The 72,089-nt window shown below is 42.3% G+C and overlaps 4 protein-coding genes across 4 annotated transcripts; 3 read left to right on the top strand and 1 right to left on the bottom strand.

Moving 5' to 3' along the window:
• The first annotated feature begins 25,022 nt into the window (after window positions 1-25,022).
• On the top strand, window positions 25,023-26,071 carry LOC133886866 (ethylene-responsive transcription factor ERF039-like). Its single transcript, XM_062326764.1, has one exon. It carries the CDS (start codon window positions 25,159-25,161, stop codon window positions 25,882-25,884), a length of 726 nt encoding a protein of 241 aa, XP_062182748.1. The 5' UTR covers window positions 25,023-25,158; the 3' UTR covers window positions 25,885-26,071.
• A 9,524-nt stretch (window positions 26,072-35,595) lies between these two features.
• LOC133916294 (nuclear pore complex protein NUP35-like) lies at window positions 35,596-43,571 on the bottom strand. Its single transcript, XM_062359944.1, has 3 exons — window positions 42,917-43,571; window positions 37,321-37,432; window positions 35,596-36,262 (listed from the first exon to the last, which is right to left on the bottom strand). The coding sequence occupies exons 1-3, from the start codon at window positions 43,438-43,440 to the stop codon at window positions 35,933-35,935; spliced, it is 966 nt and encodes a 321-aa protein (XP_062215928.1). The 5' UTR covers window positions 43,441-43,571; the 3' UTR covers window positions 35,596-35,932.
• A 241-nt stretch (window positions 43,572-43,812) lies between these two features.
• On the top strand, window positions 43,813-49,472 carry LOC133886861 (uncharacterized). The gene is made up of 10 exons (XM_062326754.1): window positions 43,813-44,007; window positions 44,114-44,158; window positions 45,032-45,057; window positions 45,764-45,794; window positions 46,004-46,065; window positions 46,947-46,996; window positions 48,061-48,134; window positions 48,581-48,651; window positions 48,989-49,074; window positions 49,260-49,472. The coding sequence occupies exons 1-10, from the start codon at window positions 43,813-43,815 to the stop codon at window positions 49,409-49,411; spliced, it is 792 nt and encodes a 263-aa protein (XP_062182738.1). The 3' UTR covers window positions 49,412-49,472.
• Window positions 49,473-54,571: 5,099 nt separating this feature from the next.
• On the top strand, window positions 54,572-59,774 carry LOC133916215 (homeobox-leucine zipper protein HOX29-like). Its single transcript, XM_062359834.1, has 17 exons — window positions 54,572-55,365; window positions 55,454-55,613; window positions 55,715-55,821; window positions 55,943-56,033; window positions 56,124-56,219; window positions 56,309-56,422; window positions 56,522-56,605; window positions 56,686-56,841; window positions 56,926-57,000; window positions 57,087-57,193; window positions 57,284-57,473; window positions 57,563-57,748; window positions 57,839-57,916; window positions 58,084-58,218; window positions 58,322-58,656; window positions 58,728-58,836; window positions 59,377-59,774. The coding sequence occupies exons 1-17, from the start codon at window positions 55,166-55,168 to the stop codon at window positions 59,674-59,676; spliced, it is 2,523 nt and encodes an 840-aa protein (XP_062215818.1). The 5' UTR covers window positions 54,572-55,165; the 3' UTR covers window positions 59,677-59,774.
• The last annotated feature ends 12,315 nt before the right edge of the window (window positions 59,775-72,089 follow it).

The raw sequence follows: 72,089 nt of genomic DNA, 5'->3' as shown, positions 1-72,089 counted from the left end.
ATTATATTATTCATTTAGACAGTTCGGGGCTTAAAAGATACGTAGTACTGGAAACTGAAAAAGATATATTGTGTACATTCTAAAAGCAAATTCCAATGAGAAGGGAAAGATCGTTATGTTGTAACTTCGGGGTTGAGAAAAGGTTCCTAATCGCGTTCCACGAGTGTCCAGAGGCTATGATGTCTTCCATTCAAGCGGACCTAAGCCCGACCATAATAACCGCTTTGACTAGTGGATGCATCCTAAACTTATTGAAGTGAAAAGTGAGTAAGGTTACCACGAGATGTTGTTGAACGTATTCAATACCAGGCACCCGCATCATATGCAAAGCATGTAAGATAGAATTCTTAAAGTATAACAAATTACCGAGTTTTTATTATAGACCACATGAATTAATGTCCCAAGGCGATGATGCAAACAACATCGTATCCACGTATCCCTTGGTTGGTCCAAGCATCTCCTCCACCTTTTGGAATGCCTCCTCGTTCGCACTACTATAAAAACTATTTCTAGAGGCGGGTGGTAACCCACCTGTTATCGAAGGCCTGTGAAAATGAATGATTTTTCACAGGTGCAAAAGAGATCATCTGTGAAAACCGATTTTCATAGGTGGTTCCTTAAGTGGACCGCCTTTGATAATCAGTTCCTGAATTGATATTTTTGGTCTGAAAAAAGCTATTTTGTTTAGACCGATCAGGCACCCCTACAACCGCGAGGTCCCAAGTCACAAGTCATGTGTTTTTTTTTTTGCGTGAAATACGTGTGCGTGCGGTTCTTAGCACTCGAACTCAAAACCCCTCAGCTTGAGCGAACGCTCCTCACTATCCCACCACAGAACTACTACTGATCATAATAGCATATGCATTCCTTTTAATATCTTCTATCTAAAACTTCAAATGATTATTTGGGCATCTAAATGACGTCAAATGAAAAGTTTTCAACAACAAATTTGTAGATCTCATTGAGGGATAGAATTTTCATATAAAGTTTATCCTCATTCGACTTTGTATGAAAAAGGTATAATTTTTTAAGATAAATTACCATGCAATACCAAATGCGGTTCACATTAGAAACCGTCTGTGGAAATGAAGAGTTATTTTGGATGCGGTTCACATAAAGAATCACCCCTGAAAATAGATGACAGCTTATCTTAAAAATCTATAACTTTTTCATACGAATTTGGATAATGACAAACTTTATATGAAAATTGTAGCCCTCAAGAGATCTACAACTTTGTAATTGATTTTTTTTTTCATTTGAAGTAATTTAGATATTAGAATAATCGTTTGAAATTTTAGACATGAGATATCCATCAAAAGGAGCGTATATGCTACTGTTATCACTAGTACTTCTGTAAGCTATGTCTTGTTATTGATAGTGAATGTCTTTGATCTTTTTCTTGTTGATCTTGCTGGAGATATTGGAGTTGTTAGTATTCTTTTTCTTCTCCTTATTCTTAAGTTTACTTGCATTAATATGACTTGTGGTAACAATAGCATGTGAAACTTATGTGTGAAATTTCAACTGATTATTTGAACATCTAAATGACTTCAAATAAAAAAAAAATTCAACTATAAAGTTGTAGATTTTGCCAGGGGCTAAAATTTTCATATAAAGTTTGTCCCATCTGAATTCATATGAAAAATTTCTGAAGTTTTTAAGATAACCTCTCATCCATTTTTAGAGGTGGTTCCTTATGTGAATCGACTCTGAAAATGACTCTCCATTTCTAAAGGCGATTCATATAAGGAACCGCCTCTGAAAATGATCATTACCATAGGTGGTTTTTTATGTGAATTGTATGTGTTAATCATCCCATTTTCAGAGGTGGTTCCTTATGTGAACCACCTGTGATAATGGTATGATTATGTCGCCCGTCTCTGGAAATCGCTCAAGCGGTTTGCCATATGACCCACCAGTGAAAAGACATCCTGGGTGTATTGAAAAATAGTTTTTGTAGTAGTGTCGTCTCCACTGGAAAGTCCTCCTAAAGAATATCGGTATTGATGTTTTGGTAGTGTGCCTTCAGTATGGCTAACACCTGGATGACCACCTCCTCTACGCCTCACTAGGCCTTGCTTGAGACGTGCTCGGCCACCATCGGCTGGAGGCCTTCGAAGGCCTCAACGAGTTTGGTCACCTGGGCACCTATTCTGGCAACATCAGAGTTTTCCCACGGGCTCCACTTGAATTCTGACACCAACAAGGGCATCCTGGAATACATCTAGTGCCGCGACAAGCTGTTGTCGGACGGAAGACATCCAGTCCCCTCCTGAGCTAGGGCATCGCGGGATCCAGATAGCTCTGCAAAGTGTCACACTCAGAATGAGAAGTTAAAAGGTTGGTGTGTCCAAGATGTCAGGGACTTACACTTGGACTTGCCCTCTAGTTTGGACCGCATCTTCTCCTTCTCGGTGGCTTCCTAGGAACCCAACTCTCCCAACTGGTAGACCTTCTTGGTAAGCTCCCTCTCAAGTTTGGCCCACCCAGAGCACGCCTGCCGGGCCTCGTCATGAAGCTTGTCTAGCCGTGACATGTACATCTGCAAAGTGCTAGGTCAGTAACTATGATTCCGTCGATTAATCAGTTCTTTTGCAGGGAAGAACTTACCGTGAAGAAGGAGCCAAAGACGGTCTCCAGGTCACAAGCACATAAACCTTGTGCACCCTCAATGACCTCCCTCCAAGGTGTATCACTGGATAACCCATGAATCATTAGCATCCAACGAGAGCGACGTAACCTCAACTTACTGGCTTTTGTTAACAAGTGCGGGGGCTCGATGGTCTCATTCCCATCCCCCTAGGTGGGCTCGATCTCTTGGATCCGAAGTGGTCGTGACTTAGGGGCTGGCAGTGGTGCTCCAAGCATCCTGTGAGAAAGAATCTGAAAATTGTGTTTCCATAAACATGAAGAATGCATTAAAGATGACAAATATACCTAGGTTGCTCTATGCCCCGGAAGGACTTTAGCAAGAGTAGAATGGGTGCTAGCCTCTTGCATGGCTTCTAAGGGGAATCCCCCTCAATCTCTGCTCTTGGTGCAGGCAGAGTCATAAGCCACGACACACGTGCCAATGACCTCTTTTATGCGATCATGGTCTGACACCTATCTGCGTGACAAGTCAAACATTGCGACTATGCAGGTTTGATGAGAAATCTGTACTTATCAGAGTCAGAGCTGGAACTTTGAGCACCAGAGTCGAGGCTGGAGCTGTGGGAGTAGGAGTCGATGTCGATGCTTCAAAGGCCGTAGTCAGGCCCGGAGCTATGGGGTCAGACGTTGGAGTCGGCGGTGACACAAGATCGCCGATCGGTTAGCCGCCGCCCACTAAGAAGTCGTCCTCATCTAGTGCACTACCACCGACGAAGGACGAGGCTGGTGACATAACCTCTCCACCTTTCCTTCTTCTGGGCCTATGGCTTCTATGATCTCAACGTCATCTAACTCCTCATCTCAAATGCCTGCATTCTCAACTTCCAGGTCAGGCCACCTGTGTCCTGACCACTTCAGGCTTTGTGCCAACCATCGCTCCAGGTAAAGCTTATTTAGAAAAGAGAAAAAACAAAAAAGGGGAGTGGGTCAAAAGGCTTACTGACAAGATCTAAATTTGAGCGTCAGCCTCCATCTCTGCGATGGGGATCGGGACACCTTGGCGATTAGGCTCAGGAGCTTAGTCAAAAAGAAACTTTGTTCTCTACTCCACCACGTCTAGGAGGAAATCTATGGAAAAGAAATGACTCACGAAGGGTATGACCATAGCTCCCTTAATGCCTACTCGGGATAAATCAGTACTGGCTTACCTTCTCAGGATAGGTCTCCTGTGGCCGTGAACTCCCAAGCATCGAAAATCCATGACCTCAGGGGACCCATGTGGCACTTGATGTAGTCTTTTGTGGCATCCCACGCTGTAAAATCCCGCTCCTTCAACTCCTGGATCTCTATGATGAGGGCCTATGAGACAATGGTGGGTCTTGGCTCTTCTGTCCACAACGGCCTCACCAGCGGCACAATACCCTGATATGGGAGTTCGAGCAGGCCGGGCTAGCAGTAGAATCACTTCTTATGCCACCCTGACCCGGAACTCTTGGCAGAGAAGCCGATATACTCCATCAACTTCACTTCTCGAAGGCGAAATCTGGCACCGGCGATGACCTTGCCCACTTCTCAATGGAGGGGCTCACGCCCAGGTAGGCCTCGCATAGGTGTGCAAAGACATTGAGCATAATAATGGAGTTGGGGTTGAGATGAATGAGCTCGATGCTATACAACTAAGCACTTGCAGAAAAGAAGATGGAATGAGGGGAATGGAAACCGTAGCAGAAGAAACCAAGAAAAACAATAGTCCAGCTAGTATCTGGACTGGGGATCATCTCGCCCACCACCGACGTGTAGGCAATCAATGCGTGTGGGGGAATGACCTCGTCGCACTCCACTCGAGCCAGAATATCCTCCAAAACATCGGATTCTGGCCACAGAGGGATCGTGGCCTTGGTGGAATTATCAATGGAGCTCTCTGACCCGTCGACCTTCTTGCGACCCATGCTAGGGTTTTTTGAGGAGGATGCACACGAGAAGCACAAGAGAAGACGACTCAAAGAAAATGATGACGAAGTAAATAAATGTTATTTGGGCTCCTCCCATCTCGATTTATATGAAGACGGGGGCACTATGGAAGGGTCTCCAACCGGTGCAGTGACTGCTCCGAGTACGGCTTGGGGCCATGTTCTCTCGCTTTAATGTCTCATCGCATTTAATACTCGAAATACCTTTCGACACATGCAAAGGCAGTTGGAGCAGTAACCCAGAGAAATCAACGCATTACTCCATCGTACGCGCACAGTTGCTAAACACCATCATAACCTCTTGTTATGTAAAGATTGTTTTAACAACTACCCGAAATCTCCATTGCGATGGTTCAAAATTCAAACCTGGTCTGCGATAAGTCCTTTCTCCCCGTCCTTTCAAAATATTTGGACAATATATATCGCATGAATCGGAATTCCTATTCAGATATAATACCTTCTCGAGGACTCGTCTAAGCACTCAAAAGTATTCATACTTCCGGATAAACGACTCGAGGATTCCAAGAACCCGGTTAGACATACCATCCTATCCAAGGATCCGAGTTCTACTCTGGGATACGATCGGTCAAAACATTTATCTTTGCTGATTAAACCTTTGATCTGTTAAAGCCTCATTTCATGTACTGATAGGGGCTTAACGATCGATAGTATAAAATTGTCGTATTCGAATACCCTAGGATTTCCTACATTATTGGGGCATATCTCTATCTATGGGAAGGGAATCCCTGGATATATGAAAACTACTGATAGATACCTAATATATCTCGTGAATAAGAAAATTGATCTCTAAGAATGATAAAAAAAGACTTCAGAAGTCGCACAACAACCCTTCTATATATACGGAGCTAGGGACCCTGAGGAGGGCAACCCACCAAAGTCAATTAAATCCATTTAAATCTACAAGAGCTCTGAATCCTCGAGACTTCTGTAGTTTAGATATGTATTAACAACTCTCCTTGGCTATGCATAAAGGAACCCTTCGACTAAGTTTAAATCCATCTAGCCTAGTTAAAAATTCCCTTGTAAATAGTCTCAAAGATCAGTATAAATTCAACAGGATATAGTGCTATTATCCTAAGGGATATCTGAACATGTATAAAACTCTATGTTTACTGTGTGATTCGTCTACATGAAACACCCCTACTCTTTCTACAAGTTCGTGAGATCAACATTTCACCAATCATCGACATGGTACCTTGTCACTTCGTTTGCAGTCGGTAATATTATTTTGGTGTTGATATATAGCATGGTAGGACTCAACTCACAGCTCCATATTAGATTTGGAGTTTATATGCTAAAATAAAGTGGTGTAAGCCTCTATTTTTGTTTAAAATGGAAAGAAGATGGCTCACTGAAACACCGCGGGTATACTCTGGTTTGAGCTATAAGAATTTTTGGAGCTAGAATTTTGCCAAACAGACCTTATGTCATCTCCGATACAAATGCAATTTGCCAAGTGATACCCACAAACAGCGATTAATCTCTATTATAGAAAACACGAGTTCGTTCTCGTGTAATCTCTTTCCTTACTATTATCACATCACATTTAATAAAAATCTCTAAAATTCAAATAATTTACCTATTTTTGCTATCCACCCCCATGGTCCAATCCCCCCACCTCGTTATCGACTATAGATATAGAACATATTTTACTAATAAAATAAATAAAAAAATTAGGCTAGAGATTAACAAATAATCTCTTTTTTTATACCAACTGAAATTAAACTACAGCATGCTCCCAACGTATTTATTCGGTATCGCTCTTATGACACATTCATATCCTTATATTTTGAATTGTACTTTATTACCGCGTTCAATATTTATATTTTTATTGCAATGCACGAACACATGCAGATTGCAGTCATAATAAATACGCAGAGCTGACACATGCGGTTAATTAGCTATGATCAACGTTAAATCGAAAGACAGTCGTATAAAGCAATCATTAAAGACCATGCAGATTGCATGATTCAGGCTTTGCGCGTCCAACAAAGCTCGCGTAGTCCGCGTCGGTACGTAGTATATGTCTCGATTAACTAAGCAGAGCCGATGAGTGGTCTAAATACATTCCCTGATCTCAACTTGCAGCATTGTGGTTCCTCAGTCGTGTGTTGTTGTGACTTATGCGTTGAGCAAGCAAACAAAAGAAGAGAAGAGTAGAAGACAGGTCATATGAAACTACAGCTGACATGCCTTATTATCGATCCCTAACATGCGTACGTCCAAATCATCTTCAGATGCCGAATCAGCAATCAGCTGGGCGAACTGTAGTTCATGTACGTCCAGCAACAGCCAGATTAACTATGACTAATTGCACCCAAAGCATGGATTTTGTCCACTACTCAGCTGTTCATCATCAGTCCATGCAATATGTAATTCAATGGCAAATTAAACAGAGTAGTAAGAATCGAGGCGAGTTAAATACAATTAATATTATCATTATAACTGAGCATGTTAGTTTATCGAACTTTTCTTTTTATCAATATAATTGATGCCTCTCTTATCGATTCGTTATAAAAAGTATCATCGATATAGTATGCTTACTTGTAGCCTTGTTAGAAAACACAAACGGGAAAACGGCTTTCATGAGCGCCACTGCAATTTTGATTTTTGCAGGTTGCGATTCACTTATGCTTAACAATCATGGCATAGAACAAACAATCTCTCCTGGAGATTTATACATGGCCGAGTACACAGATTGCCATGTGTTGTGTGGTTGACGTACGGACAAGTAGGGCATGGTTACTTGGTAGCTTACCTAACAGAGCACATGGAGATGGATGCAGGCCGGCCGGATCGGATCTGGGACGAGCTGCAGGTGACATCCAATTCCAACTACCGGCCGGCCGGCCAGTGGCCCTCTCGAGGCTCGCCCAACCACGCAACCCATGAGATTAATGCCGCCGAGCTACCGTTCATCAGATCAGAGAGATTAATTAAGCTACCGGGCACATTCTTCACATATCGACTCTGCCGCCTTCGCATCCACACGTATACATTCAGGACGTGTTTGCTTATCCGTGAGGTATTTTGATTTTGTTTGTATGTATATTTTCATAAGAAGATCATTTATTTATCTGTATATATTGGTCCTCTATGTTTTTATAGATGCAATTATATAGTTAAAAGACTAGTTTAGTGGATACGTCATAATCAAGCTTCTCGATGAAGGCTGGTCTGATGGATGTATTTTATTTGTTAGTGCTGTAACAATTATATTCATTAGTCTCAGGTGCAGTGTCGGTGTATCCGCTTATATAGAAAATACAACCAAACACATAGTACTGTAGAAACCCTCATCAGTATCAGTTCAAAATCATCATCAATGACAGATTTTAAACTGATATTGATTACTCAACACTGATAATCACTGACTATCAGTACCGGTTGAAGCTACCAACCGACACTGATAGTCGGTCCTGATTCAACGTTTTTCAGGACAGGGGGGGGGCTTCAATTTTTTTTCGCGAGCAGAAGCACCTAACCAGAGACTGCTCACCTGACCACGCTCAATATTCGCAAGGTCACGTGATATTAGCTCCCATACGCAACTAGTAAGACTCAAACTCATGAACCCACAACAGGTCATGTGAATATGTGACCCCTCAAACCATCGCAACTATTGTCCGTCGGTGAAGTAAAATAAATCCTTTTAACATCTTCTGACTAAACGTTTGAATGGCTATTTAGACATCTAAATGATCTCAAATGAAAACATTATCAACTAAAAAGTTGTACATCTTGTTAAGTTCTACAATATTCATATAAAGTTTATCTCCTTCCGACCACTGCTGCAACTTTGTTATAATTATTTGGGGATTTAAATGACCTCAAATTAAAAAGTTTTCAACTACAAAGTTATATATCTCATCAAAAGCTATAATTTTCATATAAGTTTTTCTCATCCGACTTCCTGTAAAAAAATTATGAATTTTTTAAAATAAGATGTGATAGTCATCAGTGACGGTTCATAGTTAGAATCGACACTGATACTTACTATCATTGATAGTTCATGGCTAGAATCGGTACTGATACTGATTATCAGTACTGGTTCATAGCTAGAACTAACACTGATGTATTAGTGCCGTTTTCAGCTAATAACCGACATTGATAGTGACTATCATTATTGGTTTTTAGCTTCTTAGTCGTTGTTCATGCGCAGGAGTTTAAGAATATGCACTTATACATCTTCAGTAACGATCACTGTTGAACTGACAATGTAGACGTTATATATGTTATGTTCTATAGTAGTAACATTCACATGGTCATTGCATCTGACTACGCGAATAACTAAAATTCTTTTTTTTCAGAGTTTCTGCATCTGCTCAGTCTGCTTCTACTTATCCATGATATACGCTATAAATCTAAAAAACCTATACAGGCAACCAAACACACCCATAGTGTGTGATCGGTTCCCACATGGGATTTTTATCCACATGGACTGTATATGTAGGTTGAGCGGAAGTAGACTGAGTGGAGTTATATTTTGTTGAAGAGAATAATATTTGGCTGGTTGTATCTTTCTAGACAGGTTGAGCTGAGTTTCTGTTTGTTTGACTGAATCTGAGATCGTATGAGTGGATGTAAGAGTTGAGATTGTGATTAGTTAATTTTATAAAGATGATTATGCGATATTGATAAGTTGGCTCGCCTGCATAAGCGGACGCATGAGCCTACATCTGTCAAATCAAGCTACGGACGTACATTTGCATCCGCTAGGACAGACTAAAACAATACACGTGGGTAACAAAATATACTTTATCTATGAGATTATACACATCCACCGATCAAGTTAAAATTCATTTATACAAACAATCAATCACATCAATATATTCACATGGATGTATGCACCTACATGCATGTCCTCACTCAATTTCGCATGGATGTATGCACCTACATGCTCAATTTCAAAACGTACGGCATGGTTTGTCTCCGTGCAGATTTCCAAACCACCCTTCAACCTTTAATTTCTTTTATAAAATTGTGATGGTTGGAAAATACTTTCAAATATAAAATCTAATAAAGGTACCTAATTTTGGTTAACAAACTCGTATGCTTATTGCTGGTCAAAGATTATGAAGTTTAAATCTTGAAATACGTGTGCGTCTAAAAATAAAAAATAAAAAAAGATGGAGTATATATCGATTTCTGTTTTGGACACTGGTCAGCCTCTCCAGCTTTCGCTCTATGCAGCAATGTGATTCTGCTTCTGATCGATTTGGCTCACATGCACGCCTGGCACTAGCCTTCCCATGCTCGCTGTTTTCCTCGTCATTTGTTTAATATCGTCCTATCGATAACAAATCCGAAGGTAGAAGACCAGGAGACTAGACAAAAACGAATGGAGAAACTCTGAAGTCGTAGGAGAGGGATCTTGTGAGTCCGCTGCTCGATGAGAGATCTCGAGAGAATGCTACTCCAGCTAGTAGCTAGTCCTCGGCATCGCCTTCTCTTGTCACCAAGCTACCGGTGCTGCGTAATACGTACGGCCGCTTTGGGCCACGAGCAGGACTGAAGCGGCAGCGCAGCGCATGCATGGCATCGCCTTCTCTTGTCACATGCATGCCGACTGTGCTGTGGTGGAGCATGCAGCGGTCCCTTCCATGAAACTGTGTGCCGGGCCTCAAAAGGCTGCCCTCTTTCGCCATCTAGCTTCCATGAAACAGTAGCCGTCGATTCTCTCCCCCCCCCCCCTACATTTCGTTCCCGCCGATACACTGCTACAGTGGTGTCCGGAGCTAGTTTCAGATACTGAAATATGCACATGCGTACAAGTACACACCTGGTTGAATACAATGCTGTAGATCGACCGTGGTTGGCGTAGATCAATGTCAGGTAGAAAACATCGTTTTATTCTAAGCCTGCATGCACTATAATTCTTCATTTTGCTTCGACTTGTGGGTCGAGATCGAGCATGCATTTGGACTATACCTGTGACGCACCGGGCTGAGCCTGATCGAGCACCCATAATCTTCCAGGCCATACAAAATATAATCTGAATCTATTGAAAGTCACATCTGAATATCTGATTGTTAGGGATGACCCAATATTCGGGCCCAAAAAACAGTGGGCTGCCTTATATTATTGGATTGTTGTTCCAAAAGAGAAGTTGGATCGTTCGACCTCAGAATTTTTGGAGGTTGGTACATGCATGTGCTTACAATATGATGATCGATATCCAAGTGTTCTTCCCCAAAGCTCATATAGTATATGCTTACCTGAACTCACAGTCAAAGACGATATGGTTACACAATTAGTTTACTGCATGCATGACAAGTAGTAGAGACGCAGGCATTACTAGTCAAACCACACGATACATATTCATTCCACAGAACAGAGAGATACAACACGGGGACACATACGATACACCCTGCAGCTACCTATACGCCTACGCACAGAGGACTGAGTGGGACCAATACGATGGTCCTTTGATCTCTCAGGACTCCAAACAATAGCTGCAGGTGGCTACAGGTTGACATGACAAGGACACAGACTAATTTTATTAGGCACAGCACGTAGTACGTATATACGAACGTACAGTAGTCCTGTGCAAGTATAGTATCGTGCGTGTGTGCAGATACGTACTCGCGTCAGGCCATAATACGTACGTACGTCATACCGTAGGGCACACATATACAGGCAGCCATGGTGGTTTTATTTATACGCGAGAGAGGAGGCTTCACTTGCCGCAGGTGCAGTTGGTGCAGGAGCAGCTGGTGCCGCACTTGCAGCCGTCGTTCTCGGCGATGAACTCCTCACGGCGCTCGAAGCGGCTGCACGCACGTGAAAATGTTAGCATTGTGAATAAAGAGCAAATTAAGTATATTACACTGCAGATGCAAAATATAGGGCAAGAAAGGGATTAAAATTTCACCGCAATTTCGCAAATTTTATAGAAGAACGAAATATCTACTTTTAGGATTTTCTTTACTAACATATGGTACCCATAGAAGATGATGAAAAATGATTGAAATTAAAAAAAATGAATTTTGATCTTTTCGCCTGTGAAAAAATGGTAAAAGGAAATTGAAATCCTTGGCAAGAACAATCTAATGGGCCTGCTTAATTACTTGTATATAGAAAAGGGGACCCTGGATCGTTAGTTGAAGTAGAAAAAAAAGATCCCAGAGTACGTATCTAATCTACCCCGTATCCTCTCTCCCAAACAGGATGCTAGCTTGGTCATCTCCAGATCATGTTTTTAATTCATTTGATTCAGATTTTGGTTGTATATATAGTTTCTCCGATCAGATGTATGCAGGATCAGATGGTTCCATATCTTGACGCGTGTGCGTACGGTTCATTCACTCATGCATGCATGATGCATATGGTCACTTTCTTCAGTTAACTCATCATGCCAAGCCTCGGTTGATTTCTCTAAACCACGCTGATGATAAAACTAAAAGTACGACTAGCCGTCGACTGAGATCACGACTTCACGAGGTTAGAAGTGAATCAATTTTCTGGTTCCGATCGACATGTTTCTGGCACATATATAGATTTGCGAGAGTACAAATATGTATTCTTGTATTGAAGCTAAGATTTTCTTCTGGTGTATGTGGTACTTGTAATAATTATGAAAGTGGCATGCATGCGTAATCAGTACCTCTCGGTGTCAACTATGACGACGCCATAGCTGTTTCCCTTCTTCCTGCAGATCAATGAGAGGTAAAATTAGCATCAGTTAACGCATCCAAACCATGCAAGTTACTTAACAGAAAGCATGCATGCACTCCTATCTCTATCTGATACTGCAGCCCCTGCAGGCATGCATGCATGCACACATGAGCTGAAGAGATCGAACATGCATGCATGCTGCATATATACGAACAGTACGTCGTAGAGGCAAATTAAGAGGATCGGATCGATGCATGCAGCTAGCAGCGGTAGCAGGATGACTTACACGCACTGGCTCTTGTCAGCGCAGTCGCAGTTGCCGCACTTGTCCGACATGGTTGCTGGCTGGCCTTGGAGCTCGCGTCGATCAGGAAGGCTTGCTGTGCGCCTGTGCTTGTGCTTGTGCTTATCTGGTGAGGAGCCATGGCCGCTGCCCGCGGTGCTCTATATAGTGCGTGGCCAGTGGGAGGGAGGAATCCAGCTGCAGCGCGGAGGCGAGCGGAAGATGCCAAGCCCGGTGGAGGTGGACCGACCGGGTGCGCCGGCCGTGCACGGCTCCGCGGGCGAGCGGACGGCACACGCGCCAAGGGCGCTATCCGCCGCACGAAAGGAATCTCGCACGGTGCCTTTCACCGTGTCGACCAGTCTAGCCTACCGTCCTGCTTTCGCACCACCCGATTTTTTTAATGAACACATATACATATTTATACTACTATATATATATATACACATACTATATTAAAGACCGAATATATAAAACTTAAAAATTAACAAAATCACCACATATAACTTTGTTATCACAGAAAGAAAATTCAGAACCAACTCCACTAACCGGTTCCTCGCACTGCCTGATTATATCCCACCCGCTTTCCCACACGATACATCGATAGACATAGACACGGCTTCTTTTTGGCAGCATGCATGCGCGAACGTAGTGTGTACGTCTACGTTGAAGCTTCGACGGTGTACCGTATAATACATCTAGACTTGGCAATAATCTGGACGGTCCCGATGCTTTTCCGTATAGTAGATGGAAAAAATAACACTTTTTCATAGAGGTTACCGTATTACTCCGTATTTTTCCCGAGAAAAAAGAGAGAACTTTTTTTAGTAGAGTTATTCAATTCCTAGGCTCCATCTAGCTAGTTGCAGATACTGCCGTTTGCCAAAAAGTTGGGATAGATATAGGTAAGGCAGGCACATAGATATGCCACTTCATCGATCGATTTCATCGAAATCGGAAAATATACGGTTGTTGTAGTACTACTCCTGATCATTCGACTGCTGTATAGGCGTATGTAGCTGATGCATACAGGGAGCACAAGTCACTCGTAAAATAAAAACAACCACGAGTGCTTCGAAACATGATGTCTCGATAAAATAAAAAAGAGAGCCAGGATTTGCTTGTTTATAGGAAAACTTGAACAATAAAATTACGTGGATTTAGATCCAAATTCCGTCACTCCAAATTAACAAGCCCCGAACGTCTCTTGAGATTTTTCTCGCTTCCTTGCAGGTGCAGCACTACGAGAGGAGAAGACCGCATCTGACCTGGACGTTTGCTCTTGCTTGTTCTTGCAGGGAACAACGAATGGTGTTCGGCCGGAACACATCACATCCTTCTCGAGCTGCCACAATAATTACTCGACATCTATCTCTCTCCCCGGCAGGATGGATCGGAATAATATTGTGGCCGTATAAATACATCTCTGACCTTATCACCTTTGATTGCGTCTGAGGATTTTACAGTGACTAACAACAGCACATATATTTCATATATATTGAATTAAATATTAGATATTTATATATGAAAAGTAAACATTAAATATTTAGGTGTGAAAGACAACTAATAGGATATTAAATGTATTTTTGAAAGAGAAATATATCTAATTTTATATAGTGATTATTTGATAGAAGGTAAATATTGATAATACCTGTCGTGACTTATATATTTTATAGATATAGAAGAATAGTCACTGTATCTCCTCCTGTGCAGTCAGCATCACCTACCGTCTCTTGCCACTGCACCAGGAATAAATAAAGAGCACCCATCAGCGAGTCGACAGATAGCGAATTTTCGGAGCGGAGATCAAATCCAAGAACATATATGCTCCCGTTGCTCGCTTGCGCCCTCTTCTTAGATTCGCCCCGACCAATTTTCATCAAACAGTTTTCACGAACTAGCTTGAACGTGCATGAGTTTCTTTTCTTTTTCTCGCTCTGTTAGAAGATGCTGATGCTATGTATTTTACATGTTACGGTTGTAATTGAATCTTTTTGTATTGCCATCACCGAGAACGAAAAAAGAGAAAGAAAAGGGTATCCTCTTTTGGTAATTGCACGCGGAAGCACTTAGGCCGTTTCAACATCGTAAGGAGAATCTCGCACTCCTCATCAAACCGCACTCTTGGACGAAAGATAAAGCCCCACTGATGCTCACATTTTTGTATTTTCTATCCGTTCAAATCTTATCAATTTGATCGTCAGGGGGCTCCGTAACGAGCCAAATGAATATTTTGCCACCATCACGAAACTCTGGCCACCCAATAAACTTGGGCATTTATGGTGCAATGGAACCAATGTCTGCAATTAACAAGTCTAGCACTTTGGACGAGCTACAAAGTGTGGTAGCGTAAGACGAGAGTGAAGATTGACAAAGCGCATCTAAGATATTTCAATGGTGCCATGTTTTATTTTTGATAAGATATATGAAAGGAAAGAAATCGAAGAATTTTCTAATCAAAAAAAGTTGAATCCCTTCTAAGTGGCGACCGTGGCAAAGGAAGAAATAGATCAAAGAAAGTGAGACTTTGGGGAATTGAGTAGTGCTATATCGATTTAGGCTAGAAGCTTCTCGTCGGTTGTTCAAAATTTTCTAGTTATTGCTTGAGCTGTTAAGCTGCCCCACCCCTTGTCGAGCTAGTTGTATCCTAGATTTTTTAAATAATATTATTTTATTGAAAAATTATAAAAAATAATAGTTAAATTTATAAAATTGTAAGAATAGGTATCTGTCGGTATGTAGAGTACCGATAAGAGATCTGTCGGTATGCAAAACGCCGATAGTCTATGTGGTACTGGGCTCAAGGGTCTATCGGCATGCGAAATACTGACAGGTTATGGGCCCGACTAAATAGGCGTGCCACGTAGGCTTTTCGTGGAGCGTAGTGGTCTCTCGGCATCCCGTGTGCTGATAGGTGATGGGTCATGACCTGTTAGCAAACGGAAAGCTGACAGATGCCACGTTAGTCCTGTCGGCACCCTGTGTGCCAACATGCCTTTATATATTCCACGGTCGCAGATTTGTCATGTGGCGATGAGTGAAAGGCGGCGATGAGCAGGCGGTGGCGGGCGACGGAGATGAGCATGCCGGGCGGGCAGCAGGCTACGTGCGGCAGATTAAGGGCGGCGACCGTCGGCAACTGGCGAGTAGCGGTGGCTAGCAAGCAGCCATGGTTAGCAAGGCGAGCAACAACGGCGGTAAGTTTGTTTTTTTAAGAAATAGTTAGGAATAGTTAGAAATTTAGGATTAGTTAGAAAATAGATGTAGTTAGAAAAATTAGAGATTAAGAAAAAATGTAGGTTATGAAATAATTGGAAAAATAGTAGGTGATTTAGAAACAATAGTCGAAAATAGTTAGAAATTAGGAATAGTTAAGAAAATTAGAAATAATTAGAAAAATAGTAGGAAAATAGTTAGAGAATATTAAAGAAATGTCGAGTAGAGTAGATAATTTAAAAAATTAAGGATATTAAATTTAGAATAGAGTAGTACAGTTCATAAATTAGTTATAGGTAGAAAATAGTATTGTTAGTTAGGAAATGTAGAATAGTTAAAAAAGTTCAAATATTTTGGTAATTTTAGATCAACTAAATCAATAAATGTCAATAAAATCACATCAAACCAAAAATAAGAAAAAATGAACCACTTGGTGATGCCGTTAGCCTCAGGCTCATTAGGGAACATCTGCGCGTCTTACTGCCTCAGCCTCCGTGTAGTCATAGTTGATATTTTTAAAATAGTGTGGATTCTTCTATAGGATATACATTGAGTTCTGGCGGCACCTCATTGATATTTCACAAATTATCATTAAAAACCAAATAAAAAGAGACGTAACATGTCGATATGTGGAATACCTATATGACTGTTGGTATTCCAATTACTGACATTCATGTCGGTATTTCAAGTACCAACAGGTCTATCGGCTAGCAACTAGATCGATACCCATATCGGTGTCTACTTAGGAGCCTGTAAGGACGTAGAATGACGACATACCTTTTCTCCGCATTCCACGTGCTAATAGGCCCCTGGGCCCAGTGCCACATAGGCTATCGGCATTCGAAATACCAATAGGTCACTTGTCGGTACTCTACATGCTGATATGTACCTATTCTTGCAATTATGCGAATTTTGCTATTATTTCTGTAGTTTTCTAGTAAAATGATATTATTAAAAACTCTTTCTCACACTGAGTGGTGTGGATAGATTTTTTTCTTATTGCGCTGAACCTTTTTCTCTTCTTCTAATAAATTTCGGCAAATCTTATGCCGTCCTTTTGAAGAGAAAAACTCTAGCATACAATCATCGACTCAGATGGCCCCATATTTCATTGATATGAGTGACATTATAATCAAATGATTAATCTTTCGCGTGACAAATCATCAGTTTATTCGCTCCGTGATCTTCTCCCCCATTTGTTCAGCCCAGCTCACAAGTGTTGGACGCATATAGGGCCATAGGGATGCATATTGGCAGCTTGGGCCGTTCATGGCCCATTCGTTTTTGTCGTGCTCCTCCTACCGCTACAACAGTTGTCATGGTTCGGTGTTGTACTCCGCAGCGGCGGTGTCCTTCGGTTTCATCTAAGGGCATGTTTGTTTCCACTTTGGATTGTGAAAAGTAGCTTTTAAAAGTGAAAGTAGAAACAAACATGTAGTTTTCAACATCAGCTTTCAACAATCCAGCTACCAGCTTTCAACAATCTAGCAATCTACTCTCCACCAGCTTTCACCGGCTTTTCATTTGCAAAAAGACCTGCATGTCCTTCACAGTTCTGCTCCTGTACACCATCCCACACACCGGTCCCTCTCCTACCATCGCCGCACCTCCTCGAAGTGAATCTGGAAGATTCCCCTCGCCTACACCACCTCTAGGACTCCGTGATGCTCCCCGAAGCATCAATTTGGGCTACGCAAGGACGAGGAGAGCTATCATCGTAGCGTTCCTCCTGCCACCACTGCTCACCATCGTCGGGCCGTTAGGACACACCACTGCCTGATTCCTTCCTCTGGTACCATCTACGTGGCGCCAGGAGCCCGCCCATGCCACCAGTTTGAGCTGTGACTGAATGAGTATAGCAAAAATGACCCTACTACATCATAATTGTGATTTTAGTGATTAATGAAAACATATTGATTGGGTCTACCATGTTTATCAAGAATATATGTTAGTAGGTCTCATGAATGTAATACATCAAAAAGTCACCGCATCCGGGATAAAGTTTGATTAAATTAGAGAAGCCCCACGGGAATTGACCTCACCGGATAGCCCATTGCAAAGAAGTTTGTACTCATCGAAGCTTTGTGTTCAGAGACTGTTAACCTCATCGGAAAGTTCAGTGCTCTGTGTGTTGAACTCACTGGAGTATTTCTAACAAAGGGGAGAAGGCTAAGTACCTCACTAGATAGTACAATGATCTAAACTGGATAGCACCGGAGTATTTCTTGCAGAGAAAAATGCAAGTGCAAAGACTGATGATCAACCCACCAGAAGGTCCGGTGCTTGGTTTATGCTCACTGGATCATTTCTTGCAGAGGCAACTGCAAATGTTGAAAATGAAGAACAACCCACCGAAAGTTAGTTTGAATTGTTGCAAAAAATCCAAACAATTTCAAAAAATTCATCCTGATGTCTTGAAGAAATCTTAGTGATATTTTGAATCGTTGCTCATTCTTGTTTTATTATTTGATTATTTCTAACTCTGAATATTTAAATTTTGTATAGTGCCATTCGACAATGATCATGGATGTCGATGATCTTGATCAAAATACATCCATCGATCATGATTTTTTCTCTAAGGACTCACAGGGGACTACAACCCCTTTGATACAAGTGTTGTAGGCGATGATTGACCCGATTCACATGTAGGTGATGCAACAACACCTCCATCGTCATGCTCTACAAGTGCCCATGTATTAGTAAGCACTGGCTCTAAAAGATTGAGACCCGTTACTTCCAAAGTTTTGCAAGACTTTGAAAGGTTCTTTAGAGAGGAAGATGGGGTAAGTATCATGTATGCTAGGTGTTATATTTGAAAAACATGAATTATCTGTAAAGCCCTCAGGTGGAACAGGACACTTGAAGAGGCATGTAACAACTTGCAAGTGAAAGAGTGGAGTAGCCATGAAGTAGACGGTGCTGCAATACAACCCCAACAGCTCTATTCATCATTGTGATTATGACTTTGCCAATGCTCGAAAATAGCTATGCCGCTTCATTGCAAGAGTGGATCTACAACTCAACATCGGTGAGTTCGCTGCATTTGATGTTTACATTAAGCAAGCTCATAATCTTACGTTCACGTATGTTTCTAGACAGACAACTAGTAGGGATATTGTAAAATATTGCAATACGTGTTGTAGCAAGCTTAAAGAAATGTTGCAAACATGTATATTTTCAATTGCTTTGACCTCGGATATATGGGCAGATATGGCTAGAGAGGATTATCTTAGTATGGTTGCTTATTTTGTTAATAATGATTGAGAATTAGAAAAGAGAATAATAGGTTTCCGGTTGATTGACGTTGCGCATAACGGTGAAAATATTACTGAAAAAATATCTCAAGTAGTTGAAGACTTTGGTATCACAAATAAAATATTTTCTATCACTTTAGATAATGCTGGTGTGAACTCTAGAGTAATAGATATTCTTACTCTGTTGTTTAATACATATGCTTAATCTTTCTTGTTACATCAATGTTGTGCTTGTTATATTATCAATCTTATAGTAGAATCCGGTTCGAAGAGGTTGTCATAATACCTAGATGATTTTCATACTATAATATCTTTTGTAAACTCCTCCAACGAACGAATTGTAACATATAATCGGTATTGTGTTGTAATGGGTGTGCGTTCATGTAAGTTTGCTATGGACATGCCGTTAAGATGGAACTCTACTTTCTTGATGCTAAAATTTTTTATACCATATAATAGCATATTTGATGTGTTTATTTATACACACTATCATTAGCATGGGGTTAAACTTTACTCACAGAAGCATATTGGTATGTTGCCAAAAGGATACTACAGTTTTTTGAATTTTTTATAATTCAGCTGTGAGTTTATTAGGAGTTTATTATCAACATCTTGTTTAGTAGTGCATAATATTATTGAAATTGCTACTCATTTAAATATCTATGCAAATGTTAATCTTCTAAGAGATTGTGTAGTTCCTATAAAATCTAATTTTTTAAAATATTAGAAAGAAATTCCTTTGTTATACATTTTTGCCTTTATTTTAGATCCTAAGCTAAAATTGTAAGTTTTGTAGAGTTCTCATAATTCTAGGTGATACTCTTAGCCATGATTATTCTACTTATTAAACTAATATTCGATCTAAGTTATTCGATGTTTATAATAAATATGAATCAAAGTATGTTAGAGTTCGCCTGCAACGACCTCGACTAGCACTCACAATAAGTAAGAAGACGACAACGTGGAAAAAAATATCTGGTAAAGTTTCTTCATCAAGAAGTTCAGACTCTTCGTCATGATCGTCTACGACTACGAGCGCTAGAATTACAACATCCGGAGGAGAGCTAACTACCTTGATCGACAACGACATTATCAACCATGAACAAGAAAATTTCAATATACTACAATAATGGCATTAGCACAAGACGAATTATCCAGTGCTTTCGCTGTTAGCATGAGTTTTATTAACGGCTTCCGTATCTACAATTTTTTTTTGAGACTGCCTTCAGTCTTATTGGAAGGATAATCGAAGAGAGAAGAACAAATCTCACAAGTGAGATAGTGGAAACACTCACTATAGTAAAAGACTAGTAACAAACTGAAGCGCGAATACAACACATTATAGAGAACACTGAGCTTCAAGCTTCATTCAAAAATTTGTATCTAGATGTTGATGAGAACGTGTAATTTTTAATTTTCTGAGCTAAATTGTACTCTTTTTTTTTCTTTGCTAATTTTTTTAATGAGACAATCTATCAATGAAGCTCATTTTTAGAATTAATTATATATCCCTATTATTTTTATTTTTATGATTTTTCTTTATTTTTTCGAAAGCGACCTGAGATCCACCAGCCACCTTCCATCTTGGTTTATAAATAGCCACCATTCGTCCATACCAAACTCCCAATGATCCCAATATCTCATTCCCATCGACCACTCATTTCTATTTTTCTACTTGTTGGCCAAAACCACTTATCCACTTCAACAAATCAATTATATATTTTCATTTATAGATCAAGACGCCAAAAACTCCGTGCATGGTCATGAGCGTGGCAACATTTTAAAAAGATCTTTAAAAAAATTAACAGGAACATATAAGATTTGCTAAATATAATATATGCAACCATAGATTAGGTGTCAAGTCTACAAATGAAACGGAACACTTGAGAAAACGTATTAAATATTGCAAGTAAAATTCGGATGTTTCTAATAAAATCATATAATTTTTGAAGCATAACAATATGTCATACTCTTTTTTTCCTTCTAGTAAAATGATTTTTAACAATGTAACCAATCAATAAAGTTTTTTATTTATTTTTTTATAATTTCATTGATTTTTTTTAAAAAATTATAACTATTATTTTTTATTTTTTCTATTTTTAAGTGCTATAGAACTGGCCATGTCTAGCCATGCCGATGGGCCAGCCATACCTCTACCGTGCCCACCGGCCCACCCCTCCACCGTGCCCGTTAGACTCTGTCATGCCGTCAGGCCTACTCGACCCGACACAATGGTTGACGGACCATACCATATACCGAAGAGGGGCACATAAGCCAACACCGCTCGATCTATTATAGTAGCCAGACCGTGCCTACACATGACTGTATCGGGCCGGCCCGACATATCCATTTAACCATCTCTCGTTTCAGATAACGAAGCCGCGGTCAGAACGAGAGATATGTGTCCTGCTGCAACTCATCAGCCATTATCTTATTTTTTGGCTTTGAGTCCGAGTCTCTGACGACAACGTCTCCTGTCACCGCAGGCGAAGACAGCTAGAGCTGATCGACCGGCCGACGAGCAGGGCAAACATGCGCTGATGGGCAATGCACTGTGTACGCCATTCTCGTGCTCACGCATTAGCTCGTGAGTGCTAACTGCAAATTAATGGCACGGCATAGCCAGAGAAGTGGTAACTAGTAAGAGCTAGAGATCTGGCATGGCCTGCTTGTAGATGTGTGTGTGTATCTACGCATCGCCATGCTGGATTCAGATGCACTGCGGCTGAATTGGTCGAACAGTTAGTTACATGTATGCTGTTGCTATCTTTCAGGGACTGAAAATGGCGGTAAATCGTTTCGTAGCGGGAGCTGAAAGCAGGTGGTTATCCTGTTCGTTGGTGCACTTCGAGATTCGTGTGCACTCACAAATTAGAGCCATACTCTCTCACCATTAAATGTCTATGCGAATCTTCAAGCATCCACCGATGGCCACGATAAAGCCCTGAACTCAGCCCCCCTGTGAAAATCCACATTGGTGTTCCTTTAGGCGGACAAAGCTTGTTTATTGATTCACGATTGGACGGCTGATGTCTTATCTTCTTCCTCTCACTCGTGCAACGCTCCTGCTCTTGTAGCGCTCCTCCTGCCTCCAACCGTATCTAGCGGCATCCCACCGGCCGAATCCGTACCCGCCACCCTGCCACGCTAACATAGTGCCGTCGATCCGCATACTTGCTCCTCCGTCACAGCCATCCTTCGCCACCCACGGCCGGCGACGTCCCCGCCGCCTCGATCGCCGCCCCACTCCAAATGTCCTCGCCGCCTCACTCCCGTGTCTGCCACCACAGTTGGTCCGGTCTAAGCCTGGGAAGCGTACCGGCAACCTCCAAAATCACCGCCCGCTAACCCCGCTGAAATTGCCGTCGCTTCGAGCTCGTTCTGAAGCAGTAATAATTAGGAAGTGTGGTTACATATATACAACCTACAAGCTAGCACCGGTTTCTCATGGACCATGTGACGATCGAGGCGATCATCAACCGCAAGAACCACAGGAGCAGAGAGTATCACACAGAGTATCCGTTGGCCGCTGATCGAACGCAAGCCCGTGAGCTACCTACAACCTACAAATACAACAAGCACTTGGCCTTTTCATGACCTAACTAACGTGTGTATGGATGCATGCATGCATGCTACAGTCTTCATCGATTGGCCAATGGAGGCATGATCTGGTGCGAAAGTGCAGTTGAGCTCTGAATGAATGCAAAGCTGAACTGGTCACGGCGCCCTAAAAGTGTCACGTATGTGTATCTGTATTCTTGTCGCTTTTGCCGGGCATACCATACAGCTTCCACTTCCAGAGATGCCCGTATCTTCGCCGCAACCACAGCTCCCTTTCAGTATCCTAACCAACCAACTAACTAACTACCGACTGTGCATGCATGCATATGCATGCGCGCTCAACGGATCGTCGAGGATTCGAGGAAGAAGAAGAGGCTGAATTCGAGGTTTCGGTGCTGTACGCTACTGCAGTCTATCTGGATCGAGCTCAGGCTTCATCTGTGAATCATCTGGGGGGTGTTACTGTTCTGTTACTGCAGGAGATCAATCGATGGATCGATCCGACCATTGCCGCGAGCGAGCCAGGTGACTGATTCTTCCTGTTCAGTTACGAGGCATGGCCTGGCTGTGGATGGTGGAAGGCTCACGCGCTCTGCGCCTAATCATGTTCAGCGCCGTCGTGGCAAATACACAGCAGTACCGCTGATCATAAACAGAACTGATTTCAGGGTTGAATTCCCCCTAATTACGTCGAGTACGTATTTAAGAGTGATGCGATGAAAGGTTGGCTTGCCCATTCGATCTCATTGCGAATTTGGCTCATCCCAAACGAAATCGTTCCATCGAACACTGCCTCTGCCTCAGCCTTTTGAATAAGCAGCCAGTTACTATGTAAAAACCTTTTACTCCCCTGCGTAAGAACTGACCTTCACTTGCTTGGACGGCACTCGTATTACTACTGCTGGTAGAATCATAACCATTTCTGTCCGCGGTGAAAAAACTGAAGAAAAAACAGGGCCGTCCTTCACTCTGAACCCTGAAGCACGAACCTGTGCTACGCTGCATCGATCAATGCACGCACCCAGCAATTAACCCGGCTTACCTGCGCGCGTGCAAACCCTCGCAGAGGCCGAAATTAACAGCTGACGTGACGAGCACAGGCACGCGCAGAGCCTGCCGCCTGGAGAGGAAACTACACAAGCCTGGCTCAGCGTCACAGAAAGAAATGCAGGCATGCATGGAAACAGAGCGAGACATGCAGGTCTGCACAGGCGTCCTGTGTATCATCGCCGACTGATTGGTGCATGAGGGCTCATGATCTGATCTCACCTGGGTCCCGAAGATTAAGCCGGTGTCTGTCCAGTGTCCACTCCCCTGGCTTGCATACGGCTTTGGAAATCTTCACTGGCCCAGCAGGTTTGGATCTTGTTAGGGTTTGATTGGTAGGCCTTGAACGATTGCCATCAAGGTTGTAAGCTGGGGGAGGCAGATCATGTTGTCTCATTAGGAAGCCATGCATGAGCACTGGTGCATGCCACTGATCATCATCTCGCAAATAATTTATCTGGCCAAAGACTCAGAAATAATGGGCGCGACTTTGGAACTTTTTTAAAAATCTCATATCCTCCGGGAATCTTCAGTTCTATAAGGGTTACCCCTAATTAAGCAACATTTACACTTGTTGCATCTGCTTAAGGCAAGCGCACAGAATTTCAACAGGGAAATGTTGTCGAAAACTTCCAACAGGGAAATTAAGGCTGTATATCGACAGCCACCTTCCGCTTGTCTCTCTTTGGATGAACTGATCGATGCCGTGTCACTGTCTATGGCCAAACTGCATTGTACTTGCTACTCATTGCGTTTAGAACCCCCTAAAAAAAATCTGATAACGTATATACTTGCATATACAGTATATAGTTTGTAATAATGTAGACAGCAAAAGTCATAAGCACGCGGTTGCATGTGAAAGCGTGTATGAGATCACGCAATTAATCAATTCATTGATGGAGTGTTTACATAGATAGCCGGTTGGGCATCCAACAGCTAAGGTTAAGATTAAGGAGGTAAATCATGGAGCTAATATCTACGGATTACAACAAAGCTATCAGATATGTAACTACCAAATATACAGTCCAATTTTTGTAGACGAAGAGTTCGAATAATGGTCGCGGAATGGCACGGCCGTGCACTCGAGCATACGCATGTATTCGTGCCGGATTACCAAGGCGGCAGGCACCGAATTGACTAGTAATTAAGTAGAGGGAGATGGTTTCGTTGGCATGGACACGTACTGCAGGCGGCCGGCCATCCAGCTCCAGCTCGAGCTCCAGCAACCCCCTGAGACTGAGACGCGCCATCCATGATCGATCAACAATAATGGCCATGTACTCATGTCATGGGAGCTCACGCGTCGCTGTTATCCTACTGTTAGGTACGCCGTGCGTCTTTCTCCATCTCTCTCGTGTCCTCGACAAATACAACTTTGCCATATGTTACGAATGCACGATCTATTTTGATCATCTATTTTTTTCATCTGATACTCATCTATCCAACCTCTGCTACTTATACAGCGAGCTACCCCTTCCTCTCTCTACATCCACCATTGCACTGCATCACCTCCCTCTCCCCTACACCTTGAGATCATTGCCCGTACGCGGTCGCCGGTCGGGTAGTTGTGGCATACACAGTGTGATCGCCTCGGCGTATGGCAATGAGCGAGGGGAGCTCGGACACCTCGTCGACGTCGTCCTACTCCTCCTCACCCTCCACGTCCTCCAGCTCACGCGGGCCGCCCTCGGCCTCCGGAGCCGGCGGCGGTAACAAGGGCCGCAAGAAGCGGCCGCGCGCGCACGACGACGCCGACGCGGGCGCGCGCGGGGGCGGGGGCGCCCCGGCGTACCGCGGCGTGCGGATGCGGGCGTGGGGGAAGTGGGTGTCGGAGATCAGGGAGCCCCGCAAGAAGTCGCGCATCTGGCTCGGCACCTTCTCGTGCCCGGAGATGGCCGCGCGCGCGCACGACGTCGCCGCGCTCAGCATCAAGGGCGCGCGCGCCGTCCTCAACTTCCCGGACCTCGTGCACGTCCTCCCGCGCCCCGCGTCCCTCGCCCCGCGCGACGTCCAGGCCGCCGCCGCGCGCGCCGCGCTCATGCAACAGCAGCAGCAATCCAGCGACTCCTCCCCCGCATCCGCGGTCGCGAGTCCTGCTGCGGCGGACCACGGCCAACGACCAGCTGCTGCTCGCGACGAGTCCGAGCCGAGCCGGGAGGAGCGGCAGCCGGCGCAGGCGGAGAAGGCCGAGCTAGTGTTCGACGAGCTGGCGCCGCTGTGGGTGGAGGAGGACGTGGTGAACTTCGGGCCGTCCGATCATCCGTGGACGCCGTACGATGGGCTTGATGCAGTCGGCTTCCAGCCTCTCCTGTGGGAACATTAAGCTTGTACACAGGCTTTCCTTTATTTGGTTTCGAATTCTGTGTTTTTTTCTAGTGCTGCTTTTAGTGTGTGATTTCTTTCTCTCTCTTTTTCATTTCATTTTGAGTTGGACTTCAAGTCCTGTGTAGAATATATTAGCTAAGTGAAATGCGAGATGGATGTAAAAATGTGAATTTCGATCCAATGAGTGAAAATGATGCTAGGAGACTGAAGATATAACATTGTTGACTTTGGCAGTGCCTTGAGTTTTCAGAAAGTTACCGATCAAACACCCTTGAGTCCAAGTTATGTGAAAATGGCGTCTGCTTCTTTAATCACATTATGAAAAAAAATCCCCCGATTCTTATGAACAAATGTTATTTGTTTTCGAGTAAATTTTAAAAATCTACAACTTTTTTCACCATAGACTCATCCATCATCCTCTATAAGTTATAGTAGAAGAATTAACCGTAGACTCATTTGTTACTAGAGGATGATAGATGAGCTCACGATAAGAAAGTTATAGTTTTTTTTCAACATATGTCATAATAGTTAGAGATTTTTGAAATAAATATTTAAAATTATAGTTTTTTATAACATGTGTCAAAATAATTATATGTTTTTAAAATTTACTATTTATTTCCACACCGTCCTGCAACTATTGCAGTGGCGAAACGAAATTGGCCACTTGATTTTACACGCTATTGACTTTCACACAGTTCCTTTTTTTTTTATCGCAATGACTACATCATCAGGAAAAAAAAAATTGTTTCGATGCAATTCGACACCTGAGAGCTATAGAGCAATATCAAATCGAGCTAGATAAACCGTTTCGCTTTTGCTGCTTGATTGCTCTCTTACTCCACATCATTTCCAACTAATTTGAGTTGATTCATGTCGCTTTATGGGTATAGATAGGGTGTGCTTTGTCCATTTCTGCTATTGGTATGATCTTTTTTTAGAAATCTTTTGCTATTTCTTTCTGCTTATCTACAGCGTGCCCACCTAAAATCTACCAAATTATCGTGTAATTTGTTCACACGAAAGGCCATTTAAACAAATAAACCAAGACAGCAAAAAGCACCATGGAATCATCGATTAATTTGACCGATTAATTTGTACAACTCAGCAGGATCCCATGGAGATTTGTTGAATGAATGAATCGGAGAAAGTTGTGCTGAAAATAAAAGTTAAAGAAACCAATCTCTCCAGCTAATTCACAGGCGGCACGAATGAATAAATGGATGCATGTAATAACTAGCTGTCTGAATATTTCTGTCGTCTGGAAGCATCATCGTCCAGCAATGTAATAAACTACCTGTCTGAATATTTCTGTCGCCTGTGCCCGGCGCATCTGACGGCCAGATGGGTGAAACGGATTCAATCCAATGGCGTTGCGCTGAGGCGTCGCTGAGCCCGTCAGATCGTGGTCAGGAGGTGAATGAGATCGTGTAGCGTTTGCGTGAATGCGATCGAACTGGAAAGGAACTGTTATGCATCAATCTTCTTCTTCTTCAGTGTTCTCCTGGTTGTGAGTTTCTTCACTTTCACCGAGCACAGTTCACTAGCGTTTGACGCTGGAAAAATTCACCCTGTTGCGTGTTTGACAGGTTTCTCCTGTCCATGTAAGGCGCTGTTTGGCTTAGGTTCTGAAGCCGGGCTTCTTTTGCAGGATTTAAAGTTTTGTTCCGACGCTGCTAGCGTCCAAACGTCTTATCCGGGCGCTAGCTCCGGACGTTCACTTGCCGTTCAGTTTCTCATCTGTTAACTTATGCACCGCCGATTTTGAGGATGAAACCTCTCACCGTAATAATCGATCATTGTTTCTTGCAACATCCCGCTGCACCTATGTCCACGAGGACTAGCTTGACCTCCCAAACTTCAAGCTTTGTGCCTACGTCAACGAGGACTAGCTTTGCCACTCGACACCAAGCTGCAGTGCGTTTGTGCATGCTCCGAGACGCCGAGTACCCCGTTGCCTCCGGTCCCATGACAACCAAGTCCACCAAGCTACTCCGTGAGCTCTGTGGCGCCGACCACCGGGAGGGCTGATGACCGGAGAGTTGCAAGAATGTGACACGGTCCTTGCCTGCGACGAGAAAGAAGACAAGTATATCCAGTGATGGAACGAACGATTGGTTCATACAATACTCATAATTTGTCAATATCTGCAACAAAGCTGAAACTGAATCTCAAGAAAAGAAAAAACAAGCCCCCCTGTTGACAAAATTACTTCAAATTAGCAAAATTCTCAAATCATATGTTACAACCTAAAAAATGCTAATAAATCTCTTGCTGCAACAAACCACTCAAGGAATCGTTGCAACAAACCGAATCTACTTCTACAACATCCCGAAAAAGCTATTGCGACATGAAGAGAACATATTCATCTCCATCTCGATGAAACATATGAAATTGACTTCTGCAATATGCATGAAAAGCTTCTGCAACATAAAAAAAGCTGTTGCAACTATTAAACTCATAGTTAGAACATTCGGAGAAAGCTATTGCAACATAAAAAAGAAGCATGCAACAAATCGATCGGCTTACTTATTGCAACAATCATAATCAACGTATGAAACAATCGAAATTCAGCATACCAGAGTGAAAAAAATCAACTATTGCAACATCATAAATCACATACTGCAACATAAAAAAACATATGTTGCAGCAAACCCTAGTCCATGAAAGTCCTCTACTAGTCTTTACTCTCCAGTGAGGTGTGTTAGAGGTCATTGGTTCTCCTGCAACCTCGACGATGCGCTCTTGCAATGCTTGTCATGCTCCTCGGAGAGGGAGGATAGGATGGACCTATCTAGTCAAATCTTGTGAAGGAGAGAGAGGATGGGATGGACCTATTGCAAAAGTTGATACTCACCAGAGTGCTAGCTCCCATGATGTGAGGGAGATGCCGTTGGGAGAGAGGGAGAGGGTGGAAAAAAAACAAGTGCAAGCTCTAGTTGCTGTCGATGAGCCATGTCAGGAAGTGCCCCACTCGTTGTGGTTGTTTGTTGAACGGAGCCGAGACGAACCCTCTGACAAGCTCCCCAACAATAACGTCGCGCTCTTTGTAGTCGAGACCCACCACACCACCTGCCCTCGTCGCGCAAATTGCATGGCAGGGCGCTAGCTTGCCTCGTCGTGACACCGTAGTCTGTCTTCCCACACCGAGTGCCAACGCCAGGGCTTGCGCAGTGAAGGATTTGCCCTTCTGCAGAGATTGGGTGAGGGGATTGGCAATTGTTGTTTCTCTCTTTTTTTTGGGGGGTTAAGAGGAAGGAGGTGCCGAAAGACAAAGGTGGTAGAGACAGGAGTTGATAGCAACACAACTTAGATGTGCACAAAAAAATGCTACATGTAGCATCCGACCGAAAGCGTTCATCCGGACGTTTGTATAGTAGCATTATCGTTTTTTTATGATATATGTCACCATTACCCTGAACTCTTAATCCAAAACTCGCTCGGCTACCTGTCGCAATTTAGTCTTTATTGGTGCACATGCTACTACAGTTCTGTCTCGCCTACGTCTCCTACGAGTCCCTCATCGTCGGCTGTGGCAAGCTCGTTTGGGACACTCGTGCCATCGCCGTGCACTATGTCTGCTTTGATGCGGAGGGGAGGGATAGTGATCCGGCAAGGAGGATGGGGTGGGTGATTAGTGGTAGAGGCGAAGGAGGTCAGCTACAGTGAGGCGGTGTGGGGTGGGAGCAAGCTCCTTCGTCAAGTTGCCATGCCATCGAGAAAGATGGGCCACGAGCGGTAGGAGACAGTGAGGGATCCGTAGGGGAGAGAGATGGGGTGATCAGAGAGAGCAGATGAGCTTAAGAGCAGTGGCGGCGGCGAGATATGCCAGCTTCAAATGAGAAAGGATCCGATGAGCTAGGACCAAATATCGTTTTGCACTTGATAATAATTTTAAAGTTAGATTAGATTTAAGATCTTGAGTTTTGAATCAGATGTGTTCTGGTTCTACCCGATCCTGACCCGTCCATCCGAGTGCCCCTTCTCCCGTCGTGCGACAGAGAAACATCACGCAGACAATTAAAGACGGTTTCGACCCAGTAGTCCATGCAAACCACACACCTGTGCGAGTTAACAGCTTGGAAATTACTGCCGTACCCTTCACCTAGCGACAGAGAGCTTGTGTTTCACTCAAAAAGTGCCATATGTGCACACGTGTAAGCCAGCATAGATTGCTTCAAGATTACCGAGATTCTGTACGGTGGTGATCGGTTGCTCTCATCAGCGATCTCGGTTCGACAGATACATATAACTTTAGATTGTTTATACGTACTATTTTAGTCTGATTTAGTGATAGAAATGTATATAGTCTAACTTATAAGATAAGTTCGAGTTGAATAGATTCCTATATTTATTTATTTAGTAGATCTACTCGTTAGTATCATAAAACCAATTTCATACGATCAATAATTAAAATTTTAACTCTTATATCCGCTCATATGACTTTATATTTAATTAATCAAATAGAAATTTAGCTCCATCTGCCTCGACAGATACAACCAACCAAACACTTTTACATCCGCTCAGCTTGCTTCCCCTTAACTTACGTATACAGTCTATACAAATAACAAGACAAGCAAGCAACCAATTATACCCTATATGAGTGCCACTAACTGCCCTATCTGTTCTTTTCGATGTATGTGTAACATAGTAACAAAAAATCATAGTAATATAGTATCATCAGTTCAATAAAATAGCTCAAAATTACGGCGGACTATTTTAGTATGGTTTTTTTAGGTGATGCAAATAATACAGAGCTCCGATATATACTTTTCAGTTGCTATTTTGGATAAATGAAGAATGCAAGTTATAACACGTGTTGCGAGGAAACAGAGTCAGATATCAGCTACAGCGAAGAAGGTAATCCTTGAAAGATTTGCTTTCTTATTGGTAATACTTAAAATATTTCCCTCCTTTTTATTAATTCACAGAAGTCAGTCTCAAGAACAAAAAAGTACAGGGTGATGTGGATTTTGAGTAGAAATAAAAAAAAAAACAAAGAAGATATCCCGTCATATGTTAATGATTTTTCTTTTGCGAATGGATGCACTATTATATTTGGTAATGCAGCAATAAGTACATGCAGGTTTTATAAAATAAAACAAATAACAGTGTCTTGGAAGAAAATACTATAGCACAGCCTCATGCTCGTGCAAGTATCCACACCCAACCTAATTATATACTAATTCTCTAAATGTAATTCATCATAGAACTTTGAGGCACTTTTTTTTTCTCTTTTCTTCCTTTTTTGTTCTTGCTTAATAAATACTACAACTCTCACAAATAAATGAGTTATATTTTGTAATATAGTATAAATGAAGGCAACAATGTTATTTGATCGATTTTCTTAATTCTTATGGATAAATCTTAAACAAATTACATTTGTAATTAGAGGGAGTATGTACTTATCGCTTTATTTACAATAACGGAAATATTCAGCTCAAAGACATGGTTACAAAAATCAAACTACTAATATGATTGAATTCATATAATTGTTTTTTGTTTTTGAGTTGTACCGTCATTATCCTTCATGATTCATGACCGAGTCAATGTTAACTTGGCGCCAAGGGATGTCGGACATGTGTTGTCACGAACCGCATTTTCGTTAGGTCATGAAGAATGTCAATGTTAAATTAATATTCTGATTTAACATAATGTTGATAGTTTCCTTAGAGAGGTTTAATGTTGATAGATATTTCAATGATCAACTCGCTCCACCTATGAGAAGTCTTAATTATTGTATTGTATAAGTGTTTCTAATAGTAGTACTAACTATTTGATCTTGACATTTGCATAAGAACCTATGATTAAATTGAGTTTCATCTTTACCTTCGGGTTTTCTAATGTGATTGCCTAAATAAATACTCCCTTTGATCATAAACACATTCGTTTTGTATAAGATATAATCTTCAATGTATAGTTTTGACTAGTATTTTTTATTAAAATCTATTTATAAAATCTATTGAATTTATGTTATTATAAAAATATTTTCAAGACAAATCTACAAATATGATTTTAAAGTTTCTAAACTAAATATATTGAAAGCTATTGTTAGTCAAAGTTTTAAAATTTTGATCGAATCTTTTTCAAAATGACATGTATTTATGACCGGAGTAAGTAGGTAAGTGTAACTTGCTAAAAAGAGGACTTTTAATACAGTAATTCATTCATATTTGAGCCAAAGTACATAATGACTAGGTTTCAACCAGGTCGTTAAGTACCCTCTTTGACAAAGATTGTTCAGCATCAGTGTCCAAACTAACTTGATCAATTAAGGAAAAAATGTCCACCTGTCACTTCCCAATTGGCAATTTCCTGATTATGAACTCAGAAAGTCTGTGTTGAAGTATATTGTGTAGTAGAGACAATAATCATCAAATAGAGTAGTGTAGCGAATGAACTGATTGTTTCTTTCATTACACTCATGCTTAATTTATACAGAATAAAGAAATAAGTTCATATCCCTTTGAGAGACATTCCTCACTAATGGGTGTCCTTTTGGTGAGGTATCCCTCCCCAATATGTGTCTAATTGATCATTAATATTTGTGTAATAATACCCCCTTGATCAATTTGGTCATCTGTATATAACGTAATAAAATCTCCTCATAAAATCCTGTGAGAAACATATGAGGAGAAATAATCATAATATGTCATCAAAAACTTCTTAAAAACCTTGTGGGAAAAATTAGGAGAAAATGATGTGATATATATACTTGTATTGGTATTGCCTCATTAAAAATCTTATATGAGAAACTATATTGCAAAAACTCATAAAGAAAAAGAGTGTAATATTTATGATCTAAAGATCATAACAGGTTATGTATTAGGGATTTACTCCTCTTGAACTTTGCATATCTTAAAGTTGCTTCATCCAATTCTATGAATAGAATAAATATGTTGGTAAAGACTTTGTGACCTAAGAAAAACTTGGTTTTACCTAAATCTTTTATCTCAAATTCTATATTAAAATGATTGTGTGCTTCTTGTGTACTTCCGATGATATTGAGATCATTTATATACACTGAGATGATACAAAATTCTTTTGAGAATTCTTTATCAACACATATGAGCAATCATCATTATTTGAGTAACTCTTCTGCAGAAGGAACTCATTTAGTCAGTTTGTACCATATTTGTTCGACTGTTTTAAGTCATAAAGGGATTGTACACAATTTATATTGCGATTTACTTTGGAATTTGGAATTTCAAGTCCTTCAGGGACTTTTATATAGATTTCTGAATTAAGTGACTAGATTATACCAATGATATTAAATATTAGAAAATTATTTCATTTATAAGTGGAGAGTATGTTTTATCGAAAATCGATTTCGGGTCTCTGCGTGAACCCTTATACTATAAACCTCACTTTGTATCTCACCACCTTATTATTTTCATTCTATTTGCAGATGAAAACATTTGATCCCACATAGAGAATATTTTGAGAGTATGTATTACTGTGGTAAATACCTCTCCTTTATTGAGTGAGCGCATTTTGCCTCACTTATTTTCTTCTATTTGGTACAGTTCGAGTGCTCGAGGCATCCTGCTATGACCATGGACTTTGGCTTGGATCTAATTGAAGATCTTTTGCAATTTTTGAGGAGAACTATTTATCGATAATTGTAGTTTTTCTATTGTATGAATCTTCAGAAATAATATAGTTTTTGTGAATATTCCATTTACCCTTTTGAACTTCTTGTGATTTCCTGCAACAATGTTTGGAATAGCACAATGCTATGTCCAGGAATGCAAGAACGCAGGAATCTCATACAAAGTGGCTAAACTTCCAATGAATAGGTATTGTGACATCCCCTGAGTTTGTCGCATTTCATATCCTTCTGCATGCAGCAAATCATCTTCATGTCTGTCATTGTCACCTGCCAAACAGCTCTCTCCAGTTGTTTAATATACATGAAAAAATTGCAAGTACTGAGATCGACAGTGCACCATGAAGATTAATGTTTTATTTTTATTTTTCTTTCCAAATATTGTACACATAGACCATGGAAATAGGATTACGATCGTTGAGGGAATTTGGGGAGTTATGCAAAGTCCCTGAGATTATTTCTGCCTGCAAGAAATAAAAAGTTTGAGAATTTTACATAATGACTTCCGGTTTGTATTAGATCATTGTGTACCATAGTACGGGTAAAAAATAATTAATCAAAGGTTATATTATCTTATATATTTTCGTAAGTCATTGGTCAGTCAAACTGTTATTTTGCATTAACTAAACATATTAAATTATATTATCTCATAAAAATTTTCGTCTCTCATTGCAACGCACGAACAATTATCTAGTTAAGAATGAAAAGACTAGTTCATATCTTTTGGGAAGACATCCATCTCTAATAGGTGTCCTTTTAGAGAAACATCCCTTCTTCAATAAATATCTAATTGATCATCAATATTTGTGTGATAACAGTCTGAATATAGTGATTGGAAAGCTGCCTTTTTCTTTGCTGTTGGAAGGTTTGTGGCTTGGCAACACTTCAATAATGGTTATGCATACTTCAATCATATTTGTTTCTGGGGTGGTACTAAATTATAGGATTGAAGTACGTGCTCAAACTATTTCCACTTGTTTAAAAAACTGTGAATTGTTTACTCGCAACGAGACAAATGTGTGTATATATAATGGGCTATGGCAAGACACTTTTGCCAGCTTCCTGATTAAACTATGGATGCGGAACAGGGGAAGGCATTCCAACTTGGATTATTTTTTTTCCTTAATTAGTATTCCTTCGTTCAAAAATAATAAATATATTTCTTTAAAAAAACCAAATTTATGTACTTTAACTAATATTTAATTAAATCATAGAAATATCTAGTGTATAGAAATTATACAACTAGACTCATAATTTAAAATGATTTCACACTATATAGGTTTTACAGCTATAAATGATATATTTTTTGAAAAAAACTTAGTTAAAATTTAATTTCAAAAACCGAGTCTAAAAAATACATTTCTTATTTTTAACTATTTTTTATCGGAAGGAGGTACTTAGTTTGCATAGATAATTTATTTGTTCTGACAGGTGCTCATTACCCGTTGACATAGAATTTCTTGCAGGAACTGTTTGTGGGAGACTAGCAAAAACAACTGTTTTGACATTTTTGTGAACTCTACTTGTAGCTGATTTGCTCAAACGACGTGCTGGCATTCAGACTTGGAAGCTCAGGACGTACTTGAAATTGTTTCAATGCAACGTGCGTCGTCAACCGAGTGGTTGTACGTTTTTCTAGAGGTACATCGTACTACGAATGTTAATCAGTTGGCTGGTTTGGCTCGTCCATATCAATCATCGCAAAGATCACATGGGATTCCTGTCCTCCCTGCAAACGATAACGTATGCCCTGCCACTCACATTGACCAATTATTACGTTTTCTTAGTCACTGAAATTTCTTAATCACTTGAGAACGTCTGTGACAAATCTACCCCAAACTGACAAAAATAAAAGGCCATTAGGTCAAATATGTTATTCTGTTTCTTTTTTTTTTGTTCCTGCAAGATACAGACAACACCGAAGCAAAAGAGAACCCAGGTCCGTTGTTTCCACTAGGGAGACAATTCGCATTCCATTCCCAGTTTGACACATGATACAAGACATCACTCCCTTGCGTCAAATCCTTTATAAACGATCTAAGACATGTTCAACAAATAAGAATCATTCGATGTACATGACTTCAAAGTTAGGAACCCAACTGATAAAATTTGCATGGCAATAATTCAGCCATTTGACTTATGCCACTCAGCTAGAGTTCTTAAAAACTACTCACGTAAACATCATCACTTTTTACTCCCCCTTTTCCCTTTCTCGGAGGAACTAGATCCAAAGCATCACAACAGGAACAGGTACAGCCGTACAGTATGACACAACCCATGCATCCCATCACATTACAATGGTAGGGATGCAATACACGATCTGCGCACTGAAAATGATACTCAATGTGAGCCACAGACATAAAAAAAATGTTATCGTCGTAATGTTGATCGGTGGTCCGCATTGTGCCTTGAAGTTTCCAAAAAATCACCACCATTTGACTTATATGCCAAATATTAAATCCATAACTTTGGACAGGACCGATTTTGCAGGTGAAGCAATGGCCCCAGAAGCACCACAGCTGATCTCATTGCAGCTGCCATTTGGCATAGCGTTCCTAGGCAAAGGTGCTAGTGCGTTCCTGGTCGCAAAGCCGCTTGGTGCTACAGGCTGCGATGGAAATGGGACTGTTGCACTGCCCTGATAGTTCTCGTTGGTGTTCTCATTCAGATACTGCCTCTGCCATGGATCCACTAGCTTCACCCCAATAATAAGAACACTGTTTAACTGTTGACCATGCTTCGCCAGTGCTTTCTGGGCATCATGCTGGCTCTAAACATAACAAAGAACAATATACAAGTGAGCAAAGATAACTGCACTAAATCAAGGTGATAGAGCAACGGCATCTAGTTGATTTGTTTGCATTGATTTATAATCTTTCAATGATTCAACTTAAGCAAACAGTGAGTCCGCATGAGAATATTATTGCTGGTAGGTGGCAGCCAAAAATTGTCGCATCATATAAGGTAATGCCCTATAAATTTTGGAATCTAATCCAAAAATACACAGGATAGTGAAAATAAAGGGAAAATATTGCTGCAAATGTCCTACACATGGCATTTATATCACTCTGTATACTTTTTTCTTTGATACACTAATAAGATAAATCTTTTGTCAACCATGTTTTGCTTTAATAACGAGTATTAATTTCTTCTGATGATCAAAGTGATGTTTACAAAATCAAATTCCGAGACTAGAGGCTAGCAAAAAAATGGTGTGGTTTGCTTCGATTACAAATTGACTTATTCTTTTGTTCTTATGCTCAGAACAAAATTTAAAGCAGGAAACTATCAGGACAAAGAAATAAAAAGAAAGGGGAACGGAGGAAAACAATCAACAGGTTAAAAAGAGTCATGAACATCAGTAGTATCCTAGAGAATCTAGCCTAAAGGCACCTGAAAATAAAGGGTACTTATCGGAAAATAGTAGAAGTGCTATAGATCCAATAAGTTTACACAGTAGCCAGGTTAAGATTATTATATTTCTGAAGTAAAAAGAAGCCCCCAATGGCATTATTCAGTTTTCTACCTCCATGATTACACAGTATGTCTGAACAACATATTACATCGTGATTTCTGGGTTGCATCAGCTTAACACTTAAAAAGAATTGTCAGGACTTCAAAACAGCACATAATCTTGATCAGAGATCACTTCCATTCAACATATTTCCAAATAAAAGCTTAAATGCAGCTAGTTACTTCAGCACAAGAAATGGCACCTACTCCATTAGATTATTTTAAGTTTATTCTAAAGTAACATTATTTGTAATAGTGGTGAACAAAGATCCAGTGTGTTATAAGTGCTTAAACAGTTCAGTTGTCAGTAGTTACCTGATACAAGATATGCATCCAGTTTGCATCCCTTGGACCAGGAACATGTCTCAGGACTATCCCACATTTCCCGAATTCTCGCAGCACCAGGTTAGTATCACCAGGAGAAAATCTAACAGAAATAAGATGCAAGACATTAATCAAAATGAAATAAATCATACAGCCTAACTACACTGGCATCCATCCAGCATAACCAATCAATACAACATGCAGAACATGTCTGACAATTGAAAGCTCATCAGATGTTCAGAGAATCAAGTGCGCAAGGGGCACACTATGTCTTATAGATACTCATGATCTTTTCCAAATAAAATGACCAACCAAAGCCTGCACGCATATCTGAATGTTTTGTCTAACTGCGTAGAGCGGTAGTGCCTGGGAAATGTAGGTCACAAACTGAATAACATACTAAATTACTGTAAGATACAAGTGATTCTAAAACTGCTTAATTAATATTTATTGGGTTCTCCTTTCCTAATTTCCATTCTTGTGCACTTAAAACTCGAACATTAATAAAAATTACGCATGTTTCCACCAAAATGTAGCAAACTTTATTAGCATGATAATAACAAAAGGTAAGAATCATCATGAGGGAGGACAAACAATCCATCGGATATGACATATGAGCATTAAATAACTCCCTAGCACATGGGCTTAGCAGAATATGACCTGAGGCACTGTAAACCAAAAAAAGAAATATCAACTGCCTAATCAGGAAATCAAAAGATCAGAAGGCATCCTAGTTTATAGCTATACTAAGCAGATTCTATTAACTAACTGGAACATGTATTATTAATCAAAAATTGATGCTAACAAATTAAACTTCCATAAGCAAATGAAGCAGAAATGTATCAATTCCTCCTGATACCCAACTGGGAATGGGTCAATCCTCATATCTGTTAAGGGCCTGTTTGGTTGGGCTGAGGCTTTTCCAAAAGCTGTTCTTTAATTGGCTTTTGATGCGAATGAAATGTATAATATATGTAATACCTCTCAGAACATCATCCCTCAGAAACTACAAAAACTTCTCCAGACTAACTTTTGACTTCCGGTAATAATGAATATTTTTGCTTTTCAAAAGCGGACTGTTTGGTTCAGCTTTCTGTTTCTGAGTAGCAAAAACCAGTAGAAGCTGAACCAAATAGGGCTTAACTACGCCTTCAATAGTTGAAGCTATAAAACAACAATCGTACAAAATTCCATCAATTGCCAACGAGCTTGTCGATCGCGTAAACTACCATACTCTAAGGGTGTGTTTAGTTGCCTGTATATGGTCTAGCCTGGCCAGTGAGATGAAGGGAGCAGCTGTTTGGTTGCCAGCATGCACTCCTGGCCCTGGCTCGCGGAAATTGGCCATTTCTTCAGAGCCAAGCTCGCGGGATGCAGGCATGCACTCGGCTAATGATGGTATTAGCGTATGATTAGAGAGTATTAACTCATATTAGTGCATTTCAAATTGGATTAAGGCTCAGTATAGCTATAAACTATTAAGAACTATATAGTGTATTTATGCAAAATAACATCATGTTTACACTTGCTTTTTTATTCCAATCTCATGCAACATGTACTCATGCGGAGAATCAAACACAATCTCTTCTCAGCCAGGCTGAGCACATGCATCCAACCAAACAAAGTGGCATTCCATGCACACAGCTTGGCTCACAAACACGAGCTAAGCTAGGGCCATACAGGCAACCAAACAAGTCCTAATTTGATAAAAAAAACCACCAAAAGTGAGTCAACCAATGTGATTTACAAATTTGCTCAAGGGAAGCGAGTAATAGGCATCTTGCACCCTATTCTCCTTTGATCTCTGGTGATATGAATGTTGATTATGAAAAGGGGTAGCAGATAGATAGATAAGTTCGCCCTCTCTCTAGAGGCTCTGAACCTTCTTTTCTATCTATTTTTTGCTTGCCTATAATGGGTGTTACACCCTCCTTTATATAGGAGCGACCTAACTAACAAATCTTATATCCTAACAATTGTATCTCTAAGACTTATCTCTAACTAATATAATCTTATCTCTAATTCAGGCTGTAGTATCGCACAGCTACGTGCGCGTCGTGAACAGTAATTCCAACCCAACTAACCAAGAAACTATATCTCAAGCCCAAGCCCAGCCCATAACATTACACCACCCCTTCAAGATAGCTCATCCTCGAGCTGTGGTGGTGGCCTGAGCTCTTGGTGTTGCAGGACCGAAGGCAGTGATGGAGGTTGCCTTTGTGCGTGCCCAGCAGGCTGCCGAAGAACCTTGAACTGTTGACTTGAATAGAGTCCAATACAAAAGGACTCTGAGGGAATGGTCTGCTGCCCCTTGTGGAAGCTATGCGTAGCAAAGATGCATGGGATTGCATGGCTTCAGTTGGTGCCTGAGAATTCGTTGCAGCTAAACATCACAGAAACTATCAGGATGGCTTCAGTTGGTGCCTGAGAATTCGTTGCAGCTAAACATCACAGAAACCATCAGGTAGTCGAGCCATGCAGTGGTGAAGGTCATGCGCTAGAGCCTGAAGAAGCGGCATGTAGTTGAGGGTGCAGAAGGGAGATTCCAACAGAACGGCTCCCAGATATCTTGAGAGGAGGCCGACATCACAACTCCAACGGCCAATGCACGGCCAACGGGGCTGCATGGTGCAGAGGAGAGGCCGAACAGAGGGAGGCGGAGCAAGAGGCGGCACCGGCGAATCAGGAGGTGGCGCCGGGTGGAGTAAAGGCCAATGCTACAGAGGCCAATGGGGGCGGCGGAAGACCTGACGGGGGCTTAGCAGCCTGGCGCTGGACACGATTGGAACAGGAGATCCAGCGGCACAGGCGACGTAGAACAGCGCAGGCGCGTGGAGAGGCTTGGCGGATGGCGTCGGGCAGCCAGCAGGTACCGCTGAGGCTAGCGAGCCAACGGATGGTGGATTTGCACCAAGAAGTCGTGCGGCGTAGGGCAGCCGTTGTCGGTCGGTGCAGGCGGCGCACATCGGAGGAGTGGCATCGACCGGTTGGAGAGGCAGCCTGACGGAACAGGAGACGACACTGGCGGACGCGCTGCAGATCCACGCACATCGGCGTTGCGGAAGCCAAGGCCGGAAGACCCACCGAGGCCAGCAGGCCAGTGGATCCAAGCAGGGGGCGTTGGGGTTGTCGGACCTGAGGATGACAAGACCGGTAGATGGGCGCTTGCAGTCGGGTGCGCGGAGGCGGAGCTTTCTGTTGTGGCGGCAAACAGGAGAAGGTTGTCGGTGTGGACGGCGTCGGGAATCTCGCAGGTCGAGCGGCCAAGCGAGCGGGTGCAGAAGGGCGGCCAGCAGGGATAGCAAACTCGGCCACCGCCGTTGCCTTCCGCATGCACTCCTCCTTCAACTCCGCACTGGAGGATGCGGCAGGTGAAGCGGCAGATCCTACCACCAGGGATGCGCCGATGGACTAGACAGGACCATCGTTGTGGGCGCCATCTTCCATCCGTAGCTCCGCGCAGTTGAAGAAATCGCCAAGTTCCACCTCATCGTTTGCCACCATTTGCTCTAACTTTTGCTTCATGCTGAAGTAGAAATTGTCGAGGAACTCCTCATATGTCAGGAAGAACTTCATGGGGGCGACATCCATGACGGTGGACTCCAGAGGATCCAATCGCCGCAGCAAGACGGGTGTCGCTATAATAGCGCAGTGCTACAGTGACGTGCAGGACAGCAGCAGCGGTGCAGCAATGGTTGCAGGTGGAGGATCAGAGGTCTCTGATACCAAATGATATGGATGTTGATTATGGGAAGGGAGTAGCAGATAGATAGATAAGTTTGCCCTCTCTTTGGAGGCTTTGAACCTTCTTTTCTATCTATTTTCTGCTCGCCTACAATGAGTGTTACGCCCAAGGTTCACAAAACCGTTTGGACCCCGAAAACCGCTCGACAGCGGTTACCAGAAAAACACGGTTATCGCGATAGCCAGGCAAAATTCAGCAAGAATTTGCTCAAAATTCACTTGGTCAAATTTAAAATTCGGCGAGAATTCAGACCAAATCAACCGAACGGTAACCAGTCAGTTTGCTACGGTTACTGACCGCATTTAGCGATTTATTGAGCGGTTTTTCAGCATTTTCGAATTGTCAGTAACCGTTCGGTTTTAGCGATTTATCAAGTGGTTTTCTCGAATTTTAGTGAAGTTCAACAAAAAAAACAAAAAAATAGCTCAATCTTGTAAAATAAATAACTAATTCATCTGAGCTTCAAACCAAGTGAAACAAATTTTGTTGGTTTACTTGTAACATGATCTACATGATAAAAGTATTTATACTCATAAAAAAGTTGAATATTTTCTGTGAAAAATGTATTTGCTAAACCTAGTTAAATGCATAATTTACTATTTGCTAATCCAAAAATCATGAAACCAATTTTGTTAGTCTTCTTACATGATCTTATGTCTTTTGAAAATACATAAACTCATGAAATAGTTATTTACATGCAGGATTGTGTAAATGTGTTGCAACTAGATTAATTCATAACTAACCCATCACACCTCCAAAATTAGTGAAACCACTTTTATTAGTTTACTTATACTATGCTTTATGTAGGAAAAATAATGGTAGACATTAAAAAGTTAATTATAATGTTGTTTCTTAACATATTCACTTTATGCTTGTGAACTTTGTAAAAATCATGGAGAAATTAATAAAACTCTAAATAAAGTGAAACCAATTTTAAAGATCCTCTTAAGATACTCCCTACACAAGAAAAATATGTGTTTATATGTTAAGCTTTTCCTTAACATAAGTTAATAAATGGGCTGCAGGCTTCAACTTTTTTCCTTTTTTTCAAACTTCCTCCTTATAGAATATGATGCAAACGACATTATTTTTTTTTCACAGAAGGTCTTAGAATCATCTCTAGTTTTTTAGGATTTTTTTATTTTTTTATTTTTGAATTTTTTGAATTCAAATTTGAAAACCGATCGGTTTCTATTATCGATGCGGAGCGGTAAGCTCGGTTACCGCGATTTTGGAGAGGTAACCGTCGATAAGTTGAACCCTAGTTACACCCTCCTTTATATAGGAACGGCCTAACTAACAAATCTTATCTCCTAACAATCTTATATCTAAGACTTCTCTAATTCAGGTACAGTACTGCACAGCTACAGTGCGCATCGTGAACAGTAATTCCAGCCCATCTAACAAACAAACTATATATCAGGCCCAAACCCAGCCCATAACATCTGGAGCTGCGTTGCTTTGGTCAAAATTCAATCTCTTAATAGGTACAACATTCTTGAAAGTCATAGCTATTGCAATTCCATCTTTGGAAGACAACTCTCTCTAGACATCTAAAGGGTGTCAAACTTAGCAGCACAAATTAATTTCGAATAAACATGAAAGTTGACAACTATATCATCACCTGGATCTCACCAACCGCGTAGAGTTACTACAATTAAAGAAGAAAACATTATCAATTTCACATACACTGATACATAACCAGTCCCTTAGCAGTAATATCTACTCTAATCGCAACATGAAACATGCACAACTATATGAACCCAATGCCACAAATTATACTACAATTCACAATCTTAAAACATCCATTCCATCAAATTAGCTAGAGGTGAGGCCACATACCCGAAAACGGTGACCCATTCTTCCTCATCGACCCGGCCGGCTGCAGGCGTCGAGTCCCTCGGTATCTCCGGCCGCGCCACCTCCCTAGGTGGCGGCAGCGTGATAAGCGCCACCTTCTGCTGCTGTTGTGACTGCTGTCCTGACGACGTCGTCGGGGACTGCTGGTGCTGCTGGACGCCATCCATCGGCGATCCCTCCCTGGGCTTCTCCTCCCTCGACGGGGACCACCACGCCGAGGGGACGGGCGAGCCGTTGGACCGTAGCGGGGAGGAGAAGATGCCGACGCGCGGGGGCGGAGGCAAGGGGCTCATCGTCGCCTGCGGAGGCGTGGCGGGCTGCGGGGAGGGGGAGAGATGGGAGAGGTCATCGAGGGAGAGCAGCGGGGGAGGCGGCGGTGGGGTGGAGGACTGGGTCTCGCGCCGGCGGGAGGCAGGGGGCAGGCGCAACGAAGAGGACATAGGGGAGGAAAGGTCGCGGAGGAACGGCGGGTGGTGGCGCCGGTGGTCCGGCCTGGCGGCGCTCATCGCGGCGGCGAGGAGGAGGAGCAGCAGCAGTGGCGGAGAGGCGAAACCCTAGAGAGAGAGAGAGAGAGAGAGAGAGAGTGGAGTGTGCCTTGGGTTTATGGAACGAAGCGTCGCGTCTCGCGTGTGAAGGCAAAGACGACGCTTGCATCACCGACATGTGGACCCAGAACTTCGTTGGGCCCACAAGTCGGTGATACAACGGAGATTGCCGACTCGAAGGCATTTTATAGAGTACGCGAGCTTGTACGCGAGCTTACAATGGAGGCGTATTTCAGAGCACGCGAGCTTACAATGGAGGCGTATTTCGGGTTTAAACTTGAAAATGCAGAGGCTATAGACCCGTTTCGCGGAGTGGCGTCGCTCGAATAAAAAATGGAGGTCGCGACGGCGCCGGCGGCGAGCGGCGGGGCGACGCGGCGGAGCCACCCGTTCCCGTGGCTAGACGTGGCCATGTCGGAGCCCTTCTACTTCCTCCACCTCCTCGCCTTCTTCTCCTACTTCGCGGCCCGCAGCGCGGCCGCCTCCGCCGACGACGGCGGGGAACTCCACGGCAGCCTCCTCCACCGGGTAAGCTTCCGAGAACCCCGCGTGGACGATCCGGATCGTGTCATTTGTCTGGTGGTTGAGTTACGTTGGTTCATGTGGATCGGTGTTTGTGTGAGTGTTTTTGCAGGAGATCCAGGCGGTGCTCGTGTTCCTCGTGCTCTTCTCAGTGAAGGTGCGATGATTAATGGCAACTAGATTTTCTGCGTAAACTTATGTTCTGAGTACTGTGCTCAAATTTGGTGATGAAATTGGTGGGAGTAGTTCTTAGCTGCCCTGTTATTCTAAAAAGGAAAATTGATGGGTGTAGGAGTAGTATGAGACCGAGAGATGGAAATGTGGACTTTCTTTGTGATTCAGACGTTGAGTACAATGCCATTATGCGACTTCATATGTGTTATGCTAAATGGGCAAGGATTTTGCACATTTCTAATTTTAGCATTTCGAATCAGTTAAGCTGCAACTTGAGATGCTGAACTCTATGTTTCGGTAATGAATAAAAAGTTACAACGTTAGATTACAATGCCATATACTAATATAGGTCAATATGTGGGTTACTTTTTGTTGTGGAACAAGATTTGCTATGTGGTTAGATTGCATCATATTAACTATGCAAGGTTCATAGAAGTGATAACATTTTCAGGTTGTGATGTGAGAGACAATACCGTGCTATTCATTGTGGGACATTTCCTATTATATTACAAATATGCAAAGAGGCTCGCACGGGCCTTATCGTTTTGTTGCTGGAGGTGGATTATTTTCATGTTACAGGAATGCTGATTGCTGAAGTTACGCTTTGGTTCATAAGAAAAATAATTTTACATAGGCGGAATTTTCATGTTTTTGTACTTCTTTTTGCACATGCATTATGGGATTAGCACAACACTTGACTTAATTCTGAGTCTTCTACAGAAAAGGGGGTGGGAGGGAATTGTACTTTTCACATGTCAAATGCAAATACTTTAACTTTCTATGGAATGATGAATTGTTTAGAATAGAAGCTCCTGAAGATGTTTGTTTTGCTAAGTAAACTGTTAATGCTCAGCAGGTTGTGAAAGAGGAAAACTGGGAAACATTTTTTTCTAGAACACGCAGGAGAGCTACGTATTTTTGCATTAAGAGAAAACGAGATAGAGTCCGAATGCATCGGAAAGGCCTCCAAAAATAGGAGCCAAAAACACACTCACATCACACCCTGAAACTTGTACAACACTACAGGCAGTAACAAAACGACCTAAACACATGACCAGGCAACAATAACATCCTCAGACCGGCCAAATTGCCCTAAGATCTCTAGCCCCTGCCATACACCAGAGACGGCCCTCATCCTTAATGGCAAACAACACCCTATGTGCATCCGGAGCAGCACCGTTGAAGACATAATTGTTGCGATGTTTCCACAAACACCACGCAGCTAAAATAACCACTGTGTTGAAACCCTTGCGGTGATGCTTTTCTACTCTCTTATGGGCGCGCCTCCACCAATCAGAGAAGTTGGAATCCATCTAATTAGGGGTAAGCATTTGAAGGCCAAGGTGTTGGAATAGCTGATGCCAAACGCTCCTTGCAAACACACAATTGGTAAGGATATGTTGGACGTTCTCATCTTCTTGATCACAAAGAGGACAATGTTGGGGATGATGAAGCCCTCGGCGCTCTAAACGATCAGCTGTCCAGCAACGAATGGCCAACCATAAAAAGAATTTGCATTTCAAAGGAGCCCAAGACTTCCATAATCTCTTCCATGGTTCAAATCCAACGGCTCCCACGAAATATGAACATTCATCGCTGATTCGTTGCTTTATGCAAAGGTGTGTTGATAAGGGATGGTTCTGCTTTCTTATCCAATGATCATTGGCCCATTATGAAATAATGAATCATTACTTGTGGTTTTCTTTCATAGAATCAGGTTACTGTAGGGCATCACAGTTCATTACTGCAGTTAATATTGTTAAATTCCACAATTTGATTCCTTGATGTTTCCTCCCCCCCCCCCCCCCCCCACACACACACATTGTAGGGCTTATTGTTGGCAGTTACGTTGGTTATCGATTATTGGTTGGCCCTCTGCTACTTTCTGGGACTTGTTGGTATGTTTTGTTTATACCTAGGTGGTATTGTTGCATATTTAAAGTGATACTTTACAAAAGAGAAAAGGGAAACAACTGAGGGGTATAGATTTCTGTAAATATAACATTGTCCTAGTCACACAGATGGTATTTATCAGCCTTCATGTAACTATTATACCCTTGCCCAGCATATCTGAATTTATATCTCTTAAACTAAGTAACTACTACAATCTTGTCCGGCATAACTGGACTTATCAAGTCCATGCCCTAGGATAGTTTGTCTTGGGGAGGGCGAGGGTGTGTAGGCCCTGATTATTTGACACCCATGTCAAACTGTTTAGATTGAAGCTGTATCCTTCCTTCCTAAAAGTTAGTGAAGATTTCCAACCCCATTTACTGGGGAAGAAGAATGTGTAAGGAGTGTTGATACCAATGAAAGTTGCCCATCTTTTTTCTCAAATTATTGAATTATCCATTCTTTGCTTTGGGCATGCACAGGGCACCATAAAGATAGTGCCCTTGATTGGGCTTCTCCTCTGTAAATCTTGTTTGTCCTGCTAGCTCATGCTCTGAGAAGAAGCTTGCTATTTAGCCTGGTGAACACCCCAACAGTCCTTACTGGCCAGTCCTGGGATTTTGTTATATGATCCCTTATGCTAGGCATACTAGAAACTAGAAAGTACAATAATACAGCTTCCTTAGCTGATATGGGACGTGCTGGATGCGGATTACTACTTGCCTCTCCTTGTTTTCCTGATTTCCTCACAGCTATAGGCTTAAGTATTTCGGTTGTTTGATATACCCCTTGGCTGCAATGTTCATGCTAATCCCACGACCTCAACAGCTTCACTTTTTCTCCCTTTTTCAAATGTTTACTTGTGCTTATATTTATTTTTTTGCGGTTATATATGCTGTAGCTCAACAGCCGCCTTATGACGGTCTAGGTATGTTTTATACATCTATATTAGACATTAATAATGGAAAATTATACATGGTGTGGTTGCCTGGTCTTGTATGACTAGAATGTTTACATCAAGAAACTCTCCGACAGTTGAGAACTGTATTCCTATTTCCTAAGTATTGGATGCTATACTTTTATTTGTCTATATCCTTGCTCTGCACCCTTGGTGTGCTCGTTTGCATCTTGTTCTTTGAGTAAAATTTGACCCACGTGTTACATGAGACTAAAACCATCTGAAACTAACTTGTTAAATGATTGATAATGAGCTTTGAAACCAATATAAGAAATTTTGCATCTGGTAAAGTGAGAGGTTGCAAGAGTACCATTAGGCAATCGCTGAATGTGATATTTCTTGTCAGTATTCTCAGAGCACCTCTATTACAAGGCAATCCTGAACCGGTTATCTAACTGGCCATACTAATACAGTGCTCGCATTGGCGGTAATTGGCCCTGTACTGAATGAAACACTACGTCCAACTGTCCTGTATTCAGGGTGGACTGGACTTTGGCCGATGGCGTCTTTTTTTTTTCTTTTTTTTTTAAGATATTATGTTTAGAAGCAAAGGCAATCAAAATTTGGGTGCAGTCGACGAGAGAGACTTGTTACAACTTGGGCTACCAGCTTTTAATGTGAAGTTCCTAGACTGGATTGTTCTGAAATAAATTGAGCTTAACTGGGATTACCACTAGTACAAACCTTGGTACTTAAAATAAAGTTTGTAGCTGAATAGAGAACGAGCATGTGTACTAATGCATTGAAATTATGTTTCAGCATTTATTTTCCTTTTACTATGTGTGAGTATTAGTTTTTTTCCCTATAGTTGTGCTCTTGTATACATCCAAAAGCTAAAAATATGATACTATTGAATAATTTCTGGACTATTATATGGCAGTATGAAAGTGAGATTCGTCTCTCATCTTTCAAATCAACCACTTGTCCATTTTTGTACCTAGTTTAGAAGCATTTGTTTTTGTTCATCGTTTTCTACTACAATACCAAACATTGCACTGTTTTCTCTTAATTGCACTGATATTTATTTTGCTTAGGCCATTCAAATCACTTGACCCCATTGCAACTGGAAAGCCTGCTAACTGAAGAACATACATCACAATTTTGGCTGGTAACTTATTTTACATGTTTCTTATCTAATATCATTATCTCTCCACTTTCATTCACCAAATTCCTGCCTACTTTGTCATTTGTGCAAGACTTGTAGGCACCTACAAGTATAAATGTGTCACTTTATCTTATTTGAAGTGAGTAGGATACTGAGCAGAATTTCATATAGTTTGATAGCAATCAGCTGAATTGCTATATTTAGAAAATACAGTTGTTGCTATATAACTCTATTGCCTATGATTGAAATTGTAACTTTGGCAACGTTAATATCAATATTTGATCATTCTAAACTGTCATGGCCCCACCAAAAGAAGCAGTGTGCCTTCTCTTTTTCTTTTGGTTAGTGAGGGAATTTTTAGGAGCTTTTTGAAGAACTATCTTAGGAGTTTCTAGCTCATAAAGTGAAGAGGCTGGTTTTGATCTCATCAGTTATTTGCTTTTAAACAGGTTGAATTCCGAACTTCATTTTTAGCAACATGCATACAAGCTAGTAGTGTTCTGCCTGAACTCTCTAATACGTAAGTATCTGAATTTGTTGATTGATTACTACCTTGTGGAGTTTCCATGCTTCTGTGCTGTATAGTGTAAAATCCTGCAACAAAATCTCCTTGTGTGTGCTGAGAGGTTGAAACTCAGATGGAAGCATTAGATCTTCCTTGTCATTCTCTCTTGCAGCCACATGACACTAACCATTACTTGCTCCTGAAATACACCCTTTTTCTTATTAAGACACTAATGCTTCCCAATCAATATCTGCAAATCAGTTGAAGAAACTACCGAGTATCTTTATTTTGTCCTGAACATAGTATAGCTCATGCTTTATATTAATTGCATGTTCACATTCTATTAATGCAGATACTCCAACAAGAACATCTCTTTCGGATTAATTGACCTTGGGCATTTCCCAAATGCTGCAGCAAAGTTTGGGATATCCATGTGGGGTAATTTTGTTAGTTTTTTTAATAAGCTATGCTGTTGACTGTTACCTGTTTGGGTTGGAGAGTTGGAGTGCTTGCATTTCAGTCTTATGTGGTCTATTAACTCTTCATTTGATTGCGCCGAGCATATTCTTAGTCCTTTCCTTCTAAAAAGTGTTACATTCTGCCTGTTGGATTTAATTGGACAGATCATCTTCCCACTTATATATTGTTTGACAAGGCGACTGAAGTTGCTCGGTTCCCGGGAATCACAAGTGAATCAAAAATATTTGTGCCAAAAGTTACTAAGGTTATTATCACTTGTTATTCTTATGGTCTTCATATTTCCCTTTTTTTATGAATCAACTTGCATAATTTCACATAGCTTTGGAATTTTGTCGTTTTGATCAACATGCTCTTGAGTAAGGTCTTTAACATTCTATGTAATTTATAAACTACATGCATGACTGTAATAGTATTATTTACTATGCACATAAGCATATTAGGACTTAGGATTATATTTATGTTCTTTTTCTGAAGAGTTTTTATTCAAATTTTTTTTAGTAGTATACTATTGATGTAATTGGTTATTCTAATTGATGAGTAACAGATAACCATGGTCCTGAAATGAAAAAAAGGTGTGGGGAGATAAGCTAGTTAGGATGGTGAGCTTTAGTAAACATTGAAGAAATTGATGAAAGTGAAGTAATGAAATATGGCCTACCTAAAGAATGGTGTGAAAGGAGACAGCATGAAATACAGTCTGACTCCCAAGTTCACTTTCGTTTTAGTTTTGACAAAACATCCGGGTTGGTTATCTGGCTTTGTACTTCAATCAAAGTGTTGATGAGATAAACATATTGAGCTATTGAGGCACCAATGACTGAACCCCTGAAACTTCAGTTAGCAATCCAGTCTTCCTCAATGGCCTAGCATGAAACTCAGCTACATCAAGTACTGCTGACGTGTTCCTACTTTGTGGTATTGCTTTTGCGAGAGATGGTTAATAACATGCTTATATATTTCCTGCAGAAACTTCTTCTGCCAGCATTTCGATCTTGACAGACGGTTGATTGAATACCTATCTAGTTGTTAGTCAGCCAGATATGACTTTCACTCTTTTTCATTTCACCATCTACGGAACACATGTTAATCAAATACATCCTGTTACAGGATTCATCATCTATCCCAGGTGTCTCAAAAGGACGGGGATATTCCCTTTTTCATCGATGAACCAGTTGTTTGGACCGGAAAGTTGTGCGGCAGCAATCACTTAAGGGGTATCTTGAGGTCAGTTTCATTCGATGAGTTAGCTTGCCCATCTAATCAAGGCCAGTATGCTTTGTGGTGGAAAATACGAATTGCATTTTACCATCTGTCAGTTACCTGTTGAGATTTTCTGTAATGATTTGCCGACTATGTTTTGTACTGCAGCAGCTGTCAATTCATACACCATTCATTTCCACTGAGCAGGGTGTCCCGGAATTTGTTCGGATCACCACCTTTTCCAAGTGCTAGTGGCCTGCACGTTTGGTCTTCCTGGCTCCCCTCCATTCCATTTCATTATCTGCCATGCCTGATTGCTTTTCCTTGCATCTACACCTTAAATATGCTTAGTGCTCCTTGATAACCTTAATTAAAACCCAAAGCATTCCATTTGGCCACCACCATTATCAAGTGGAGGAAAAGTCTGGTTTTGGTGGTATTGTTAAGAAAGGTTGATTGCCCAGTAAAAGGAGGGATTGGTGATGTGTTGGGAACTTAGAATTATACAAAAGCTGGGTTTGTTGGGTGTTCAAAAAGCGGGAGGCCTTGGTAAGAATTGTGGCAAATCAGGGGAGGCCAAATTGGGGTTTGAATTGATGATTGACTGGTTGGTTTAGAATAACACAAGAGGTGTGCATATCCAGGCCATGACACGTCAGATCCAGGTAAGTGGTTGGTAGTGGGATAGGACAAGCCATAGCTTTTTAGCTTTGGCCAGCTTTTCATTTTCTTACGTTTGCAAGCAAAACATAATAGTAGTACAGTATCTCTTCTCCTCACAAAAAGAAAAACATGGAGTATCTCTTTTTGAGTTTTGATATGAGAGAAAGTGTGGTCTTGGCAAGTGCCGTGTGGACCAGTATGGTTGGCTTGCAGCTGTCAAGCTGATGGCTTCCTGGTTCTGTCGACCATGCTTGGTGTATCCGTATTACCAGTACTAAATACGGCATCATTGCCAAGTATACAGGTGGAAGATAGATAACGAATAAGCCTGCATTGTCAATTCGTTTTCTGTTAGATTCGAACAGAAATGTCTAGTGCTTTTTAGTCAAGGTTCTGGAGAGGACTATAATTATTAGGATCAAGTATTGTCGTGTGAAAGAAGTATATTTTGTTGTCTAGCTGAATGATCACAAAAAAAGAAAAACGATTTTGGGCATATTCGCATTGCATATACTGCTTAGGGCTGTAGCATTTATCCAGTAGAATCTTCGGCAGTCCTTTCTTTTAGAAGCTTCTCTGACAATTCTGGTAAAAAAAAAATTAGCTCTGAAATACATGTTCCTTAATTTCGTATGAAAGTACACTAGAGTATTTTTTTTAAAAAAAAAATCTTAAAAAGACACTGCAGTGCCAAATGATGCCATAGAATCATAACCACAAGAGTTCGCAAAAAAGAAAAAAGAAAAAGGAATTGGAGGGGCCAGGAGCTAACCGCCGAAAACAAACACAGACACTGAATCATATCGTACAAACAGATCGAATTGCGTTCTCATAATGAAATTCGTTTGCACATTCATGCGTCCATGCAGGAGGGCCGGACTTTCAACTAAAAATCACGAACTGAACCATCCGTTTTAGAAAAATGTCACAAACAGCACCTAGTTAAACTCCTTGAAATCACTCCATAATAGAGTGGTTAGGGCACAGGAATTGATTGGCAATTTGAGCTCCATGGATAACCACGGGCTCTATCTACGGTCAACACCATGGGTGGGTGAAAAAGTGAACGCAAACGTTACTGAACCGAGCAATTTAGCTGTTAGTCACCTTTTGATGTGATAGTGGAGGAGATGTGAGAGTACGATTTCACTTACAGTGTGTGGGTTGCGCCTTTAATCGGGCTCCAGGTGCCGAGAGAAATCCGCTTTTGCCCCTGGTCTTTTGCGTTTGCGCAACCCGACCCGATGTATTTTAACCTCCCTTCGCCTCGTGCCATTCAAAAATCCAAGGGAAAGAAATCTGCTGCCCTGCAGCAGTCTCCAATCTCGAGGAACAACCTCTGGTCTTCGCCAGGTCTCCCGATTACTCTTGTTGTTTTGTTTCGGTCTCCAAATATCGCTCACTAGTAGTGCAAAGGTACGAAGAAAGAGTTTATATGTTGTAGCGAAAATGGTTTTATTATATTATAATTGTGAGTTTGATGATTAATGATAATATAGTTATTATGATTAACATGTTTGTTAAGAATATATGATTAGTAGATCTCATAGATGCAATATATGAAGAAGTTATCAAAGTCGAAATAAAGTTTGATTGAATTGAAGAAGTTACAGAGAAAATTACTACATCAAATAGCCCGATGATACCACAAGTGTACACACCGGAGCATTTTACATAAGAATAGAAAACTAAGCTGAAATGAGATTGTACTCATCGAAAAGTCCAGTGATCAGAATCAATATACACCGGAGTATTTAATAGAAGCTCTGCAATTGTTGAAGACTGAATATCAATACAGCGGAAGATCCGGTGATGAAAAGATAGTGCATACCGGAATGTTTTCTAGAACTCAGAGAAGATGAATCTATACACATCAGAAGATTTGGTGATCGAAAGATCAATACATCGGACAGTTGAACAGTGAAGAAGTTGGTTCGATTAGGCTCAAGTATACACACCAGATAGTCTGGTAATAGACATGAAGTATACATCAGATAATCCTGTGTTCAGAAGTTGTTCTAAGTGGATTCTAACGGCTAGTTTCTGAGGTTATACACATCGGATGGTCCGGTGCTTGTACTACTGTTATCATCGGATCATCCACTATTCACAGTAAAGTTGAGCCATTGGAGCAACGGCTAGTTGGCGATGTTGAGGCTATAAATACTCACCCACTCGGCCATTTGAAGGTGCTAGAGTCCAGAGAAGCTCATATACACTTGAGAAGACATCCAAACCATCGAAGTACTTAAAGTGTTCATCCAAGGTAATTAAATACACCATTAGAGAGTGATTAGTGCTTATAGGAATAGAGAGAAGTGTTGCTAGGTGCTGCAACATAGAGAGTGGATATAAGAGTAATCCAATCGTGTACTGAGAGTTACATCGACGCCTTAGAGGCTTTGTGACTTACCGGTAACTTGTTGATCATCCGACTTAGTGTGGAGCGGTGACAAGAAGATTGTGTGGGGATGTGGATGCCTTTGTCTTTGTGATTAAAGCTCCGAAGTGAAGACGACGTATAAGTGATCGAAAGAGAGATTAGTGGTGAGACATCGTCTTGGTGGCTTGGTGGCTCATTGTGCTTGAGGCTTTGTCTGACTTGGTATCTCAAGAGTCGTGACCAGAAGAGACTTGACGACTGGGAGCATATCCTTTGTAAAGCTCTAACGTGAACTAGAGGTGTTTTATATGTCACCGATATCATAAGATAAAAATCTCTTGTGTTGAGTTTACCTCTCTACTTTATTTCGCTTCCGCATTTACATACTCTCAATTTACCTTGCTAGAGTAGATTGTAATCCTCTTGAGTAGTAGATGAGACACACTAGAAAAATTTTGAGCACATTTAGATAGAAATTGAGATATATTTATCTTGTGAAATTTTTGAAGCTATTAGTTTCTAGGTGTCCTAATTTATCTCTCTTAGTATGTCACCGTTCCTCACAATTTATTTTCATAGTAAAAAATAGTAGTAGAAAATTTACTCTTTTAGACTGAGTAGAAAATTCTGTTATGCGTATAGAGGACATCAGGGAGCCATATGATATTGTCGAATTCACGAAATTCTATGGGGAAATATCACCAATTTGTTTAGGTGATCGAGAGAGTTCACGCCCTGAGTCAGGGGGAATGTATTGAGTACAACGCTTGTAAAAATATTAAAAGGAGAGCTAAAAGAAAAAGGAAAAGGGATTCCTTTAAGCACTGCTGCTAAATTTTATTTTGTTCGCTCCTCTCACGGCATGATGGGTAAAGAAAAAGATGCAGGTTGTATTCTACCGATAGAAAAACAAAGAGAGAAAAAAGAAAAGCTTCGAATCTCCGAAAGCATGTGCAGAAAGCTCTCAATTATTTGTGGTAAACTTGTTCGCTAATCTGCCACGAACTCTTACCAAACATTATATTGTTTCACAAAAAACATATGAGAGTTCTATTATTCCTTGTGAAATTATATTGTTTCACAAAAATCATATGAGAGTTCTATTGTTCCTTGTGAAATTGCTGAATTCTAAACGGGGCCTGAACCTTTTTGTAACTATCCGTAGTGACCAGCAATTAAAACTGCAATTAAAACTGCAAAAGGGAAGTAGCATGCAGGTAAGCATTGTTGCTTGCTTTCGGCGAATATTACAACAAAATTGCGAGTCCCAGATGGCAGAAGTTGTAGGAGACAGCACGGAACCATCCTTTTCCAAAAACTAATAGCAGCAGCTGCTGCTGCAGGATCGATTCGCGTTTTGTTTAAAGAAGACGAGCAGCTTGCATTGCTCGTGGTAGCAGTCCCAGCTCCGGCCCGTTTCCAGAAGCACCAGTCCTTCTTGTGCTTGCCGATGTCCGTGCATTAGAGGAAAGCCGCACCGGTGCTCCGGCCATGGCCTCTCGTCCCCTGCGCCCATGACCCCATGCTATTCTTCTACTCCTTCCAACGCCGCAGCTACAGCCCACATGCGTCCCCCCTGCTCCCTCCACTTACACTCCACTTGATCACCAAGTCGCCAATGCCTGCATGCCACGACCGGCTAGCTTCTTTAGCTAGAGCTATCTAGCTGAGCAGCTATACGAGCTACTAAACTGCGGCCATAGCTGAGACGTTGGCGCGCTTGGTTGGTTAGTTTGGTTGTTCGGTGTCTGAGTTCTTGGTGTCGCATTGCGGCGGCCGGCCGGCGGGGACCGGAGAGAGTACATGGTGACGGCGAAGGAGGCGGCGGCGATGGACGCGAGCAAGTACGTGCGGTACACGCCGGAGCAGGTGGAGGCGCTGGAGAAGCTCTACTACGAGTGCCCCAAGCCGAGCTCGCTGCGCCGCCAGCAGCTCGTCCGTGATTGCCCCGTCCTCGCCAACGTCGACCCTAAGCAGATCAAAGTCTGGTTTCAGAACCGCAGGTGATTAATAACGCCATCACCTGCATCTTCCTCTTCCTGCTCGATCGACCAGTTCTTGATCCTAATTCAGTTGATGGCATGTATGTAGGTGCCGGGAGAAGCAGCGGAAGGAGTCGTCGCGGCTGCAGGTTCTGAACCGGAAGCTGACGGCCATGAACAAGCTGCTCATGGAGGAGAACGACCGCCTGCAGAAGCAGGTCTCGCGGCTCGTCTACGAGAACGGCTACTACCGCCAGCAGACGCAGAGCGTACGTGTCTCGAGTCCTCCTCCTCCTCCCACTCGCTGCAATCCAACTCGATCTGTTAATTAGCTCACGTCTGCCCCTCTGCCGGTCGACGAACGTTGCAGGCGGGGCTGGCGACGACGGACACGAGCTGCGAGTCGGTCGTCACCAGCGGCCAGCAGAACGTGGCGACGGCGCCACAGGCTCAGCCGCGCGACGGGAGCCCTTCTGGGTACGCGATTCTCTCTTGGCTCACTGGTCACTACCTGCCAGCATGTGTTCCTTTTGCCTTTGCCATGCTTTGGCCTAGCTAGCAACCTGTACGCGACATGGACGGCTCGTTGTCTCTGCAGGTTGCTGTCCATTGCCGACGAGACATTGACGGAGTTTCTGTCCAAGGCCACCGGAACCGCCGTCGAGTGGGTCCAGATGCCCGGGATGAAGGTTGGTTTCCCTTTTCCTTTTCCTTTGAACAGCGTATGAAGTTCTTGCGTGCTTTGTTCAATCTTTCTTTCTTGCCATGGTCACCTGCAGCCTGGTCCGGATTCCATTGGAATCATTGCCATTTCGCATAGTTGCGCGGGTGTCGCTGCGCGAGCTTGCGGCCTCGTGGGCATGGAGCCTGCGAAAGTAAGCTTCTTTGCTTATCTTCTCTGCACCCCTTGCCACTGTCATTTCTGAGAAACTCAGAGTACGGTGTTGGGTTGTGTGAACCTCAGGTTGCTGAAATCCTCAAGGACCGGCCGTTGTGGCTGCGCGATTGCCGGTCCATGGAAGTAGTGAATGTGCTGCCTGCTGGCAACAACGGCACAATCGAGCTGCTCTACATGCAGGTAGGAGTTCCTTCTTCAAATTGCTGAACTGAAAGAAAGGGAGTCAACTTCTTAGATATCATGAACTTCAATTTCGATCCCTTTTTTTTTCGTTTTTAGCTCTATGCTCCGACGACACTGGAACCAGCTCGCGACTTTTGGCTGCTGCGGTACACCTCCATACTTGATGATGGAAGTTTAGTGGTGAGTTACTGCGCATCAATCATTTATGTGCAATTAGCATGTATGCACCTGCCAGCTGCTTGACTGTTGTCGCTCTAAAGGTATGCGAAAGATCACTCAGTAGCAAGCAAGGCGGCCCAAGCATGCCTCTTGTCCAGCCTTTTATCAGGGGCGAGATGCTTCCTAGTGGGTTCTTGATCCGGCCTAGCGATGGTGGAGGCAGTGTCATACACATCGTTGATCATATGGACTTGGAGGTAATGCAATTCAGAAAACTAATAACAATCGCCTACACTTAAGTCCATCTATCGCAGAAATTTTAGCTTCCTTTGTGTTCACAGCCTTGGAGCGTGCCTGAAGTTGTGCGTCCACTGTATGAATCGTCTGCAATGGTTGCCCAGAAGATGTCAATGGCGGTACAGCAGCATAAACTACAATCTTCCTTGTTGCTCTTGTAAATAGCACGTCAATTATATGGACTGACTAAATTTTGCAAAGCCAGGCTTTGCGCTATCTTAGGCAGGTGGCGCATGAAGATACCAGTTCTGTAATAACCGGATGGGGAAGACAGCCTGCTGCTTTGCGGGCTCTGAGCCAAAAGCTGACCAGGTTGGCTTCTTGAACAGCACAAACAGATTGCTGATGGTTCTTGTTACGAATCTTCTTCGGTAAAAGTTGTACATCTCTGCACTTTTTCAGAGGTTTCAATGAAGCTCTCAATGGGCTTGCTGACGATGGGTGGTCTGTGATTGAAAGCGATGGAGTGGACGATGTTTGTATCTCTGCTAAATCACCGAGTAAAATGATCAACTGCAATGCAACTTTCAATAATGGCCTGCCCATAGCCAGTCGCAGTGTTCTCTGTGCAAAGGCATCGATGCTGCTGCAGGTTGGTTTCATCTTGCAGTTACAATTTGTAGCTGTAGGCATAGTCCAATTTTATTTTATTTTTACATCAATTCTGCTACTGTTTGTTAGGATGTTTCTCCACCATCGCTCCTGCGGTTTATGCGTGAACAGCGGTCACAGTGGGCTGACAGTAATTTAGATGCATTCTTTGCTTCTGCAATGAAACCTAATTTCTGCAATTTGCCTATGTCTCGCCTCGGAGGATTTAGTGATCAGGTCATACTTCCTTTAGCCCACACGTTTGACCCTGAAGAAGTAAGCTCCTATCCTACTTTGAATTGCAATTGTCGTACCCAATCTAACAAAGTTCTTATTCTTAATGTTTTGCTTTGTTTCTTGTTTCAGTTCCTCGAGGTTATAAAAATAGGAAATGCCAGTAATTATCAAGACGCACTCATGCACCGTGACATGTTTCTGTTGCAGGTAGCTTTTAGTTCCACTTTTACACCTTTGTAATTGACACCAATTACTTAATTAGACCCATGAAGAAGATTTCCTGACTCATAACATTATATCATGTTGTTCGATTGAACTTTGCGAAAGTTCCTTATGTTTGTTTGTAAAAAATGTGCTCTCGACTGAATTTGCAGATGTACAATGGGGTAGACGAGAACACTGCAGGCACTTGTTCAGAGCTCATCTTTGCACCAATAGATGCATCGTTCAGTGACGATTCCCCACTGCTGCCTTCCGGTTTCCGCATCATTCCGATCGACTCTCGTCTTGTAAGTTTACCTAATCCTCCTCACCCAGGGAGGAGGTAGCTTTTCAACTCTTGAGCTACCAATGAACTCTACTTGATTCGTTTACCATGCATACACATCTCAGGACACATCTAGTCCCAACTGCACTTTGGACCTTGCTTCCACCCTTGAAGTTGGAACGCCCCGGGGCAGGATAACCGGCAGTGGTTCCGGGAATGCTGCTTGTGCCGGTTCCAAGGCTGTGATGACGATCGCGTTTCAGTTTGCATTTGAGAGCCACCTGCAGGATAGTGTTGCAACCATGGCAAGGCAGTATATGCGCAGCATCATCGCATCGGCTCAGAGGATAGCACTGGCACTCTCGTCGTCGCGCCTCGTTCCTCATGCCGGCATCAAACGCACGCCTGCTGCTAGTCCGGAGGCAGACACACTCTCCAGATGGATTTGCCAGAGTTACAGGTTTGTGGTTTGTATTTACTGTGCATATATTCGGATACTTGGTTATTTACTGATGCTGCTTGCTTGTGCAGATTCCACTTTGGTGCCGAACTTATCAAGTCTGCAGACGCCAGCGGCTGTGAACCGAGCCTTAAAGCCCTTTGGCATCATGCCAATGCTATACTCTGCTGCTCTTTAAAGGTTTGCTCCATTGCTTGCCACAATCTGAAAACTGCTTTGATGTTGCACGTTGAGACCATCCGCAGGTAGTATTGGATTTCAGAACTTACCTGGTAACTGTTTCACAAAAATTAGTCAGACAAAACGCTAAAACATGCTTGGAGTGAAACGTTCACCAATCTGGGATAGTTGTGTTATGTCTGAAAGACAGGGTATAGTGACAGTAACATTCAGGCTTTTGTGGGCACTGCTTTTTCAGAAAAAAAAAACCGCAATGATGCTATGCTAGGAGCTTCTGGTAATAGGATGGTAGATCGGATCTATGGCTTACGATGAACCAACAACTTCATGATTGCATTTCCTGCTAGACGATGACAACTTAGACACATGAAGTGAACTAGTATTTTCGCCGTTCAGCAGAATTAGGCCTTGTTTAGTGTTCACTGTCTGATTTAATCGTAACGACAAGATGGTAGCCACATCCTGAAACGTTCACCGTCTGATTCCTCCTTGATGGGTTACAATCTCCCCTTGACTTGGTTGTGCAACATTTCCATGCAGGCCCTGCCAGTCTTCACATTTGCTAACCAATCGGGCCTCGACATGCTTGAGACGGCTCTGGTGGCACTCCAAGATATCACCCTCGAGAAAGTCTTCGACGATCAAGGGAAGAAGAACCTGTGCACAGAGCTCCTCCCCAGCATAATGGAGCAGGGGTTCGCGTGCATTCAGGGCGGGCTGTGCGTGTCGAGCCTGGGCAGGCCGGTGTCGTACGAGGAGGCGCTGGCGTGGAAGGTGACCGACGACGACAACGGCGCGCACTGCATTTGCTTCATGTTTGTCAATTGGTCTTTTGTTTGATACGAATGTTATTAAGAGAACTACACGCATGTAAAATGATTGAGAAACCTAAATGTATTGCATCGATGTTATCTAAAAAGGAAGATATTTTGCATGGATCGCTTTATGTCAGACATCGGCAGCTTAATTTCCTCAGTTACCATTTTGCAGAAACTCTATGGCAGTGGATCATGAGGGCTGAAACCAATTTAAGACCAGTACTATGTGGTGTCAGGGGGAAAAAAATTTCATCCCAGTATATCAGGTTTAGTGGATATGTCGGTGGATCTCGGTAGAAAAATTTTATCATGTTTATCAGTATTTTATTTTAATTTGTTGAAATTTGTTTGAATTATGTTCGATATATCTGATAAATCATATTTATCGATGATCTCCGGTAAAATAATTTTATTTACCGTAAAAAAAACCTTGCCCACTGCCCTAAGATCGGGGTCGCAGTGCTGGAACTGATCAAGAACAGCAACCAGATCGAGAATGGATGGACTTTACACGGGTGGACTGAAATTGATCGAGCACTGAGCAAAGTGGAATTCAGAAAATGAGTAGGGTAGAAGCAGTGACCTGTCCCAGATGAACACTACTATCTGCCGCGTGGGCGCCGGCGCCGGCGCGGTCGAGGAGGCAACCGCGACGCCTGAACCGGGGAGGGGCAGGCCGCCGGTTGTCCCTCTCCCTCGTCAAAGAAACTGGCAGGGGTAGGATTCCACCTAGGCCAAAGCACAAGATGAGCAGCGTGACGAGCAGCGCTTTGGTTTCCTGACCCGCCTCAGGCGAGCCCGCCCAATGTTCTCATCGCGCCGAGCCGCGACCTCGCCGTGGCGGCCATGGCGGCTCCGGTCCAGCCTCCTACCCCCCGGAGTAACCCGCCTCAGTGCTCAGACCGCATCTACTCCATGCCCCGCCAGACGTCTACAGAACTCCTTTCACCACCCCCTGCACGTAAACGAGAAGAATAAGGTACGAGACGAGACAAGGGCAGACGCGGCGGCGGCCACGGTGCTCCGCTGTAACTACGGCAGAACCTGTTACAGACGGCACATCACAGATGGAACATCGCAGAACCTGTTACGGACGGTTTTTTTGCAAACCATTATAAAAAAGACTCATAGACGGTTTCTAACTGAAATGAAATGTCATCACTAATTTTTACATATATCAGACGAATTTTATTTTAAATTACCTATAGTGAAATTACATACAGGTTTAATATACATCCGTATGAAATTTTATAGATGGTTTAAAAAAATATATGTGGTTGTATTAGAGATGGGTTTGGACGTAAATCATCTGTGGTTGCCTGTATTTCCCCATGTGTTAGCTCACATCCTAATTTTCATGTTGATCGTGTGGCTGCCTCTTAGCTGGCTATGATTTTTCTATCGTGAGAAGGGAAAGGGGAGGGAGGGGAAGGGAAGAGAAGAGAAGGGACAGAGGAGGGGAAGAGAAAGTGAAATGGGAGAGTTGTAAGACAAGGTGAGGCCAAATCGGTCTCTCCACACATCTCTCTTGCAAATTGAGACCGACCCATTATCCAAAGATACGGCTGCCTGTTAGCTAGCTCTTGTTAATTAATTAGCTCTTGTCAATCGGTTCTCCACTAAAGTAGAGGAAAGCAATGCAAACGTATTGCAACTAGTGAGATTAATTAGTTAAAAAATATTTTGAATATTGATTTGCAAAACAAATCGATTTGTTAGTAATTTTGTAGCAATTTTTCAATTAAGCTTTGTAATTTTGGAAATCGTAGATGGCTCACTGTAGTTGGATATACCTAGAGAATTGTACTTGTGACAAGTATCTTAATGGCATATCTGGATTCATGCATGTTGCTGAGGCAGATATGTTGAACAGGAATAAAAAATTTATGTGTTGTTCATGCATTGACTGCAGAAATAAGAAAAAGTTTCAAAGGCACAGAATATACATGCACATTTGATTATGCGTGAATTCAAAGAGAAATGTACTTATTGGACCAGTCATGGTGAAGAAGGTGTGAACGACCTCGATGGTGATACGCATGAAGAGGGTGCCCCTGATTGTGATGTGGATGCTGAATGCAATTATTTCTGACGGGGATGTTAAGGATATTGCTTATGATTCCATAGACTGAGTGATGCTATTCTTGAGAATATGGAAGAGATGGTCCGTAATGCTAAGGGATCTGATTAGTATAATAATAGAGAATTTGCTAAATTCTAAGAATCCGTGTGGTAGTCTAAGATACTGTTGTATCAGGGTTGTAAGAGGAGACACGTTGTTGTATGTGGTCCTTCTACTTTTGAAATTAAAGGCAAGTAACGGATGGTCTGATAAGAGTTTTACTGTATTGTTATGGCTAATATCTTCATTACTTCCCAAGAGGAACTTGTTGCCCACATCCACCTATGAAGCTAAAAAGATTATTTATCCTTTGGGAATGAAAGTTGAGAGAATCCATGCTTGCAAGCAAGATTGTATTATTTACCGTGGAGAGTATACAGACTTAACAAAGTGTCTTGTTTGTGGAACCTCTCGATACAAGATGGGGAAAAGACCGCCTGCAAGGTTGTGTAGTACCTTCTTATAATTCCTCATCTAAAGCATTTGTTTGCCAACAAAAAGGAGACCAGATTGCTTCATTGGCACAAGGAGGGCTATAAGAATGATGCCCTCATGCGGCACCCTGCTGATGGTGCGTAGTGGTAAAACATTGATATGAAATTCAGGGAGTTTGCTATAGAATTAAGGAACATTAGGTTTGCTTTGAGCACGGATGAAATGAATCAGTTTGGTAACATGAGTAATAGACACAACACCTAGGCGGTAGTTCTATGCATATACAATCTTCCTCCTTGGCTCTATCAAAAGAGGAAGTACCTCATCATGACAATTTTAATCCAAGGTTGTAGGAAACCTAGCAATAATATCAATGTGTACCTTAGACCGTTGGTGGAAGACCTTAAAGTGCTATGGTCAGAAGGTGTTGCGATATGGGATGCGTATATGTGAGAGAGTACTTCAGACTACATGCCATGTTGTTTTGCACAATCTATGATTTGTCGGCTCTTGGCAATTTGTCAGGGCAAACTATAAAAGGAAGCAAAGCATGTCCCCAATGCGTTGATGCTATCGAGAGTATGTGGCTCAACAACTCAAGAAAAATAATGTACATGCAACATCAATGGTTTCTACCCAAGTCTCATGCATATAGTAACATGAAGAGAGAATTCGATGGCACGAGAGAGAATACATTAGCTCCTAGGCATGTCAGTAGTACGGAGGTCTATGAACACGTTAGAAATATTAATGTGGTCCTTAGGAAGAGAAAGCGATCAAGTTCTCGTGAAAAGGTCATGTGAAAAAAGAAATCAATTTTTTTGGAGCTACGTTACTAAGAACACCTAGATGTTCGACACTATCTTGATTCATGCACATCGAAAAGAATGTCTACGATAGTCTTGTTGGTACCTTGTGAGATATCGTTAACAAGATGAAGGATGGTATTAAGGCACAAAAGACCTGGTTGATTTAAACATACAGCCCAAGCTTCATCCCATAACAGATGCTAAAGGCAAAGTGACCATCCCCAGCCATGGGATATTGGCACATGTCAAAGAAGGAGAAACAAGAATTCTTTGAGTTCTTGTATGGTGTAATGTTCTTTCTGGTTACTCGACCAACGTAAAAAAAACTTGTGTTTACCCTGGGCCTCTATCTCTACAAAGCATTAGATATGAAGAGCAATTTGGGGTGGACTATATTGCAAGGATCATTGGTAACAAGAGATATATTATGTTTGCCTACAACTCGGGAGATCACTGGATTCTAGTGGTCCTTGTTCCAAAGGTCAAGCAGGTGTGGCACTTGGATTCTATAAATAGTACCACACGAGACTATTCTAGGTTGCAGTCAGTTATTGACTGGTGAGTGTCCTTTTAAACTATGCTTACTTCAATTTTTATCGGTTCCTAAGTTCCACACTTTTAACTGATATTATTGGTGCATGATGCATGTAGGGCTTTTCACATGCACATTAAGAAACATGATGCTGGTAACTAGGAAACGTCCACCATAACTCACTACTTCAAATTCCTGGTATGCATATTTAAATACACTCTCCATTACACTTTATTTGTAATCAACTCATCTTATATTTACTAATTGGAGGCTCATTTTGGTGCCTCCACGTTAATCCTAAGAAAATCCTATAAATTCCCATAAAAAAGTAAAACATCCAACCGTCAAATTAATTGATTGACTAACTGTAACCATAGATCAACAACCAGATAAAACAACATAGAAGATTAAAAAATAAATCATAGAGTCCAACCCCAAGACTACTTCTTGCCTTGACTTTCCTTCTTTTTTTGTTGTAGATATCATTTGTCCAACAAGATTACGTTAGCAAACTCCAACTTAGTTACGTTAGCAAACAACACACATTTCCAAACCAATTATAATCAAACATTACAAAATTAAAACAACAGAATGCAAACATATTACAGATTATCACACAAAAGTAATATCAAAGAATTTATAATGTATTTCAAAAAATAATATAAATTAATTCGTATTACTACACCTCTCAGTGCCACCAGCAACCTCCAAGCAACACATGTGGCTTCTATGTTACCTACCACATGTTGCTGCTCACGGAGTAATGCCCCAAAGATCCCCTGGTATGTTGATAAAATGAAAATATATTGCTCGCATTTCAATGTCCAACCACATTACAATTTGCTCATATTTTTTTCCCTACTACCAGACCTTCATCCTGCCTAATACCAACCTTCAAAAACAGCAGCTATGTGAAGCTCGAGGATGGCTCACCCTTTTCTTGACGACTCAAGCAATAGACAAGAAACGGGAGTTTCATAATGCTGGTGGTCTAGATACATGATTTTGTTGTGTATACATTCTGAGTGCGATGGGTACTTGATGTATGTGATGGATATATATACTTGATATTTGTGATGTTTACATGTGCATTTACATTTACATGATAGATTTCTTATTGTATGTGATATCTACTGTATGTGATGTGGATTTTGAGGCCTATGTGATATCTATTGTTTGCGATATGCATATATACTTGATGTTTCTGCCTAAGGGCGGCCACCAACAAGAAAATTGGATCTGGGAGGACGAAAGCCACATACGGTTTTTAGTGAAGAACCGTCTGATGTCTCTAGCCACAGGCATTTTTCATGGAAACCGTCTGCAGCATTTACACAGGATGGTGGTTTGTGATGGACGACACAGACGACAGGTTTAATGTCAAACCGTCTGTGGCGTTGAGGCCCATAGATGGGTGCATCTAAAGCTGTCTAAGACACATAGATGGTTTTGTTTCAAATCTGTCTGTGGTATTGAGGCCCACAGATGACTACCTCTTAAACTATTTGAGACACACATATGGTTTTGTGGTATTAAGGCCCACAGATGGCTACCTCTAAAACCGTCTGTGGTATTGAGGCCTATAGATGATTGCCTCTATAATTGTCTGCGGCGTTGAGGCCCACATATGGTTTTCCTACAAAGCCGTATGTGGCTAGCGCACAGAAGACACACCTTGAAGCATACCCGCAGATAGTTTTTGCTTAAAAACTATCTACGCCCTGTCATGTTATAGACGGATTTTTCCCGTCTGTGGTATCTTGATACCCACAGACACTTTTTTATAGGTGGCTCAAAAACCCGTTTATAGCAGGGTTTTTAAACCTTCTATAAATGGTATTTTTGTAGTAGTGTGTGCATTAAAGCTGCAAAAAGCATGCAGCGACATCCAGACTTTGAAGAGGATGGTTAATTCATTAACCGTGCTCCCATCCCGTTTGGCTTGTGCCAGAAAAACCACAAGCATCGATGGCTGCCCCGTGCAGGAAACCCACAGGCCGCGCGGCCATTTCATTGTCTCATATGCTCTGTGCGGGCAGGGCGATTAGTACTAAAAGGATAGGTGAAAAAAACCATGAGATATATGACAAAATCAATAGATGGATCGATGAGTATCAGGTGAGAGAGATGAACAGTTAAGATAGACCATACATGCACAAGGACATACGAAGTTGTATCCCCGATTTCTGCCTAACCCTAGAAAGCTTCTTTACTCGGCCTATTCACAAAAAAGTGGGCCGTTGAATCCCTGCAAGTGAGGTTGTTCTTAGCCTATGTGTTCTGATGTACAAAGTACAAACGACATCTGTATACTCCATTAAAAAAGCCAACATCCCTAGACACTGATATGGTTATATGAATATGCATATTTGTTGGAAATACACTTAGACATGCTATCTATAATTATATGTATTGAGGCAAAGAAACGGCTTGACGCCACCGCCAGGTTAGAAGTCAGTGGCCGCTGAGGAGGCAACAAAGAAATTGCTTGGCATTGCGAGTTAGGAGGCGGCGGCTACCGGGGGTTGTCGATACAACGGCTAGAGCACCACCTGAGATGGGAGAATGAGGCGGCTATCGTTAATTTCGTCATGGTTGCACTCCAGTAGTGTAGGTTTGGTTTGTTTTGCAAATAAGCACATTCAGCTGTGAATGATGCAGTAGTGAGAGGCATGGCCTCAGCGCCATGACTGGGTCTAGTTTTTTCTGTTAGCATAGCGGAGGTGATGAGCCCGTGGCTCCTTCGGATACGATCAATACCACCAATAATTCTCAAATCATACAAGGTCCAATTACAAGAGCACGTGCACGATAATTAGACCATCAGGTGAACTCGTTCCTTGTTGTTCATGTTTCCTTGGATGGATTACTACTAAATTTTTGTGATGTTTTATTACATAGGAACGTGGGAGAAGCACCGGAACCTTACTCGGACGTCACTCCTTGAAGGACAAGTCTACTCGGACTCAAGGCTGAGCTCTAGTCGTGGTCGAAGTCATGGTTGTGGTCGAAGTCGAGTTCCAGGACAACACGTCAGTAAAACGGGCATAACTCTCTCATACGAAGTCTGTTTTAGGCAATCTTGGACATTCTGTAAAGCTTACGATGAGCCATTTCCAATGGATATGAGCTCGACCAAATATTCCTTATAGTTTAGTCAAAGTCAAAGGAATAAGATGCTGCATCACCATTTTGAACCCTACCGGGTTTTGTAATCATGTCGAAGTTAGAGTCCAGATTGTGCACGCCTCTCTCCACGGTTGCACAACCCTAGGTCAACCTCCTCACGCCCCCCTATATATACACTGTAGCCATTGTAGTTTAGCTTAGATTATTCTGTTTAGTACAGTTTCGCCGTTTATCGGTTTGTTGAACCCCAAACTCGAGTGTTTCATTGGTAATTAGCAATATTCAGATTGCATCTGCCTGTTCTTGCTTGTGTTCTCGATTCGTTTGCAAGAAAAACCTTCTTGGCGAGATCAACCATGTCTTGGCACGGTTGATAACCATGGAGTAGTGGTGTAGTGGTTGTGAGGGTTCTTGATCTGTTCTGATCGGAGCCTTTGGATCATCAACGTCGAAACTCCACTAATCGACTTATCATATTATCTTTGGAGGATCGGGAAAATGTGCATCAAGTGATATCAGAGCCTCGGTTGCCCGTTAGGTAATCTCAGTTATCCCTTTTGTTTCATCGAGTTCCTTTACCCAGAGTCTAGAAAATTACCCCACAAAAAAAAGGATTTTAGATCTTAGTTTTCCGCTGTCCAAACTACTTTGTGCCTTTCGCAATTTTGTTTTCAATTTTTGCGTTGTTGAGTTTAAGTCCATCATCGGTGTCTTGTTGCTGGTCGAGTCATCGTGTTCTAGTTTCTAGCGTCGAGTCTTTGCTATTTTAGTCATCGAGTTACTCGGCTTTCCTAGTCTGCTATAGCCGAGTTTGTGTCCCCACGGGTCCCGACCAGTCACTCCGACCACTCACTCGGGGTCCCGATCAGTCATTCCAACCACCCATCGAGTCCCTACCACTCACTCCGACCACTCACTTAGGGTCCCAACCAGTCACTCCGACCACCCCTCGGGTCCCGACCACTCACCCGGGGTCCCAACCAGTCATTCCGACCAACCACTCGGGGTCCCCAACCACTGACCAATCACTCCGACCAACCACTCGGGGTCCGACCAGTCACTCCGACCATCCACTCATTGTCCGACCAGTCACTTCCGCCCACCTTCTCGGATCCGACCACTTAGTCGGAGTCATCCACCTTCTCGGATCCGACCACCATAGCCGAAACAGAGGTAGCCAAAGTTCAGAGAGAGAGAGAGAGAGAGTATCTTTTTATTACCTTTATATCTCTGCTCTCCGGAAAACGTTTGTGACCCATATACCTCTTTCGACAAGAAAAATCAGTAGAAGAGTTTTGAGTCTGTGTCACATTCGCAAAAAAAAAAAGAAAGAAAGAGAGAGAATTAAAAAAAATAGAAGAAGAAGCAAAGAGTGCAAAAAAAGAGAGAGAATTCAAAAAAAAGGAATCAATTTGCATTGTGAATTTTTTTTCCATTGCGCAGGTGTCTGTTATAGTTTTCGGCTTGCTTGAGCTAGTTCTAGGAATGTGTTCGGGCCGGCAACTGTGACGAGTATTGTGGACTTTTATTCAGCTTTGCTAATTTAATTTCGATTATTGCTATTCCTTGCTACTAAATATTGCATGTCCAAGCTATACCTTCTCTCGATCAGAACGGTTTCTCCCCTTGCAACTACCTCACTCGCACTCGATAAGGTATCACGAACCAGCCACCGGTTGTGCCAACTGTTGTGTATGGTAAGATCACTTGCAAGAGCATGGTAAGACGCTTGAGAGTGTATGACTCCACCTCCACCACCTAGTAGTCGATAGGGATAATATCTTTTGTTATCTTCTGTCTACTACTAACCATAGCAGGTGAAACATCGGATGCGAAAGAGTGTGTTTTGAGAGAAGAACTCACAATGTTGTTGGATGATCATCGGCAAACTATTAGTGATGACATTGACAAGAAGCTTGCGGGAACCAATACCGTATTGTAACAACTCAATGAAAGCATTGCAATACTCAATACATGCTTTGATCGATTGGTTAATCTGCCACCGAACAATGGTCGACTGGATCCTCATGTTGCAGCTCATGAACAAGAGGAGTTCGTCGCGGATGAAGAAATTTTGAGGCAAGAACGTGACGCCTTGATGCACGATAACAGAATCGATCGAACTTTGACCGTCAAGGTATGAGAGGTAATGATTTTCAGCAACATAACCAACGTGTTAATGATGATCCATTTGCTAAGGTTAAGTTTACTATACCATCTTTTACGGGTGCTTATGATGCTGAAAAGTATTTAGATTGGGAGATGACAGTCGAACAGAAGTTTAATGCTCATTTGGTTCCTGAAGTGCATAGAGTTAGGCAAGCCACTAGTGAATTTAAAGATTTTGCAATCATGTGGTGGAATAGAGTTTGCATCGATGGATTAGCACCTACGACATGGAATGCTTTAAAGGTTACTATGCTTAACAGATTTGTTCCACCCTCTTTTAAATGTGATTTGCGTAAGAAATTACAGCGCTTAAACCAAGGTGATAGATCCGTAGAAAAATATTATCATGAGCTACAAATTAGTATGTTGCGTTGTGATATTATTGAGGATGAAGAGGATGCAATGGATATGCTCCCGGTCGACACCCAGTCATGGCTCTTAAGCCACCAAGTCACAAAGACAAGGTCTCCACCGGGATGAGCCACCAAGGCAAGGTCTCACCACTAGCCTCTCTTCTGGTTCCTTGTCGCCATGATCATCTTGGAGCTTGAGCCAGCAAGACAAGGGTCTTCGCATCCCCATACACACTTCTCGTCACCACTGCACACCAAGTCGGAGGGTCAACAAGTTTACCGGTGAGTCACCAAGACTCCAAGATGTCAGCGTACCAAGAGATACAAGCTTGGATCACTCCTTGATCTACTATCTAGGCAGCAATCACCTAGTAACACACTCTCTAGGCCTATAAGTACTAATCACTCTCTAATGGTGTGCTTAATTGCTTTGGATGATAACTTGAAATACTTTGGTGACTTGGATGTCTTCTCATGTGTGCATGAACTTCTCAGGACTCCAGCTGCATGCCACAGCTTCAGTGGAGGGGTATTTATAGCCTGAAACCTGTGCACTAGCCATTAACCCAACGGCTCAGAAACGTTATTAACACCGAATGATCCGGTGAGAATAATAGTACTAACACTGGATTATCCAGTGAGTACACTCTCACAAACTAGCTGTTGGAACCTCACTCAAGCCTCTGGGAACACCAGACACTCCGGTGTATACTTCATCTCCATCACCGGACTATCCGGTGAGTTATCCTGAGCTATCCGAACATTTCCTTCTTCTCTATGTAAATTTCTCAAGTGAAAGTATCCGGTGTACATCACTTCATCACCAGACTATCCGATACCTTGAACTTTGTTCTACCTATTTGCACTATTCATTATCTGGTGTATTTTCTAGCGTAGCCTTGCTTCATCACCGGATCTTCTGGCGTGTTGATCTTTGATCTTCCATGGCTGCAACCTTCTCTGGTGGAAATGCTCTGGTGTGTGCCTTCCTCTGATCACCGAACTATCCGGTGGGTTGTTCCATTCTGCCTTCTGGAAAGAAACACTCCGGTGTTGCTATGCTTTGATCACCGGACTATCCAGTGAGGCTTAGCCTTCATTCCACGTCACCCTTCTTTGGAAGAATTGCTCCGGTGAGCACACTTGCTAATCATCATACCTTCCGAGGAGGTCTTCAGACCACTCTCCCACTTTGTCAAATATGCTCTGGTGAGCTCAACATCCACAGCGCCCAACCATCCGGTGAGACAAATCTTCTTAGGACTTCTTCAATTCGACCAAACTTTGTCTCGGCTACGGTGGATTCTTCATGTATTGCATCCATAAGACCTACTAACATATATTCTTGACAAACATGTTAGTCTCTATGACTATGTTATTATTAATCACCAAAATCACAATCATGACCTAATAGGGACATTGTCGCTACAGATATAGTGGTAGCAATCTCGCTGGTAATGTCGATGACTGGAAAAGTACCTTAGGCATAGTGTTCTTCATTGGGAGTAGCATCATCACATGGACCTCACAGAATCAAAAGATAGTTGCTCTATCGTCCTGCGAGGCTAAGTACATCACGGCAGCAGCCACGGCATGTCAGGGCGTCTAGCTTAGTCGCCTCGTCGGCGAGCTAGTCAGGTGTAAGTAGCCAAAGTTCAAACTCTTAGTGGATAACTGTCGAGGGTAAATCCCTAACAATGATTCCATGGTTTATCGGACGATGGGTGCGTGATCTTTGTTTGGGATGTGCCTACAAATCTGTTTGTGTATGTGCAACTCAAGAACACTGAGGATTATCCAGGTTCAGTCCCCCCTCAGGGTAATAGCCCTACATCCTGTGTATTCTTTTCTTGTGGTCTAAGTTCGTTACAGATGATGTTCTTGCACTGCCCTCTTCTCCTCCTCCTTCGCCTCCGGGATCTCTCGAATCCCCTTACAAGCCTGGTACTCTTCCCTTTATATATCAGGGGGAGAGAGGATTTACACGTGAATCAAGACATAGACCCATGCCTAGCTAGAGCTTCCCACTTAGGCCCATCATTTCTAAGAGTAGACGTATCCCATTTGCTCTACGGCACTGCAGAGCCTGTCCCATCGCTCCACCGCCTGTGTCATCCTGGTCGCCCGGACTGCCCTGTCCCATCCCCACGCGCCGCTTGCGCACCTGCAAAAGACCTTCTGCCACGCCTGTCAGGCCATCCCGTAGCATTTAATGCTACGGGATGGGACACGGCAGCTCTGCGTCGACCACGCCTTGGTTGACCAGAAAGACGACCTGGGAAAGGAAAATACTCAAGTAAAAAAGCATTTATTGTGATTAGACTATTTAGACACCTACCTGCCCCACGACCAGAGGAGACTGGTCGCGCGGTTTGCTCCTGCGACCTGGTGACTGGTCACGGAGCTTGGTCGGAGAGCCTGGTTGCGTGGTCGTTGGCTGGTCGTGCGGTTGCTGGCTGGTCACGCGGGTGGCCACGGTTCCGGACAAATGTGGCATACAACACCTGCTGATATCTTATCAGCATGGGTCCGCCTGCGAGGGGACCCCACTATTCTTAACACCGACAGTAGCCCCCAAGCTCCTTCGTGGATGCGGTAGACTAAGCAGTTTGTCAAATGGTCGTGGCTGGATCCAGACGAACCACTTGGGCCCGATGTGAACATGAGCTCACCCGGGGAGTGGTCAGCGATACGGTCCACTTTTGTGGTTAGCCCAGAAAACCGCATCCCGAGGAGAGGTTAATCTTCCATAGAAAAAGGATAGTGGGAGAGAGAAACCTTAATGTACGTTGGATTTTGAGGGAATTTGGGTTCCCCAGATGGATCCTCGGGAGCTGGGGCAGCGGAACCGAGTCGATCCTATAAATGGGAGGACAGAAGGCCCCA

This window comes from Phragmites australis, chromosome 1 (genome assembly GCF_958298935.1).
Source record: "Phragmites australis chromosome 1, lpPhrAust1.1, whole genome shotgun sequence".
Classification (NCBI taxonomy): domain Eukaryota; kingdom Viridiplantae; phylum Streptophyta; class Magnoliopsida; order Poales; family Poaceae; genus Phragmites; species Phragmites australis.
This window is presented reverse-complemented; position numbering and strand designations above follow the sequence as displayed.

Excerpts from the sequence above, each read along its gene's own strand:
- LOC133886861 (XM_062326754.1), top strand. The coding sequence starts at position 43,813 with ATGGAGGTCGCGACGGCGCCGGCGGCGAGCGGCGGGGCGACGCGGCGG. Across the intron at positions 46,997-48,060 it reads GCCGCCTTATGACGGTCTAG|GCCATTCAAATCACTTGACC; the intron begins GTATGTTTTATA and ends TATTTTGCTTAG. Across the intron at positions 48,652-48,988 it reads CTGCCTGAACTCTCTAATAC|ATACTCCAACAAGAACATCT; the intron begins GTAAGTATCTGA and ends CTATTAATGCAG.
- LOC133916215 (XM_062359834.1), top strand. The coding sequence starts at position 55,166 with ATGGTGACGGCGAAGGAGGCGGCGGCGATGGACGCGAGCAAGTACGTG. Across the intron at positions 56,220-56,308 it reads TGGGCATGGAGCCTGCGAAA|GTTGCTGAAATCCTCAAGGA; the intron begins GTAAGCTTCTTT and ends TGTGAACCTCAG. Across the intron at positions 58,219-58,321 it reads TTCCGATCGACTCTCGTCTT|GACACATCTAGTCCCAACTG; the intron begins GTAAGTTTACCT and ends TACACATCTCAG.
- LOC133916294 (XM_062359944.1), bottom strand. The coding sequence starts at position 43,440 with ATGAGCGCCGCCAGGCCGGACCACCGGCGCCACCACCCGCCGTTCCTC. Across the intron at positions 37,433-42,916 it reads GAATGGGTCACCGTTTTCGG|ATTTTCTCCTGGTGATACTA; the intron begins GTATGTGGCCTC and ends TATTTCTGTTAG. Across the intron at positions 36,263-37,320 it reads GGATGCATATCTTGTATCAG|AGCCAGCATGATGCCCAGAA; the intron begins GTAACTACTGAC and ends TGTTATGTTTAG.
- LOC133886866 (XM_062326764.1), top strand. The coding sequence starts at position 25,159 with ATGGCAATGAGCGAGGGGAGCTCGGACACCTCGTCGACGTCGTCCTAC.